The 63262-nt window shown below is 43.7% G+C and overlaps 1 protein-coding gene across 2 annotated transcripts; it reads left to right on the top strand.

Moving 5' to 3' along the window:
- Nucleotides 1–3105: 3105 nt before the first annotated feature.
- On the top strand, nucleotides 3106–43720 carry NDFIP1 (Nedd4 family interacting protein 1). 2 transcript variants are annotated; one of them, XM_084838811.1, is made up of 8 exons: nucleotides 3106–3386; nucleotides 17873–17954; nucleotides 26998–27128; nucleotides 27678–27765; nucleotides 28684–28808; nucleotides 34372–34438; nucleotides 36993–37098; nucleotides 42774–43720. In XM_084838811.1, exons 1-7 carry the CDS (start codon nucleotides 3339–3341, stop codon nucleotides 37094–37096), a joined length of 645 nt encoding a protein of 214 aa, XP_084694937.1. In that variant the 5' UTR covers nucleotides 3106–3338; the 3' UTR covers nucleotides 37097–37098; nucleotides 42774–43720. The 2 variants fall into 2 exon arrangements, with proteins under 2 accessions (XP_084694937.1, XP_084694936.1); XM_084838810.1 differs by having other exon boundaries at nucleotides 17867–17954.
- The last annotated feature ends 19542 nt before the right edge of the window (nucleotides 43721–63262 follow it).

The raw sequence follows: 63262 nt of genomic DNA, 5'->3' as shown, positions 1-63262 counted from the left end.
GGGAGTGATCTGGAAGTCGGGGGTATATCCACCACCCCCTTGTCATGGTCAGATCACTATCTGGTGACGCTGGACTTTCGCGTCTGCAGAGTGCTGTCCCAGGAGGCTGTTCCAAGTGGTCCGGAGCCTGGTTGGTCCTGTGGCTCCGGAACCACTGGAGCATTCTAAGGCCTCCTGTGAGGCCTTGGCAAGGCACTTTGCAGATAAAATTGATCAGATTAGGAGTGTTACTCTGCACGCTGTGGATACAGTTAGTGAGCAAGAGGCGACCTGTGGCAAACTGGTTTTGTGGGATCGGTTCCAGCTTCTTCCTCCTGATGAAGTGGACAAGGTGCTTTCATCTGTAAGACCGACTACCTGCTTACTGGATCCTTGCCCATCTTGGCTCATTATGGGCTGCAGAGAGACTGGGTGAGGGGATCAAGGCGGTGGTGAAGGCCTCCCTTGAGGAGGGCGTGATGCCATCAGCCCTCAAGGAGGCAGTGATAAGACCACTCTTAAAGAAGCCCTCCTTGGATCCTCAAGTTCTGAACAACTTTCGCCCAGTCTCAAATCTGCCATTTTTGGGCAAGGTGATTGAGCAGGTGGTGGCGATGCAGTTGAAGGCACACTTGGAAGAAACTGATTATCTAGACCCATTTCAATCGGGCTTCAGGCTTGGGCATGGGACAGAAACAGCCTTGGTCGCCTTGGTAGATGATATGAGGAGGGCTCTGGATAGGGGTGAATGCTCCTTCCTTGTTCTCCTTGACCTCTCAGTGGCTTTCGATACCGTTGACCACGGTATCCTCCTGGACCGCCTGGAGGGGTTGGGCATTGGAGACACCGTATTGTGGTGGTTCCGGTCCTTCCTGTCTGGCAGGTACCAGAGGGTAGCACTGGGAGAGGAGGTTTCGGACCCGTGGCTACTCACTTGTGGGGTGCCACAGGGTTCCATCCTCTCCCTGATGCTATTTAATATCTATGTGAAGTCGCTGGGGGCTATCATCAGGAGGTTTGGGGTGCGGTGTCATCAATATGCGGATGACACGCAGCTCTACCTCTCATTCAAATCTTCACCAAGGTTGGCCGTAGAATCCCTGTCCAAATGTCTGGAGACGGTGAGTGGCTGGATGGGGAGGAATAAGCTGAAGCTCAACCCTGACAAGACCAAGGTACTTTTGGTGAGAGACAAGAGGAGGCTGGGGGATGTTGACCTGGTGTTGAATGGGGTACGGCTATCCTTGAAAGACCAGGTCCGCAGCCTGCCGGTCATTTTGGACTCCCAGCTATCCATGGAGGCTCAGGTGTCAGCTGTGAGCCGGACAGCACTGTACCAACTCCATTTGATATGGCAGCTGCGCCCCTTCCTTCCCAACCATCTGCTCCCATCGGTAGTACATGCCCTGGTCTCCTCTCGTTTAGACTACTGTAATGCGCTCTACGTGGGGTTACCCTTGAAGACGGTTTGGAAGCTGCAGCTGATAGAGAACGCGGCGGCTCACCTGATTAAAGGCAGCTGCCGGCGAGATCACATCACTCCAGTGCTGAAGGAGTTGCACTGGTTACCAGTTGTTTTCCGGGCCAAATTCAAGGGGTTGGTTTTGACCTTTAAAACCCTATATGGTTTCGGCCCAGCCTATCTTAAGGAGCGCCTCCAGCAGCACCAGACAGGCTGCTTAACAAGATCAGCCTCGGATGGCCTTCTCTCTGTCCCATCAGCCAGGACAGCTAGACTGGTGGGGACGAGGGAGAGGGCCTTTTCTGTGGTGGCCCCCCACTCTGTGGAACTCCCTCCCTAGGGAACTCCGCCATGCCCCCTCTTTAATGAGCTTCCATCGTGCATTAAAAACGTGGCATTTGGGGTGGGTTAGGGTATTTTAGAAAATGTTTTTATTGTAGAATTTTATTGTTTTAAACTGTTTTATTGTATGCTGTACATCGCCCAGAGTGGCTGGGTGACCAGCCAGATGGGCGATTAATAAATTTAATAATAATAAAGAAAGAAAGAAAGAAAGAGAAACCAAATGCACCGTTACAAGATGGGGAATACGTGGCTCAACAACACTACAAGTGAGAAGGATCTTGGAATTGTTGTCGATCACAAGCTGAATATGAGCCAACAATGGGATGTGGCTGCAAAAAAGACCAATGCTCTTTTGGGCTGCATTAATAGAAGCATAGCTTCCAAATCCCGGGAAGTACTAGTTCCCCTCTACTCAGCACTGGTTAGGCCTCATCTGGAGTACTGTGTCCAGTTCTGGGCACCACACTTTAAGAAGGATGCAGACAAGCTGGAGAGGGTTCAGAGGAGGGCAACAAAGATGATCAGGGGACTGGAAACAAAGCCCTATGAAGAGAGACTGAAAGAACTGGGCATGTTTAGCCTTGAGAAGACTGAGGGGAGATATGATAGCACTCTTCAAGTACTTGAAAGGTTGTCACAGAGAGGAAGGCCAGGATCTCTTCTTGATCATCTCAGAGTGCAGGACACGGAATAATGGGCTCAAGTTACAGGAAGCCAGATTCCGGCTGAACATCAGGAAAAACTTCCTGACTGTTAGAGCAATACGACAATGGAACCAATGACCTAGGGAGGTGGTGGGCTCTCCCACACTGGAGGCCTTCAAGACGAGGCTGGACAGCCATCTGTCAGGGATGCTCTGACTTGGATTCCTGCATTGAGCAGGGGGTTGGACCTGATGGCCTTGTAGGCCCCTTCCAACCCTACTATTCTATGATTCTATGATCGATGAACGCTGGATTTGGCCTGGGGCTCTGTACCCCTGCTCTAGCTAAACACATCTGTGGCTAGTCATCATTATGTATCATGGAATAATCCGTTCGAGCTGCTTCATGATTTTGACTGATTGTTCTCGGGATAATCTTAGCCTCAGTGACTTGATCTGTGAAACGGACAAATGCTTTGCAGGCGCTGAGTTCGTCGCCCGTCTAATGGCTAGAGGCCTTGAGCCCGCGCCCCTGGGGTGAAGGCGGTGGGCGCTACCCCGCTTCAAAGGGTGCGCGCGAGGGCTGCTCCCCGCAGAGGCGGTGTCGACGACGGCGAGGAGCAGCCGACGAGCGGAGGCCCGAAGGAGAGGAGGAGGAGTGTGACGGGAGGGAGGAGAAAGGGAAGGGGTTGGCGCTTCAGTAGGCAGCAGTGGCGGCGGGAGCGAGTGACCCCGTTGGCTGGCTGTCGCCCTCCTCCTGCGCCCCCAAGCCCCGCACTGGCAGCGCCCACTGGGGGACGGGAGCCAGAGCGAGTCGTCCCCCGCGGGGCCTCCGCCCGGTTCTCCGCCCGCCCTCAGGGGAACCCCCTCCCTGTTTCCCCCTCACTCGCTCGGTTCCTGCCCAGCGCCATGGCGGCGGCGGCCGAGCCCAGCAGTAGCGTTGGCCGATACCAGCAGGTGAGGAGCGCGCCGGAGTCGGGCAGAATGGATCACGCTGGCGCCGCGGCTTTTTAGGCCGCCATCGGTCGGGGTGCGGGTGACAAGCAAGCCCCGCGGGGGCGGGGGGCGTCTGTTTGTGACCCACATTTAAGACGTGGAGGCTCGGCCCAGGAAGAAGCAGGGGAGGCCTGGGCTACAGTCCCTGCTCTTTCTAGGATCGAGATTCCGCCTCCGGCTCCCATTTTGGCCCTTTATTTATAAGCAATTTCAATGGTTTCCCTGTCCCCTGGTTCAGATCGCCCATCCGCTTCCCCTCACACTTATTCCCTAAAGGAGAAGGGAGATTCAGTTTATTTCTCCCCCTCCCCAATTCTTTGTGTAGCAGGCGTGGAACGGGGTGCGCAAAATAATTCTGCCCCCTTTTTTCGGCGTGTGATCTGATCGTAATCTAGGAAAAGGTTCAGATATTCTGGCCTGGATTACACTTTATCGTTCGTTTGGTTGCTGGGGTTCTTACTTGCGTTATTAATAGATTTTGCATAGATTTTTTAAGGATAGACTGTTATACCCACTGTACTCACCTTCCCATGGTCGATTAGAGTGGTAGACGGATTTTAATCTGCGATGTTTGTGAGTGTGGAGCTGGGTGGTAGTTATCCTGGATTAATTAACACTCAGGACAAGATTATGATTTAGAAGCAATTCAGTCCTAACGCTCTTCTCAGTCTTTTGATCACTGGGGGCTTCCCATGTCCAAAGTAAACTGTAAAAACCCAGCAGCTAATAAAGAAACTGTACACATTCCCTGACACTTAAAACTTTACAACGTTGAGACTTAAATGGAGTCTCCGAAATAGTCTCTTCAGGTTCTTGAAGTTCAGCATTTTGGAATTGTATTACGATTAAATTTGCTTAATTCAGAATTGAAATTCACCTTAATGAGTTGTTACTGGGAGGCTGCCTATGTATGTTTAGGATCAGCATGCTGATCCTAGAATAGGTCCTCCTTCAGTTGGACTTCAGTAGGATTCATTTGTACTAAAGTGACTTGAAGGTTGTGCTTTTGATATTTCATTTGGTGTTGCTGTTCATAAGGTCATGTTATTACATGACAGCCTCCTCTTTCAGGTAAAATCCAAAGAGAATACCACATCTGCCTATTGAGTTTTTTTGTGACTGCAGAGGATACTGTATATCAGGGTGGATAACTTGTGCCCCTCCAGCTGTTTTGGCCTACAGCTCCTATCAGACCTAGCCAGCATAGCCAGTGGTGAGGGATCATGTGTGGTGTAGGCCAACACATCCAGAGGGCCAGAAGTTGCCCCACCCTGTTCTATAATATATTTTCATTCATCTAGTCATCTTGAGATGGCTTCAAGCATGGTTGGTAATATGTAAAATGACAGCGATTCAGGAATTTAAAGTGAAATCTGCCGATGGGAAATGGTGAGGAGATTGTGATAAGTGAGATGAGACTATATGAAAATGTGACTGCAATGTGATTGAATTAACTTGAATCTCAAAACAAAGTAAAAAAGACCCAAAGGTTGTGGTTTTTGTTTTTAAGTCAGCCCTCAGGTTTTATAGTGCATCTGGGATAGTTTAAAAGTTTTCTGGGAGTTTTTATATCGCACAGTGCTGGATTGGATGGCCCTTAAATGTCCTTATGTGTCTTTGTCCAATTGAGAAATAGGAGAGGATATGCACTGGGACTGAACAGGCAGTCAAGAGTAAAACTGCAAGGCTGAATTGAAATACATTGGCTGCAGCCACGTTCACAGTTATGTGCACACTTCGTTTCCAGTCTATATAATTGTAGAGGCTGCTATAATGGATATTTTTTGGTAATTATAAGTTTGCAGGACGTCTCCTTATGGGAATTGAAAGGAACTTCCTCTATGATTCAGTAAATGCAATGCTGTAACAAGGGCCAAACTATCACCTTGAGGCCTTTGTTAATGCTGTGTTGGGAGTAATGGGAGTAAACCAAAGAGAAACTAAAAAGAGATTCCCACTCAACTGACACAGAGTCTGCTGTAGAACTCCAGAAGGCTCTCCTTGTGTGATATACAATGTAATCCTTTATGTATCTACTCAGGACTAAGTCCCATTGAGTTCTATAGGACTTACTCCCAGGTAAGTGTGTATAGGAATGCACCCATAGTCACTTTGTCTGTGCTGTTTTATATTAATTGGATTAGTTGTTAGTCCTGGGTTACAGGCTAAATACTTCACGTGCATGAAGAGAGACTTTTAAAGAGTGGGTGTTTTTTCAACTAAAATTCACATATATAGATAGCAACATTGCTTTTTTATTTTTATTTTACTCTTGCTTTAATCTTTCCCTTTTATGTTTTAGTTTGCCATTCCTTGTCCCCTGGACTAAAAAATTTGAGGCAGTGAACAGCCTTTTATGAGTGTCTTTTGAGGACATTGTTTCTGTTGAACAAAATTAATTGCTCTGTTTTTATTGTAATGTGATGTAAATGTGCCATACGATAAATAAATAATTGCACAGTTTGCTTACTAAGCAGTTCCAAATCCTTATTCCAATGAGCCTTTCAAACAAAGATAGATTACTCGTCTTTTGGGGAGGGAATTCATTTCGTTTGGAATCTATGTTTGGGAGACTCTGTGTACTCGTAGGCCAGACCTGATGGACGTGTAGTGTAAAAATGCCTGTATTTTACTCACAGTGACATAAAATGTGGGTGTCTGTGTTGAGTGATGAGTGATCACTGCTGGGAGGCAGCTACTTCTGTGATAGCACATAGCCTTTTAACTCTGTGTGGTATTTTGTTAGAGCACATGATTATTGGCAGTGGATAGCATTGCTTGGAAAGAGAGATAAGCCCGTCATTCCTAGTTTGACAGTGAGAGCTCTGATTATGTTAACCCCTTGTGTTCAAGATGATGAAGTTTTCAAGTTTGATGCATGTATGGTGGTTCTTATTTCCTTTCTGCTCATTCATTTAAACATATTCCTACCATATTTTCGAACTTACTTCAGTGGATGAGGCTTGGCGTTTCAACTTTCTCAAAATGATTTTGTAAAATTTTGAGAGCAGCCTCAAACTACATATTGCCCACAGCCGGCACAAACGGTGGCCTCAACCTTACACTATGTCAAGGAGATGAATTAAAATGTTCAGGACCAAATATTGGTTATTAAGGATAATAAACATCAATGAAAACGAAAGCTCTGGACCACTTTTATTTGTTTGTTACATTTATATCCTGGCCAAAGAAGTCATAGCAGTGTACATGTGATTTCCCCTATTTCTTGCTCACAACCACTCTGGGAGGTAAGTTAGGCTGAGAGAGAGTTACAGACCCAAGGTCAGCCAGTGAGCTTTGTGGCTGAATGGGAATTTGAACCAACTCCACCGTTCTATCTACTACATTACACTGGCTTTTTCACCTGATACCACATAGTTAGTATATATTTCAGATTTTAGTTTTTGTTGTTACTATTTCATCTTCAAATTTATTTATTTATTGTATTTTTATCCTGCTGCTCAGGCAAAAAAGGCTCCCGGAGCAGCTTACAATCAGTGAACAAGCAAGATAGTTCCTGCCCGCAGGCTTACAATCTAAAAAAAAGACGACAAGGAAAAGGCAATGGGGAGGGGAGAAAAAAGAATTAGGTAGAACTGTCAGCAGGGCTGGTGGGATGTCCTTGTTCCCCCCTCTTATCTCCCAAAGGAGGGGCAGTCCAACTGGAGCAGGCCCTGATGTTCCCTTTGCCTGCTCCATCGCTCCTTCTTCTTCCTCACAGGGCCGTGGATGTCTATGGCATTTTAGATTTGGACATTCCAAATGGAGATGGGAATTTGACAGTGGTTAGCTTATCTACAGTTTCCAGATATCATATTTTGTGGCTGTGTAAAAAAAAAAAAGTCTACAATTTGTACAATTAATAGTAGTAAAATTGTTTGGTTGGGTATTGTCATCCTGTAGTAGGTTCAGTTACCAAAGGCTGGGCAGGGAAACAGGAACTTTGTATTTAGAAATGAAAGCTGATGGAACGATGATGATTATGATTAGCAGTATTTTTATGCCACTCCTCAGGCAAAAAGGCACCCAGGGTGGTTTACATATAATAAATTAAACAAACCCGTCCCTGCTCACTGGCTTACAATCTAAAAAGACATGACACGCAAGGAAAAAGGAATGGGGAGGGAAGAGGGGAAACATCAGTCCTTTAGCAGGGCTGGTGGAATGGTCCTGTTCTCCCTCTCACCTCTCTCAGCTCAGCCTGCTGGAATGGCTTCTGGTGGTGACAGCTGAGGGAAGAGGAGCCTTCATGAGGGAGGCCTTTCAGCAGGGCTGGTGGAATGGGTTTGCTCCCTCTGTCATCTCCCCCAGCTCAGCCTGCTAGAATGGTTCACTTCTCAGATGCACTGTTCCTCCTTTGTCCCATTAATGGACTGGCTCTCCTGTGGGCTTTGTATGATGGAAAGCTGTATGATGGATAAGTAAATATAGATAGTGTTTTATAGGAAATGCCAGACCAGTAGTGTGGTACTGAATGATGCTAAAGATATGCTCTTTAAAGAAGATGTTGTGCAGGTCCTATTTCATAGCTGTTCTATGTATGTGCTCAATGAATTAAGGCCTAGATATGTAAACGTTCTGTTTACTTGTGTACCAAAGGCTTAATGAAAGCAGACTGAACATTTCGGTCCCCCAAGAACTGGACATTATAGTATCAGGTGAAGGACAACAGAATATAGTGTATTATCAAGCAGGATGGAGCTGATGAGACCCTATTCTATTTTACTGTAAGTGGAGTATACTTGAGTTTAGGTACAAACGTTGAGGGTGCTTGACAGGATTGGGTCTCCTGTGAGAAATGCAACTGTTTTGAGAGAACTTGTTTGTGTGAAACATCCACTGTGGATTAACTGTAGGGTCATCTTACTATTAAAGCAGTACTCTTGTATCAGCTTGCATGGAATTCAAGAGAAGTTTAGAAGGTAAAGGCTGGGTTTGGATGTCATGATAACCCATGATGGATTAAATGAGCCATGAAGGCTTATTTAACCCATCATTGGTTATTGTGTTGTCTGTCGAGAATTTTAAAATCTACAATGGCTTATTTGGCTGAATGAGGGTTATGTAACCCACTGTGGGTTATCGTGTTGTCTGGCGCTAACCATGGCTTATTCCGATCACTGTTGGCTGGCAAGAGCAGCCAAAACTGCTGTGGCCGCTCTGCTCTAACCTGCAGAGCCCTTTTTCTGAGATCTGACAAGCAGCCCAGGGACAACTGCAGCCAGACAAGCACAGCCCTCCCTGATACCATGCTACAGTTACAAAATGACAGCGTGAGGCTGTCATTGTACTTGGGGAAAGCTATCGCGCTACCCCACTACAGCAAAGTTACACAATGATAAGCTTCCCTGATCACTACTTTGAAACTGCACAACTTGGGAAATAGAGGAAAATAGGGGAATAGGGAGAGACCTGCTCACTTTTCTATTAAAAAGCATAGTTCCCCAATTATCCACTACAGCATCTGGAGGCTCCCCATGAAGGTACCCCACCTGTGTAATTTCACCCCATTCCAACAAACTGTCAGGGAGTTATAGCTCCCACCCCCTTTTCTTCTCTGGTCACTTTTCTCTGGAGAAGCAAAATTGCACAGTAATCCACTACAGCATCTGGAGGCTCCCCAAGGAAGGCACCCCACCTGTGCAATTTTGCCCCATTCCAGCAAACTGTCAGAGTTATAGCTCCCACCCCCCTTTTCCTTCTCTGGTCAGTTTTCCAAGAAGAAGCAAAATGACTTCTTGGAAATTGGGGGAATTCACAAGTTAGCTTTTGCGCAAATTCACTTTAGCACTAAAGCGTTACAGCGAAGCGGCTCTGCTAGCAATGTGGGGTGGGGGTGAAATGCACAACTCCACTACATCGCTATAGAGCTTTAGCAATTTCAAGACAATAAAGGCTTCATGCCAGCAACAGCTATGGGGGGCAATATGCAGTTGAGGGTTTATTTGTGCCTTTTTGGTGCACCCAGGGTTTTCCCTCCTCTGAGGTAATTGCACAGGGTTTTAATGGTGCACTGGGTGCTTCCAGACTAGGAGAGGCTGCATGTGAAGATTGGTCCTGATCCTGCAACCCCCCAAGGTTTTATAGCTGCCACCCCCTTTTTGGTGCACACAGGATTTTTGCTCCTTGGTGAGGGACCATACAAACTTTCAATGGTGCATTGGGTGCCTCCTGACTAGGGGAGGCTGTGTATGAAGCTTGGTCCCGATTCTCCAAACCTCCAAAGTTTTATAGCCACCACCGCCCCCTTTTTGGTGCACACAGGATTTTCACTCCATTGTGGGTAATTGCGCAGGGCTTTGATGGTACATCAAGCGCCTCCTGGCTAGGGGAGGCCCTTTTGGTGCATTTGGGATTTTCGCTCCTTTGTGAGTCACCTGGGATTTTCGCTCCTTTGTCAATGGGTAAAACAGCGCCACTGCTTGGGCAGGAGGACTGCAATGGGATAGGGGGAAGAGGGATGACTCAGATTACACACAGCAGCTTAATAAACTACTCACAGTAGTTTATTTGCCTGCTTGGGGGTGGGGCATTGTGAATTATTTCAAAAATTCCCCACTGTGAGTAGGTTAAGTCACCATAGCTTAAAGTGACATCCAAAAGCAGCCATAGTCTTTCAGGTGTTATTTCTGTTGCGTTGCATTATAGAACTTGCAGGCCCAATGGTGTATTTAGCTTTGGTTAACTTCAAATGACTTATAGCAGGCTAAGAAGAGAATACAGATTTTGGTCTGGTTGCCACCTAAGGTTGAAGGAAACAACTTGTAAGACTGTAAAGAGAGGGTAAAGTGTGAGGAAGTGGGCAACCATGATCTTAGGAGGGTTGTAACAGCAGTTCTAATATGTTGGATCTAGGGTTCTGTGAATGGAGTCCCAAGTCCCTGCACCCTGAAAATCTGCTCCAGAGGATTGCGGGATCTTCCAGAATGGCATGACAGGTATTATGGAGTGATGAAGAGGGAATCAGTGAAAATTGCCCCTTCCCTCAACTCTTGTTCACAGAAGCCTCTGCTAGTTCTATGCCATTTTCATGAACAGAAGGACTCCTGTTCACAGAAGGACACGTCGGATCCAACCTATTGTCTCGGAAATCTCAGTCTCCTGTACATTCTAGATGGACATAAATCCCACAGAAATATGGAGCCTACTTCCTTGTTATATTTTAACGATCAGAATGTCCTAATCAGCAGAGCTTAAACGTTTTTTTTCCTTCCAAATCTATTCTTTTGAAGAAGGAAAGGAACACCTGATGTAGTTGAATTAGAAAGGAGTCTATACCATAAAAATCAGGCATGCTCCTCTAATCAGACTGATGCAAAATTAATGTAATGTGTGTTTTCTACTATGCTTACTTTTGAATTTATTACATTTTAAGAATAGCTGTAGAATATATCCTAATATAATTTCTGAAAAAATTAATGTGGGTGTATTGTAATAAGAACTTTGAACAAGTGTATGAAATTCCCAAATATACACGATTTAGGTTGCAGTTTAAACACACTTACTAGAGAGTAAGCCACATTAAGCAGAGTGGTATTATTCTGAGTGAGCATGGCTAGGATTGCACTGTTACATTATAAAAGCTCTTGAGCATGGTCTGAAGGCCTATGAGGCAGTCATCTTGCTGAAGCTAAGCAGGTCTGGGTCTGATCAGTGCTTATTGGGGAGACCACGTGGGTGCCACATGTAGCTACCTAGAGTTCCATAATGGAAGGAAGGTGGGATATAAATGTAATAATAAATAGAAACTTCCAGGATAATGTAAATTTTTGTTTTAACTTTTTAGTATGTTAAAGTTGCACAATCATGTTTCCATGGTGTTTAAAAAAATTATCCAAACAAGATAACCTCAAGGGCTTTGATGAAAGCTTTCAGTGAAAAAAAGGAAAACTGAAGAAAGGGAAGATAAAACATCAATGTGAACCATTGGAATTTTATATCAATATTCCCCAGCTGGCTGGGCAATGCTGGGAGTTGTAGGACTTTTCTCTCTCTAAACAGGCATAGGATTGTGCCCTTAATAGATCTATTTTCAATAGGGAAGCATTAATATCCTAGTATGAAGTGATGGTGAGATATAAGTTGGAATATTCTCTTCAGTTTTGTTAGCCATGGTTGAATTCAAACTGGTGCAAGTGCAAAGAACTAGAATGATTAGTCAAAGTATCTATAGGCAGGCAAATTAGCAAACTAGTTTGTGAGCTAGTAACTTTTGTAGACTTATTTACAATCCTGGTTTGGGCATTAAAAAGGACTTCAAGAAGAAATATGATATTCTGCAGATATGCTAAGAAGGTAACATGATAGATGGTGGGAGTGGGAGTTGCTTTAAATTGAGGAAGGCTGAAGAACCATAGGTATGAACTGAAAATAAACACAATATAGAGATTTCTAAAGATCTAAAGAGTGACATTTTAAAAACTTCCCTAAAACAATAACGGCTGTGAAAAATTCATTTGCTTGAGGCATATAAATTTTTCTCTGCTGCAGGCACCTTTGAGGTGATGCAGTTAGTTTGCTTCTGTTTGCAGTTTGTGGTTTATTGTAATCTGGATTATGTGATATAAATGGCCGAAGGTTATTGTTCAGAGGACTCCACAAGATAGCATTGGTTGATGCTCTTTGGTACCCTCTCAGGCTCCTGATTCTATAAAGAAGGTAGAAATTGGCACACCATGTAACATCAGAGGGGCCTGTCTTAACTAGATTAAAACCCAGTTCAAATGTGACAGCGGTGGTATAAATCATCCTTGTAAAGTAGCCCACCCCCCTACCCCAAACTACTTGCCTGAACATTTTTTTGCTTGCCTGCTTTTTACTGATAAGAAGAGATGGTGAAGGATGGCCTAAACACACTTTCCCTCCTTTGCCAGCCCCTCTTATGAGTAAAAAGCAGGGAAATAAAACATTTTGCAGGCTAGAAAAGAAGCTGGCTGAAGGAGGAAGTACAGAGCACACTCCCTGACTCCTCCGTTAGCCTGCTTGGTTTCAGTGCTGGACATGTAGAACGGGGCCTTGCGTCCTGCCTTTCTAGCCAGCATAGAAGTGCAATAGGCCTTTTATTGAGTCAGAACATTGGTCCATATAGCCCAGTATTGTCAACACTGACTGACAGCAGCTCTCCAGGATTTCAGGCAGGAATTTTTCCAACCGTGCCTGGAGGTGCTGGGGATTGGACCTAGGACCTTCATCATACAAAGCATGTGCTCTAGCAGTGAGCCACAGTCCCTCCACTGTTCCCCCCTGTGCACCAGGCAATCTGGTAGTGGAGGCATAGATTGCTCTTTTCCTTTGTCATGTGTCCACCTAGACAGACAGAAGGTTTTCCTTCTGTGCGTCTAGCATAGAAACGCAGCAGGCTGGCAGCAGAAGAAAGGAGTACTCTTTTTGTCTGCCACCAGCCCTCTTGATTTTTATGCTAGACAGGTAGGAGGGAGCTTCACTGCCTGTGCATCCAGTATGGAAATGCAGGATGCTGCAGGAGGAGGCATTCCATGCCACCTCTGGCAGCCCTCTTGGTTTCTTCATTGGTCTGGTTGGAGAGGAGGTAAAGCATCTTTCTCCACACTCAGCATGGAAATACAGTGGGCTGCCAGCGAAGGGCCAAGCACTCCATGTTTTTTTTTAAAAGGCAATAATATGGAATGATTTAAAATCAGAAGCACAATGTGGAATGATTTAAAATCAGAAGCACGTCTAGGTCATGTGTCACAGTTTTTTCAATATGGTTGAAAAAATATATATTCAAAAATGAGTGGCTGGAAAATGACTAACACTTGAGTAGGGCTGGCTCAAGTGAGACAGTGAGGAATAGCTCTCCTTAGGACTTTCAGTGTTGAACAGAAATGCAGATCTAGGCAACTCATGCTTCTGCCTGATGTGTGCGTGTATGTGTCTGTTGTGTCATTTCATAATCCTTCATTGGGAGCATCTCATGTATCATCATCCCATCCAAAACCATGGCAGAAGTTGGCTTCCATATACAGGAGTGAATCATTTTGCTCTTCAGGAGATACGTCCTTCTAAATGTATCCATGTACAGCTATGCTATGGAAGGAGAGGGCTTATTGTTAGGTAAGCCAGAGCCAATAAAGAGGTGGCTGACTATAATAACCAGTGCAATGTATTACTGTTAGGCAGATTGAGAAGAATGAATTGTATTTTACCTTTCTTGTGAAATGCTAGGGCAGTCATCCTGAGTACCTTTTTCACATCCTTACTAGAGATCTTGGAGAACTCCCCTATGTTGCCATAGCAACAGGATGAGATTTGAGGAGTGGTATCGACAGCCTAGAGGTTCACGTGCATTCTCATTCTGGGACTCTTCAGCAGGTTTTGCACACATGTTAAGATATGCAATTTAGTAATAGAAATGCATGTTTAATATTCCAACTTTCTATGATGGTCTTGGTAAGAAGGCATGCAGTGTTGTTATAGACTGGTATATAAGCAGTTTTGAATGAATGTCTGCATCAATTCTCCTGTTGTCTCAAGGGCTGTAGCAGAATGGAGAAGCTTTTACTGAGAAAAGTGGGAGACACAACATAGGTTAGAAACTACTTTCTGCTCAATATTTTTAATACAAGTATTTCAGCTTGTTGCGTTAACATTTGGGAGTGTGGGGGAGGAAGATGGATTTCTCTTGGAGATGTCCTGGTCTCTTTCGTTATTCTTCTAATTTCACTGGATTTTAAAGCCAGTTGCTTGTGTTTTGGTTTTTCCTTTCTACAATGTTTTCTGAATGTGAAATTGAAAATTGTCACAGCATGACCTTTTTCTTTTTTAAAATAAAGAAGCATCCTAATGGCTGCTAAACAAAGCACACATTCATTAAAATAGCATGTATAGATCTCAGGATTTAAAAAAAAAACACAAACACTTACTAAGGCCAGCCAAGATGGCTGGTTGGGGAATGCTGGGAGTTGTAAGACTTTTTTCTGTCTAAATATGCATAGGACTGCACCCTAAGAATCCTGAGGGACACTGGAAAGAGTAGAAGATACTCAAATAACTGGAAAAAATAGAAGATATGAAATACCTAATGAAAAAACCAAATAGCAAATGCCGTAAATTGTACTAGAATTGTTTCCTTAGCAAAATTTTGATTCAGAAATGTACGTGTGATCATATTGACTTGGAAGAAAGATTAGAGCACAGTCCTAAGGAATTGCTGCTTGATAGATGGGTCTGAGATTAGTGTCCTCTGTCTATCTTGTGCACTGTTGGCAAGAGCCAGGCAGGATGGGAAGAGGATGGAAGTGAAAATATTTCCCATTCCTCCTGTTCTTTACATTTTCAGCTCATCTAGCTAACCTACCTTGTTGAGGGATGGACACACAACAGAATGTCTTTAAGATGCTGTGGATCCTGGCCTCTCCTCCTTCCTCACCCACCGTCCTGCCCCCTTTTCCCTCTCCATGAGTGACCTTGGAAGAGCAGCCTCCACAGGTGGGGGAATGGACCAATATTGGATTTCCCCTCCTAAAGTTGTAGCAGTGCCCACGGCTTCAGGAGGGGGTGGTTGGGATCCATCAGATCCTGTGGTCCCTGCATTCCCAGGGTCCATAGGATTGCTCTGTTAGTCATTTTGTCTAAACACAGCAAATATTTAAATCCAGCATTCATGCTTTAAAGGAAGTGTACTTTGCCAATCTCAAAATCACAAAACAATCATTGTCCTAGTTAACCCAATCATTCCAAACTTTGGTCAGGTGTTGTTTCACACCACTTAGTAGCTAATCCCCCCCCCCCCAATAAAACTGTCTCTTGCAATGCTGCAAGTGAAATTTGACCAGTCTTATGCTATCATGGACCTGTTTATCCATTTACAATTTAGGAATCGATCTTCCTACCACATGAATCCTTGCTGTGCTAATGAGTATTCAGTAGAATTTTAGGTGGCTGGCGTTATTGAAAAAGATGTGACGTTCTTTGTCCATTAAGATGAGAATCACTTTCATGTTACTGGAGAGGCATAATGTTGAGTCTTGAAATCTTTGGATATATAGCTTTCCTCTAATCGAACAATTGAGTAGGATGGAAAGAGCCTCTAAAGACATCCCATGCGATGTTCTGGACTGTAGAAAGATTCATTGCATCTAAATAATCCAGATTATAAAGTGTTATAAATATCACGACACATTAAAAAGAACCCAGCATATAAACAAAGAATATGATTGCACATACACATTGGCATCATTGGAGTTTTCCTTATTAAACAGCCATTTATCTTATTCTGCAGAATACAATTGTCAGCATATTTTCTTGGCCATTTATTTCCTTCTCTCCCCTGACCTTTATTCTACCATTCTATCTGGTATCATGTCACTTTATCAGTGGTTTCAATATTGTTGCCCTTCCCCATGGGTCCCATCATTCAAATCTCTCCCACCCTCAACCCCTGTGTATGCAAGAGCTGCAATTCTTCTTCATGAGAATGACTGTAATGATGTGTGTGGCACTTCTTCCTTGATTACATGCGTGTCTTCAAATTTGATCTAAATGTTCACTTCATTCACAAGTCCTCTGCATATACTTTGCATAATGCAGAAGTAATCACATATTTATTAGTCTTACGGCCCCTCAGTTTTTGCAGATTTATTAGCAGTTCTGGGTTAACTGACACCTGTGAGGGTTGGGGCGGGGGGAAACGGCTAGTATTATAGTGAGAAGTTAAAAGAGAATAGTGGAGAAAAAGCCTTCCCTAAGCTTGTAGTTTCAGAGGCTCGGGAACTACTTCAGCCTAGCTGTTCAGCAAATTTTGTTGCAAACAATTGCTTCAGCCAAGGGATACTCAATTTAGACTGCTCTGGGGATGATTGACTGGCTACATGGCTTACATAAAATAGCCATGATCGAACTACATGTACATATGGTTCGTAATGTGCAAGGTTTTCTTGATCTATATACTCTTCTGGGCAACAGAAGGAGGGAGCAATCTATGGCCCCTAGACGTTTTCTGAAGGATGAGAGCATACTAAGGATTCCCCCCTCTGGGGTTGGAGACAGAGGTTCAGTTTCAGAAGTGAGAGTTGGAGATCCAACCCCTCTCCCCCTCACAGCTAGTGTGGAAAGAACTGCGGCTGGCCTCCAAGGTCAGAAAAGTGATCTCGGAAAGGAGGAAAAGGGGTGTTTCAGTGGGCAGGGAGGGGAGGAGACCAGAGAGGCTAGGAAACCACTTATCCTGAACCACTTCCAGCCTCTTTCCCTCCCCCTCCAAAGCTCTGTTGCTAAATGGGCAAAAAAGCCTGTCTAGCCAAAAATTCAGGGGAGGAGGATGGAAAGGTGAAGATCATCTCTGCCACTCCTCCTGCCCTGCATTGGATGATTTGGAAGCCTCCAAGTTCGGGTGCTTCCGATCATTGAGGACGCAATCCTATCGATAGGATTGTGCTCTAAATTGCTTTTGAAACTGTGTGACTTTCAAAATTAGTTTCTGGCATGGCAGACACTTGCATGCACCTACAGTAGCTCTTTTTATTCTAGCTTGCTAGGGTAAGATTCATGTTTTGTTAGAAAAACATTTTTAAAAATACAGTTATATTATGTATCAATTTAAAAATAACCTGGTTAAAAGAAAGTCTGAGTGTAATTCAAGCTAACATGTTAAAGCCTGCATTTCCAAGCTCTTTAAGCTGAAGTTATTGTCAAATGCAAGTCATTATCAACACACATGTGATAATTACCAAGCATGATTGTAATGGGAAACCATGGTTTTCCAATATGGGAATGAGCCTGTATGATCTTTGGGCTCCTGTGCTTTCCCTGCTCTGTCCAACGCAAGGAGAGGAAAAAACATTAAAAACTTTCACTTTAGAATTAATCACAATTCCCCATTACCTTTGAAATTGGGGAATTGTGGTTTGCTCGAACTGTCGTTAGTTAACAAATGAAGCTATTAAGCTATAGTTTGATCCTAGACGTAAGGCAGAACTGTGGATTTTTTGAAAATGAAAACAAAAACTTTTGATCTCCTCCTAGCCTGTGCAAAGAAGGAAGAGACTGAGGGGAGAGTGTGTGAGATCAATGCTTGTGCAGGCTCTTCTTGTAACAGAAAATGAAAACCATTTATTTAAAAATGCCTTGATTTATAAAACATTTACCCACCTTTAAAAATATTTTTAATTTGTTGTTAGTAACTTCTAATTTCTGCAGTTACTGTTAAAATTTATTTATTTATTTATTACATTTCTATACCGCCCAATAGCCAAAGCTCTTTGGGTGGTTTACAAAGATTAAAAACACAGTATACAGATTTTAAAAGCCAGTTACATTAAAAAAACAGACAATATACACAAAAGAACATATATCTAAAACAACAAATAAATAGTCTCAAAACAAACAACCATAACCAAAATTAACCTGTTTTCTTTTGCTTTATGATCAGTTTTGCATTTTTCATTTTGTCCTTGCTGTTTTTAATTGAAAATGTTTCTGTTCAGTTGCAGAATGAGGAGGAGTCTGGTGAGAATCCGCAAGTTGTAAATGATTTTCCACCACCTTACAGCAGCATTTCTGGGGAGAACTCAGGTAAAATAAAATAAAAACTTGCTCACTGATGTCTAATATTAGAAAAGCTTGCTGATGATTGGAAAGATAGCAAAGTTATTTGCAGACAGCCTAAATTCATGGGAAAATGTGTGATTGCATAAAGTAGAGGTGAGGAACCTCTTTCAGCGTGATGGCCAAATTCAATTTTGGAGAAGTTCTCAGGGGCCAAATTCCAGTGATGGGTGGGGCTGAGGGCAAAGGGGGCAGGGACAAAAATACCAGCATATTGTCGCTTCAAGCTCTCATTGCATTAGGAGAGGCATTTCAATCTTTTAGAATGGGGAACAAACTGCAAAAAAGCTGGGAAACCACCAAACAATCAGTGGTTGAGGGAAAGCAGGTGGGGACAGAAGAACAGGCATGGCCATCTGGGGAGCCTTGGTGGGTTGGATTTGGCCTGAGCTTCCCACCTCTTGCATAAAGCCACCACTGTCAAACAGCGGTCATCTTTCATTCCACAATGCTCTTAGCATGGACAGGAAGGCTAACTTTCACAGCTATGAAGCACTGCTATCTGGCTGATTTTATATTGTATTACATTTGTGGCTGTGAAGCCTTTCCACTGTGTATGTGTCAGGAAATGGAAAAAGAGACAGCTTATTTTCTCCTTCTGGTCCTGCTACTTCTTCATTGTAGTCTCTGTGACTCACACATACGAAGCTCTGTTCCTGCGCAGAACCTTGTTTGAAGTATTTTAGAGCTGATCAGATTCCTGCCATTCACACTCAGTTCCCAGTCTGCTGTCGCAGTAATGTTAGGAGCATTCTCTCCTTGTGGAGATCTTTTACAGGTCTTTCACAGACACTTGCTGAGCTGATATTATTTATATATGTTTTACTCTTTCCCCGTTCTATCTCGTTATCTTCCATTTTTATCAGTTTTGCATTTTTTCTTTCAGTGGGTCTTGGACGTCCCTCATCCCTTGGGTTGCTTACAGCCTCCAAGGCTCTGTTCAAGAAATGTGTTTGTTATAGAGGGAAGATTCCTCCTATGTATGGTTGTTCTTGGTGTTTGCTCTCTCTAGGAGGGGGGCACCTTACTGACTCTTGTACCCACTGCCAAACCTTTAGGAAACAAACCTGGAGAAACAGACCTCACCTTCGAGCCGTCATTTGGGAGCAAGTCCTGAATGTTTCTGATTCCATGGATCAGAATCAGCCTCTTCATACAGCCTCTTCACCGATCTGTTCAAAACCAACCCCACCTATGTCCTCGCTAACACTGCACTCAAGAAAAGAAATAAGAAGAGGGACAGGAGACATGCACCTCCATCCCCTCTACTGGGGTCGAAACCTTTAGAATGGACTACTCAGCATTGTTGTATGAGGTTCTCTCAGAGCCACAAAAATGGATGGCAGTCTTAATCCCTTGGTTGCCCTCTCTCCTCTAGTTGCCTATTGTGATACTGGAAAAGATGTAAATGGCACTAGAACTAGAGATGTGAAGGTGTGGGGGGAAAAACAGAAAAAATTTGGAGAATTTTTTTTTCCCCAAGGACAATTTTTGTTTTTTCCCAAAGAATTGAACAGCTTTGGATTATGAAATATTTTGAATGATGAATAAAATATTTAAGACAAGGTGTTTATATATTGTTACCCAGCCTTTATCCCCACCACAAATAATTTCTAAAACTATGTAATAAGACCTTTATAGAAATATAAAGAGATGTAAAATTTCTAGAAATAATGATGCCATGGGAGGAAAATGTTTTTTTAATACTCACTGTAAGATTCCTTGTATAGTTATTTCTTCCACTCCTTTTTAAAATTATTGATCTAATGTATCTTTTACAATAGACATTTAGAGACATTGCAAGTCATGCTAGTAGTTCCAATCTAAAATCCAGATGTGAAAGAAATACTGTAGGAGATCATGCCATTGCCACCAGATGCAACAGAACAGCATGTGGGTTATCCCACCTATGTTTCTTTTTTAAAATTAACTTAAAAAAATTAACTTTGAGGCTTGGATCTATAGGACTTACCACCATAATTTTTTAATAAAGTTCTCCATTAGACTTCACCACTAGGGAATGCTGCCTCAGCTCTGAAACCTTTTAACTGCTGCTACTAGAATAAACCCTCTCTATCTAAAAGAAATAAAGGAATCTTGTTCCCTTGATGTAGGCATGGGATTGACACCACCAGTAGAGACAACCTTTCAAAATGAACAAAAAATAAGATGTTCATTAGCAAAAATTATTTCCAAAAGTGAATAAAATGTCACTCTTCAAATAGTAAGTTGAGATTGTTGAAAGGTTCTTAAATTATATATGGTTGGGAACCATTCCTAAGCTGAGTCCTTCCCAGCTAAATAAAATCTCAGTAGCTTTTCCTTCAGATTTTTCTGAGTTCTACCCTACAGACAGGAACAGGTTTAGGAATTTTCCTACACTTCCTTACTAGCAGGAACAGATGCTGTATACCAGTCTTCCTCTGCTTCCAGTTTTTCCTGCGTCTTCTGGCTTCTTGAATGATTTAGATGATTCAGAGACTAAGTTCCCTCTTGTCAGATAAAATAGGAATCTAAAATGTGTTATGTATAACTTCGTTTGCTCATAAAATTATCATGTTTGGTATATTAAAGTTAAAGTATAATTTATTCAAACAATAATTATAAATTTACTGAGTTTACTTTTTAAAGTTTTTAATTTTAATGATATTTTTTATGAGCAAACCGAGTTATATATAATATAATTTATGTTCCTAAACTAGCCTTCCCTAATCTGGTGCCCTCCAGATGTTTTGGACTATAGTACTCAGCACTCCTGACCATTAGCCATGCTGCCTGAGGCTGATTGGAACTGAAGTCCAAAACATATGGAGGGGACTAGGTTAGAGAACACTGTCCTAAAGCAACAAAGTGACTTTAGATCTGTAAAGAGTGCTAAAAGAATAAGTATTGCTTATTTTTCAATTTTCTTCAAAATTTCTGTTTTTTTCCCCGAGAACTCCTAGAAAAAAAGACAGGTCTCTGAGTCTGATGGTGCCTCAGCAGTTCCTTGTCTCTTTGCAGAATGTTATCACACTGTTAGTTACACCCCACCTCAGTCTCAGAGAGCTTTGCCAGATTCTTGTATCTTTTGGGAGTCTGACGACTACGCTTCTTATCATGTTTGGGAGCCAGCCAGGGGGATCCCTCTTGGAATCATTACACTCATTCTCCATCCTATCTGTGGGATGATAGATCTCCACGTGGGTGGGTTTGTCCACCGGCCCTCTACATTATCAGAGATGAACCATGATACATGAGCTGCGGCAGACGAGAAGGGGATCGCTAGTGCTTTCTTCAGCCTAGTCAGTCCCCTTCTCCATATTACAACAGTCATCATTGCTATCGAAGAGTTAATGATCCCCAAGCCAATTCCAGTGAGACCAACCTTGACTGAAATGTTGCCAGCTATGGCCTTTCCTTCGAGACCTACCCTTACAGTACTGTTTGCCTTCTCTCATTGCTCTGTCTTGGCTCCACCTGTGATGCCAGAAAAAACGCTTTCTGCCTCCTCAGCCATTGGTTCTTCCACGTCTACAGTCAACTAGTCCCCCCTCAGGATTGACGCGTTTTGACTTCGGACCCACCATCTTTGGCACCAGTGATATCAGTACTGATATCCTCTGTTTCAGTCTCAAAACGTGTTGCTGGTTTCATTCCTACTTCTGATGCACTGCTCTCCATTTTCTTTCAGGGTTGGGGGGAGGGTGCTTGCCATCAACCTGCTTCTCACCAAGGAGAATGCTCAGTGCTCCCTCTATTGTGGCAGGGCAGGGATACTCCCATCATCTCTGAGTGTGTGTATGTGAATTTCTGCATAATTGTCGGGGACTGCTGCTTTATGCATTTCTACTGTTCCCTCTTATCACAAAGGGTATGGCCATGCAGATTGCATTCTGGTCACACTGTGGTGGTCTTGCCAACCATTGTTTGTCATGCTTCTACTCATGGGTTCTCAGACATTTTTATGTTTTCTGACTTATGCCAACCTTCTCACCCAGGATCATGGCAGGGTGTGTCACCCTGACCTGACAACACTCTGTCTAATAGTATGTACAACTACCTGGTTGGCACCTTTTCCAGGAGGTTCTCCAAGTTCTAGATGCAGCCAGGAAGCCAGCCACACAATGGTCCTACAAGGCAAAGTAGGCTAGATTCAGCCATTACCTTGATCACAAGGGAATTCATTTTATGTTGTTGTTGTTGTTGTTCAGTCGTTAAGTCGTGTCCGACTCTTCGTGACCCCATGGACCATAGCTCGCCAGGCCTTCCTGTCCTCCGCTCTCTTCCGGAGCGTGCTCAAATTCATAATTCATTCTGTAGGCTATGACATTTCTCATGTTCTCAAGTTCCTCTTGGCTTTGAAGAATCAAGGCTTGGCACTGTCATCCCTCAAGGTATACTGGACCATGATATCATCCTCACACATTTCAGTGGATGTGTTATCTGTCTATTTGCACCAGATAGTGAAAGTCTTTTTGAAGGGCCTAGGTATCCTGTATCCACCTGTTCCCACTTCAGTGCCTGCTTGGAGTCTTTCAGTGCTCTTGACACAGCTCATGGTGAAACTGTTTGAACTTGTGGTTACCTGTGACATCCAACTCCTCTCCTCCTTTTTGACTGCTGTGACTTCTCCTCAACAGGCTAGTGAACAATCTAGTTTTGGCTTTGCGGCACAATCAGCTGTACCTTGTCTTCCATAGAGACAAGGTAGTATTTTGGCCAGATATTACCTTCCTTCCTAAAGTTGTTTCCCATTTTCACCTTGGGCAAGGTATAACTTTGCCCATGTTTATGCAGAATCCCACTTTGCCTCTGGAAGTTGTGTTGCATTCCTCATTCGTTTGCTGTTCCTTGACATTTTATGTCGACCAAACTGCATCATTTTGCAGTACAGCTAGGCTTTTTGTTTGGTAGGAAGGACTATGTCATGTACAACTTTTTTCTTTGCAAAGGTTTGTTAAATGGGTTACTTCTGCTAAATCCCTTTGTTATCAACTTCCATGCCTGCCTTTTGCTGTTGGTGTAGGTAGGTCTGTGGCTTTCTCTGCTGCTTCTTTTATGGGGCACTCCCCTGCCTGAACTTTGCAGAATGGCAACATGGTCCCAACTTTACACAGTCATTCAGCATTACTGGTTGGATAGATGGGCGAGAGCGGATGCAACCTTTGGCTGGGTGGTCCTTTCTTCGGCGAGGTATCTACCCACCTCTGGTAGATTTAAGCTTCCTAATCTCCCATATGTGTGAGTCACAGAGACCATGAAGGAAGAAGATAGGTTGCTGACCTGTAACTGTAGTTCTTTGAGTGGTCATGTGTGAACTCACACAATCCACCCTCCTCCCTGCTTTGATGTCTTACTTGGCATTGTTTCCACTGTCACTGGGAACTGAGCAGGAATGCCCTCTGTCCCCCCTTTAGCACTGGTAAAGGGAGGACAGGTGCCTGCCCAAACTCTGCTCAGCACTAAAATGTTTCAAACAAGACTCTGCACAAGCACAGAACTCCATATGTACGAGTACACAGATCACCACTTGAGGAACTACAGTTACAGATAAGCAACCTGTCCTTCTACAGTGGATGTTACACAGCACCACAGCAAGGACCAGATCTTCACTTCTTTGCACATCTGACCACTCAGCTGCTCATTTAAGTTCCTATGCATTGTTAACATTTGGTCTGAACAACTGAGCTCTTGCTTATGCAACATATCTAAAAGTACTGGCTAATTATTGCTTTCTGCTTGCAGAATGTATCTTCCTCTAAGCCTTCATTGTATCTCTGAGGATTCAGCAGTTATGCCTTGGTTGTGCTCAGCTGTAGTGACAGGCTGTGATCATCTTCTAAAGTCCCAAACCATCTGAGCTTCAAATTGGCACCTAGGAATATACTTGCACACAACACAGAATTAATAGGATGAATCAAAACATTTTAATTTGCTTCTAGGTGACATTCATGATATGATTACATTCCTAATTGATACCAGCATAGCTGTGACAACTTTGCAATTTGCAAAGGGTATTAACAGAGATTGTCTTAATAGGTTGTACACAAGGATCCCGTCTTCCACACTATCACACCTGAATAAAAGGCCATTATGCTCCTGCCATTTGCACAATAGTTTTACTGTCATCATTCCACCTATTCTTTAGTAACTAACCAGATGGTTAGTTCTGAGTGAGTCAGTCATATCAGATGCTCATATACTATACAAGGAAAAATTAAAGAAGGAAATAGGAATACATACTGAAATAGATTAAAGCACCTGTTAATTCCATTCTTGAAATCAGGATTTAAAAGAGCTTAAATTTGACTGAATCATGCTCATAGCATATCGTTCATGCAATATATCCCCATCAGTGTGTCTTGGGCTGCAATCCTATGCACATTTACTTAGGAGTAAGTTTGGATGAATACAATGGGACTTACTTCAGAGTAGACATACATAGGATTGTTCTCTTAGTTATATAAACTATGGCTTGTTTTATACCAGTTAGTGAATGTGCCATTTAGTCATTTTCATTATTAACGTGTTAGTACAATGCACCAAAATACTTGGAGCAAGAAGAGAAAGAAAAGCGAGATTTGGAGGAGAGTTTAAAAGGCTGGGGTGAAAATGACATGCATACAGGGACAGGTATTTCATAGGTCAAAAAAGATTAGGACAATTGACTGGTCAAATAATGGGGAACTATTTTTAAAGCATTAATGTTAAGAGGAAAAAGAAGATAACTGTCGACAGTTTGATACTTAGGCTAATTATAAAACCCAAATTAGATAGCTAAAAATGCAGTGAATGCTTTAGTTTATTCATTTTATTCCATTTCTATTCCACTCTTCTCCCAAGGAGCTTAGGATGGCATACATAGGACTTCCCATTTTTCCTCACAAACTCATTTGAGGTAGGTTAGACTGAGAATGTGTGACTGGCCCAACACCACCCCATGAGCTTTGTGGCTCAGTGAGAATTTGAACCTGGGTGTCCTTGATCCTAGACTGAGACTGAGATCCTAGACCCAATAGACCAGGGATGGGAAACCTCCAGCCCCTAGGCCAAATTTGGCCCACCAGACTGCTCAGTCTGGCCTGTGGAGGCCTCAACCAAGGGCCCTCACTAAAGCCCTGCCCCCTCTGAGAAAGAAGGCAGGGCAGGAGAGGAACTGTGCTGCAGCCTTGAAGCTGTGGCTCTATTCATTTCATTTCTCCCTCACCTCAGCTGACACCTTGAAGAGGTGCCCCTCCAGGGGTTGGCTATCTCCCTTCCTCCATGCAGAGAGAGAGAGAGAGAGGCACGGAGCAATCATTCCATGTCTCTGTGCACAGAAAAAGGGAAAGGGGACTGGATGATGTTGGGGTAGTGCTATGGGAGAGGGGCTTCAGCCCCTGAACATCATCTGGTCCCCAGAAGTGTCTTGGGAGGCAATCCAGCCATTGGGGCCAATCCAGTTCCCCATTGCTGCCCTAGTCAGTGGCCTTGCTGCCGCTGACTATTTGTATTCATATTTGCTGATGCTTGGAGTTATAGCAGGTAACCAGTGGCAGAAGCTTTGCTATGTTGCTATGTTTGCCCCTGGACTGCTGCAGGGCTGGGAGGCGGGAGAAGCTTCTTTCCCACTAGCCCTTGCTTACATTTGCTGCTGCCACCCTACCCAGTGGCATCGTTGGAATATTTAGCAATATTTCACCACAGTCAAATAATAGGTAGTTTATTGACTGGTGTGTCAACCCTACATGCATATTAGGTAAGTCAGTTGGATACGTTTAGAAAGTGTATCCTTAAAAGTTATCTTGGAAATCGTTGTTACAATAAATCTTTTCACAGTTCATATGCTACATTCATTAATTTGTACACATGTCTCAGACATCTCTTCTGAAATGCAGGTTTGTGGGCAAGGGGGAAGCAGGGACTGCCCAGAGTGCTGTGGCAGCTCAGAGATTTTTGCAACAACTTTCTTTCAAGTTAATATCCATCAAAGCCGCCTGGTAATGTAGTATTCTGTTTTCTGTCTGACAAGTAACAATTGCTTCCAGGAGGTAATGTGTCTCCATTCTCCAAATGGTCTCTATGGCAGTAGCAGGTATATCACTATGCGTGCAACCTCCATGTAGTGTTGCCTTGTGTAAAAACAGAACAGCGCTATGAGTGCTGTAGACTCTATAGAAGAATAACTAGAATCCAACACCTGTTGTCATGCTTCACTGCATGCTGCCCAGAACTTACTTAATTCACATTTCCATGCATTCTTCTGACACATGAGAACATTCTGATAAAATTGTAGTGCACACGTATTTACACTGCAGTACTACTCATATTTGCCCAGAAGTAAGTCCCTTTGTATTCAATGAGGGTTACTTGCAGTTAAGTGTGTATAGGATTACTGCTGGAGGGAACAATCCTATGGTCGCTAGACAGCGGCTAGACAGCCATAGGATATCATGTTATCTGGGAACTGACCTCGGAGAACTGACCTCCCCTCACCTCCGCGCTGCCTCCGAGGCAGTGCGGAACAACCCTGTCCTCCACGCTCTCAAGAGGAGCACGGAGCTTCCGAAGAAGGGCGTGGCTAGGGGTGTTCCGGGATGGGGAGGGTGGAAGTGACTACAAAGAAGAGGCCTCCTTCCTCACTCTGTCCTCCTGCAGCTAGACAGCCATCCTCCCGCGGCTAGACAGCAGAAAATGCAGGGGAGGAGAAGCGCGGAGGGAATGATCCCCTCTGTACTTCTCCTGCCCTGCTTTGAATAGGCGGTCACCTCCAAATTCGGAGGCAGCTGCCTATCTGGATAGAATCATGGAATAGTAGGGTTGGAAGGGGCCTACAAGGCCATCGAGTCCAATAGGATTGCACCCTTAATTAGTTTTCTACTGTCTTTACTTTTCTGACTGTAAAATGCAGACTTTTGGAATGAAAAATGTTGATCCTTTAACTCAGATCAGTTCACAAACATATTAAACTTTCCCCAAATAATAGGTTATAGTTTTTAGTACATAAATGTTAATTATTCGGTTAACTCATCTCTCCCCCCCCCCCCAGTGTATTTTGACTACAAAGATGAGGCTGGGTTTCCTAAACCTCCTTCTTACAATGTAGCCACAACACTGCCTACTTATGATGAAGCAGAGAGAACTAAGACAGAAGCTACCATTCCCTTAGTTCCTGGAAGGGTAAGTGTGCTTTGATGCTGTGTGCCTTTGTGTCACCTAAATGAAGCAAAACACTTTGATTAAAATGTAATTTTGTTAGTGTATGATTTTTGTTGTGCATTTTCAGACTTGTGAACACATCTTTTTTTCATAAGGGTGCCATTTACGCTGATGGCAGTGTATATACATAAAATATTTATTGATAACATTTGATCAGTTCGGCTTATAATGTTTTGGCAAATGTAGTGCCTTTAAGTGCTAGCAGATTCCCCCCACCTGCAGCCCATCTTAAGTGAAGATCACTTATGGCCTTCCATCATTCAGTTAATCATAGAACAGTAGGGTTGGAAGGGGCCTACAAGGCCATAAAGTTGTCTTTAGTTATGATCCTTCTCTCATGTATAAAAAATGTGTATACAGAAGTTTTGCTGAAAAGGAAGGGGGCGTTGCACTGGTTGCTACACTGTTGTTGTCTTTTGGGAAAAGTAATGTAAACCACATTCTGATAATGTGGTCCAGATTGCTTTCAGCCAGACATTTGTTAGCCATCTTGACCCATTTCTGTCTTAGGAGGAGGACTTTGTCGCACGGGATGACTTTGATGATACTGACCAGCTAAGGATAGGAAATGATGGCATTTTTATGCTGACTTTTTTCAGTAAGTACATTTTAAAAGATGAACCTTAGGCATCAAGAGTTGTTAGCAAGATAGAACAAACATTTTATTTTCATATTTTAAGATAGTCCAACCCTATATTAAGCTGCTTCTCATCTGATTATTGATTATCTAGAATGATTGTGTGAAACATGACTGTCATGCCTATTTAGAGTGTGTTTGTGCCTTTGCTACTTTATGAACAGCCAACTTGCACACTGGACAAACCATTTCTGAGCAAAGCAGGCTTTTGTAGTTATTTGGGATGCACTGCAGCAAACTCCCAATCATTTATTTTAATACCAGTCTAGAAAGAAAGGAGGCAAAGGGTGTCAGGGCATATTTAGCCACTAGTTATCAGGGATGGGATCATGTTTGTGCTAAGTCTGCATTTATATTGGTGGGCTAGGAATGGAACTTTCAGAAAAACTGAAAGGTGGAGTGAACATGTCTGCTTAAGAACATGAGATGAGACCAGAAGCTCCATCTGGTCCAGCATCCTGTTTCTACAGTAGCCTACCAGATGTTTCTGGGAAGCTCATAAGCAGAACATGACAGCAATAGACCTCTCCTATTGTTGCTCCCCAGAAACTGGTACAGATTTTTAAGCCTAGAGGTTGCTTCTAGCCATTATGACTAGTAGCTTACACTTGATGCTGCATAGGTGATGCCAGTAGCTGGGTCTATAGTTATATTTCCAAAAACCTAACCTCATTTTTCATAGAAGTAACTATCCTGTTAATATCAGCAGTCTCATCTGGCAGTGAGCAATATGTTTTTAATGTCCATTGCCCTTTTAAAGGTAACTTTTCAAGTTACAGAATAATAATAAGTAATAGTTGGCTCAAATTAGAATCAGTTATTTGATTGCTTGTGGGACAATAGGAACCAGTAGACATCTTCTCTTCTTTTCTTTGTCAGTGGCATTCCTTTTCAACTGGATTGGATTCTTCCTCTCTTTCTGCCTGACTACCTCAGCAGCAGGAAGATATGGGGCCATTTCTGGATTTGGTCTCTCTCTCATTAAATGGATTCTGATTGTAAGGGTAAGTTGCAAGGGGACAAGACGGTTATGTAAATAGAGGCCACTGTGTTTCATAGACAGTGCAATAAATAATGGGACTCATCTCTCTGTGAAAATCCTGAAGACAGAATTTGGCCAGACCATATTAATAGGTCTTTATGTATTATATTAAGGAAATGCAACCTGATTGAGTAGGTAAGTGTTGTGTAATTCTACTCTAAACCCCATGGTCTTTGCAACCACCAAACCTGATTCCTGAAATGGAAATTATGCAGAATAACTTAAAGTGCTCTTCAACATTTGGGCTTGAAGAGCACTTTAACTGGGCCCAGTGCTCTTCAACATTTTTATTAATGACTTGGAGGAGGTGGTGCAGGGAATGCTGATCAGATTTGCAGATGACACAAAATTGGATGGGATAGCTAATACTTCGGAAGACAGAAACAAAATTCAAAGTGATCTGGATAGACTGGAGTGCTGGGCAGAAAACAACAGAATGACATTTAATAGGGATAAATGCCACGTTCTGCACCTAGGAAAAAGAAACCAAATGCACCGTTACAAGATGGGGGATACGTGGCTCAACAACACTACAAGTGAGAAGGATCTTGGAATTGTTGTCGATCACAAGCTGAATATGAGCCAACAATGGGATGTGGCTGCAAAAAAGGCCAATGCTCTTTTGGGCTGCATTAATAGAAGCATAGCTTCCAAATCCCGTGAAGTACTAGTTCCCCTCTACTCAGCACTGGTTAGGCTTCATCTGGAGTACTGTGTCCAGTTCTGGGCACCACACTTTAAGAAGGATGCAGACAAACTGGAGAGGGTTTAGAGGAGGGCAACAAAGATGATCAGGGGACTGGAAACAAAGCCCTATGAAGAGAGACTGAAAGAACTGGGCATGTTTATCCTTGAGAAGAGAAGACTGAGGGGAGATACGATAGCCCTCTTCATGTACTTGAAAGGTTGTCACAGAGAAGAAGGCCAGGATCTCTTCTTGATCATCCCAGAGTGCAGGACATAGAATAATGGGCTCAAGTTACAGGAAGCCAGATTCCGGCTGAACATCAGGAAAAACTTCCTGACTGTTAGAGCAATACGACAATGGAACCAACTACCTAGGGAGGTGGTGGGCTCTCCCACACTGGAGGCATTCAAGATGAGGCTGGACAGCCATCTGTCAGGGATGCTCTGACTTGGATTCCTTCATCGAGCAAGGGGTTGGACTCGATGGCCTTGTAGGCCCCTTCCAACCCTACTATTCTATGATTATATGCTTCTTTAGACTAATTTACATATTTGCAGAAATTATTTTTAAGAGGCAGGTCCTTTGGACTCTCAGAAACTGAGAGCTAGTTTGGTGTAGTTGCCAGAGTGTTGGAATGGGAGCTGGGAGATCCGGGTTCTAGTCCCCACTCAGCCATGGAAGCTCACTGGGTGACTTTGGGCCAGTCACAGACTCTCAGCCCGACCTATCTCACAGGGTTGCTGTTGTGAAGATGAAATGGAGAGGAGGAGGATAATGTAAGCTGCCTTGGGTTCCTTGCAAGAGGAAAAAAAGGCGTGATACAAATGCAATAAATAAATAAACTGAGAAAGAAGGATAATAGGGAGACATGGGCTAGGGGCTTTGAATGTGGTTGATGTATTAAGTGCAACCTTCCCCCCTCTGGAAATCCCCTTATTCTATAGGGTGGGGGTGGGGCGTTTGCAAAAGCTGCCCATTTTTTTATGTTTCTTCCACACTCACACGGATGAGGGAGAATGTTAAGTGATATGACATCAAATTTTGATGATGCTGCTGAGCTGGATGTCAGATTTATTCTCTGCAGTGTGATGGCTGTTGTGCAGATTTTCAGAATCCCTGTTTATATTGTACGTTGTACTTATACGTATATTGTATGTATTGTACTCTATGTTTCATCAGCCAAGGGTGCCAGTGCATGGTGTCTAAAGAGGGTGTCAGAGCACTTTGACTTCTCTCAAAACTCCTTTGCTTTCCTAACTTCTTGACAGTTACCTTTGCATTTACACACCACTTAGGTACACATTAAAAGAGTTAATTCACAACTCATAGTTGAGGTTTATCAACTTTCCTCTGTAGCAACACATTTTTCAGAGAAATATGATGCACTTCCCAATTGCACTGATGTGGTCCATGCACTGTTATTCTTGTCTGATTGATCACGTAATAGCTTAACCTTGTCCTGAGGCAGGCTAATCAGAAGTTATTATAGAATAACTGCATGCAACATGTCACTAGTTCATTAACCTTTAGGAAAAGCAAAGTCAGAAAGTAAGGCTAATTAGCTGGGTAATGAGCCTCCTAGGATGACCACCATAAGGGCCGTCCACTGAATTGGAGCAGATCTGTGTAAAGATAGGGGGTGGAGCATGGCTAAAAGGTTGGAGGCTGAAAAGAGCATTGTATTCCCACAGATTCTTGGGATAGATTGCTTAGATATTCTGATATAGCTGAATGAGCAAATGTTGTGATTGAAATTTTCTACTACTGTGACATACATAAAGCTGCAAGGGGTGACTAGGTGTAATGGACCTAGCCCTTCAAGAGTACCGGCTTGCCACAGTCCATTAAGTAACTGTGTTACTGTGAAAAAAGGAGTCATGTTCAAATACAGCCTGAGTCATAAAGGTGATTAGATTAAAGACTTCAGCCTGTAGCTGCTGAGTAGGTTTTGAGAATCAGATTTTTTAAAGACTTTTCATCTTCGTGAAGTATAGAATATCTTTATAAAGCCAAACTTTCCTGTTATTAGGTAATTCTGCATATGTAAAATATAGCTGCTTGTTAAATGATGTTTGTTCAGAATTATGGCAGTTTAAATGATGTCAGCTCATTTTGTAAGCAATTGGGGAGATGACAACAGATTGGTTGCTGGGTGGGGGGGATTTGAGGATGTGCAAGGATCTTTTTTTAAATGACTGGCTTAAATCCCTACATAGCCAGAGAATTTAGAGTTGAGACCAGTTCTCAGTCATAAAATATTTTGTGTTTCAGTAGTTGCTTTTTGCAAGGGGCATGATCTAAGGCAGCCTTCTCCAACCTGGAACCCTCCAGATGTTTTAGACCAACTCCCATCAGCCCCAGCCAGCATGGCCAATGGCCAGGAATGCTGGGAGTTGTCACCCAAAACATCTGGAGAGTACTAGGTTGATCTAAAGTCTTGCACCTGCATGGTTTTTTTTGTTTTTTGTCTAGGACAGAAATGATCAATACATCTTAGCCCAGTAGTGTTGGCTCTGATTGGCAGCAGCTCTCCAGAACCTTGAGCAGAGAAGGCTCTTTCCTGTGACCTGCTACCTGAGATCGCTTTTAATGGAGATGGCAGGGGCTGAATCTGGGATTATCTGCATGAGAGGCGTGTGCTTTACCACTGTGCTATGGTCCCTCTTATATTCATTTATGTGCTGCTTTACTGCCCCATACGGGCCCCCCAAACCAGCTCACAAACATAATAAAAATCTGTAAAATCAGTTTTAAAAACAAACAACTCAATTACTAAAAAATAGCAACATCATAAAACAAAACTTTGGGGATCAGACAGCCCAAAGAGCACATTGAAACAGAACAATTTTAACAATATTTCTGAAGGCTGGGAGGGAAGGGGGTAAGATCCTAGACATCACCACCACTGAGAAAGCTTTATCCCCTGTATTCACCAAGTGCACCCCAGATGGTGGCAGGATATAGAACAGAGCCTTCCCAGAAAATCGTAACAGGCAGGCAAAATCCTACAGTAGCAGGTGATACCTTCACATATCCTGGTCCCAAACTGTACAGGGCTTTAAAGGTAACAGCCAGCACTTCGAGTTAATGTTAGAAACACACCAAGAGCCAGTGTAGATTAAATAGCATTTGAACTGTGTGCTATGAATATTGGATCCCCATTAACAGCCTGGTAGCAGCTTTGTGTACCAACTGTAGTTTCCACACAGTCTTCAAAGGCAGCCCCATGTAGAGTGCATTCAGATAGTCAAGCCTGGATCTTACCAAAGCATGTGTGATAGTGGTCAAATCAACCTTCGCCAGAAAGGACTGTAATTGGTGAACTAGTCAAAGCTGTGTGAATACACTCCTGGCTATGGCCACAACCTGTCTCTCCAAAGGCAGTGCTGGGTTGAAGGTGCTCCCAGACTGCGAATCTGATCTCTCAGGTGGCATGCTTCTCCATCCAGAACAGGCAGAATATCCATTCCAGATTAGCTTTCCTGCTGGCCTGTGTACATCTGGTGCCTGCTTATTTGTGATGCAGTTTATAATTACAATAAACTTGCATTTAAATCACAAAAAAATATTGAAAGAGAACAAGAGAAAAATAAATGTCTCCCTTACGCAACACATTTCATAGTTGACTGGAAACATGCTTTTTATTTTATTTATTTATTTATTGATGAATTGTTGAGTCGCTCTTTGGCCTGAAATATATATAATCAGGAATGGCCTTTAACTTTGATACTTTATCTTTGGTTGACAATATTTCACAATGTTGCCTTTTAGAGCAGTCCTTTTTCCTAGCGCCGGTTTTCAAGTCTGAGCTTTCCAGGGACATAGAGGCCCACTTCACATGTAACAACAACCCATGGGCTGTTGGGCCATGCAGGAGCAAGTGAACTGCCTCCCACTACTCACCGCTTCTGCCTTGCAAGCAGTTTCTCAAACAACCCAGGAATACCTTGGCTTGTTTGGCATCTGATCAAACTACCCAGGAATGGGGCTTTCCTGGGTTGTTTGAAAAAGCAGATGCAAAGTGGAAGCAGTGAATGTGTGGGAGGCAGCAGCACACTCGCTTACTCTGGCACAGCCCCACCAGTTCATGGGTGAAATAAACAATTAATTGGTATTATGTATCACCACACCAAAGTGTATTATTGAAAACCCATGTACAACCGGATGGAGTAACTGTTAGAAGGAGAACGTGTCTTCACAGTCTGATCTTAGCGGCGTTATTGAGAGCTCTAGGATGATGCAGGTCAGCATGACAATATTTATTCACCAGACTTTGTTACAGATAGAGTAGTTTGGATTTGAGGAAGAAATACTGCACGTATGCTGACTTCCTCTGGGAACCAGAGTATGTATTCAGTCACCTTTTCAAAGAGCAGTAACGTGCTCCCGTGTTAACTTAATATGTTAACAGTAAGCATGTTACTCCTATCTTAACAATAAAGGATTTCATTTCTATAAATTTTGTGCTGTCCCTCAGCAGAGAATAAACTGTTGCTGCCACTGTTTCCTTTGTACTCATGCTGAGAAGGAAAACAACAGCTATTTCATATTCTTTTGTTTTGAAAGAATATATGTGATGCTGTTTTTGACGCTCTACCCAACTATTTCTGACCAGGAGTATGGAAGTAGCTTACACCATCTCATTTCAGCCAATTAGAGGAAGTGGCAATAAATTACCAGTAGTAATTTTAACCCTGCACTACCACTGATACTTGCAATAGGAGGAGCATATCCAGAAGTAATTTTACAGTTAGCCAGTAATAAAAAGTCACTGTGAAAAATTCTGCGGCTACATACCTATTAACTTTGTACTGTTTTTCTTCCTTTTTATTTTTAGTTCTCCACCTATTTCCCTGGTTACTTTGATGGTCAGTATTGGTTGTGGTGGGTGTTCCTTGTATTAGGTAGGTGTGTCAAAAATGAATTTCAGAATTTTACCTTAGTGTCACGTATAAAGTTGATGATGTCTAGTTTTTCTTCCTAAGGGGATAAATCAGTATTAAAACATACTACATTCATTATTAAATGTTATTTCAGAAGCAGAGTTTTCTGCCAGTCTCTTAGGTTAGTTCCTAGACTGATCACTTGAGAGGGGTTTAAGAACTTGTACAGGTTTTTTAAACATTTTGTATAGTACAAAGGAATCCTGCCATCTAGTGGAGGTTTCATTGTTTGCATGTGAAAAACCCCCCCCCCAATCTTATTTGACCGTTGTATTGTCCAGCTACAAGTCTAAAGGCTCAACTAGATATGATTCCACCTGGTTTGTTTGTTTCAGGAGTAGGCAACACGGTGCCCCTGGGCACCAGTTCACCCTCAGATACCTTTATTGGCACCCACCAAGGTGCCCCACCTGTCCTACTTTTTATTTTTGTGGGTTTTTTTAAATAACACAATGTCTTACCATAAGCTGGGACCTTTGCACAAAAAGGTCTGAAGGGAAAAGTGAAGGAGGACAAGAACAAATTAAATTATTGCATGGTTCTTTACCAAGGAAGATTGTTGAGAGATACCGTTGTTTTCAGGGATGTCTTCTGAGGAGTTATGGCACATCAAAGTGACAAAAAAAGGAAATTCTAGAGCTAATTGACAAAGTACAGATTAACTGGCCCAGGTCAGATGTAAAAACAAAGTATGTTTGTCAGTTCAAGCCTGAGCCTTAGGCTCCCCATTTGCATGCAAGGGAAGGAGATTTAAAGTTTCCATTCCTGGTTTAAAAGAAACTGCGGTTTGTTGTTGCATCCAAACTTGGGTAATTTGTGGCTTGTTAATGGAGTGTGGTTTAAACAAACCACCTTATGCCAGGTTTGGATGCAATTCCTTCTAAACCAGGAATGGAAATGTTAAATATCCTCTTCTTGCACATAAAGGGAAGTGGGGAAGTGTACAAGCTCTTATCTCAAAAGTGAAATGAGCCGCCTTCCCAGAGAATGGCAAGGTAGCCAGTGTAACACCCTTTTTAAAAAAAGGGCTTCAGAGGGGAGGGCTTATCCCAGAAATTGCACGCCTGCCAGCTTAATTTCTGTTCAAGGTAAATTGGTAGAATTAAAATTGGAATTATTAAGAATATAGATAGATGGCTAGAGGGTTGGTGGAGGAAGACTGTGGATTAATTTGACTGAACACGGGTCACCATTGCATCAGCACAATGTTGCCTAGCAGAGTTGATTCAAGTAGTAAAGGGGCTGTTACATTCTAGGCCCCAGAGTAGTGAGGGGAAGCTTCAGTAACCTCTCCCAGTGGGTTCGCATAGATGTTAAAAAGTATTGGGGACAAAATAGAGCACTGAGGAAACCCATAGGCCAATGGCCAAAGGGCTGAGCAGTACTGAGCTAGCACCACCTTCTTGGTGCATTCAGCCAGATAGAGTAACAGTGACTGTAAAACAATTGCTCCAAGTCCCATACTGGCCAAACATCCCAGAAAGATACCATGGCTGATGGTATCGAATGCTACTTGAAGGTTCAGCAGAACCAACAGGGACACACTCCCCCTGTCTAGTTCCCAGTGTGGCTGATGGTATCGAATGCTACTTGAAGGTTCAGCAGAACCAACAGGGACACACTCCCTCTGTCTAGTTCCCAGTGTGGGTCATCCACCAAGGCTGTTTCTATCACAAAACCAGGCCTGAACCAAGGTTGGAAAGGATCCAAAGAATCAACTTCATCCAAAAATGCCTGGAGTTGAGTTGTACCCCTCATTCTAGGACCTGGCTAAAAACGGAATTTTAGAGACTGGTAGATAGTTATCTGGGGTGGAGGGGTCCAATGATGCTTTTCTGAACAATGGTTTCACAACAGCTTCTTCTAAAGGAACAGGGATATAGAATTCACAGCCTCCAGCACTCAACTGGCCAGTTGCCCTCTGGCAGCTTTTACTAACCAGAATGGGCAAGGGTCCAACAAATAAGTGGTTGGGCTCACTCCTCCAAACAATTTTTCCACATCCTCAGGCTGAACAAGGTGACTGAATAAGAGGATGAGTGTTGTTATGAATCAGTAAGTGGCTAAAGAGGAGGCAGCAGAGGGTAGGAATAAATTGACAGTTTTACCAAAGGCGAGAATGTAGCAGTGTGGTCTGCTAAGCATCTTTAGTAGTAGTAGTAGTAGTTGTCGTCATTGTATTTACTGCATGAATGGGCAGTAAAATAGCAAATGAGATTCAGTGTGGGGAAGTATGAGACTACAGCATGACTGTTGTATTAATGAGCAGTCAGAAGCCTCAGGCTCTTGCACCCCTCCTGTGTGACAATTCCCTGCCACTGATCCTGGTATGAGGCAAACCATAGTTTGCTGTATTGTCTGAGCCAGCAAACAATGGTTTACCTTGCCCATAATTTGACTTTATGGCTGAACCACCACAATGAGGAAACACAGGAAAGAAAGCTAAGTAAAATGGGCCTTGTCTGTCACAGGAAAAGAATATGTGTGTGACAAATAATTGTGTTCTTTTTCCTAGGCTTTCTCCTGTTTCTCAGAGGATTTATCAATTATGCAAAGGTTCGGAAGATGCCAGATACATTTTCTACTCTTCCCAGGACTAGAGTTCTCTTTATTTACTAAAGGTAATACTTTGGTGAATCTGCTTTAATTCCTATTGTGTGCACCTTTGCTTGTTAAGAACTAGGGAATTTCACATTCCAAGCCTTCTTCCATGTTGTTCAGTTTATTTTATTTGTGGTGTTCCTATATAGTGTTGCAATGATTTCCATTGATTTCAGTGGAAATTGCTTCCCTAAAAATGTTGTTTGGGTGTAAACTGTGTTTGTTGTTGTTTATTCGATCAGTTGCTTCCGACTCTTCATGACTTCATGGACCAGCCCACGCCAGAGCTTCCTGTCAGCCGTCGCCAGCCCCAGCTCCCCCAAGGTCGAGTGCATCACCTCCAGAATATCATCCATCCATCTTGCCCTTGGTCGGCCCCTCTTCCTTTGCCTTCCACTTTCCCTAGCATCAGCATCTTCTCCAGGGTGTCCTGTCTTCTCATTATGTGTCCAAAGTACTTCAGTTTTGCCTTTAATATCATTCCTTCAAGTGAGCAGTCTGGCTTTATTTCCTGGAGTATGGACTGGTTTGATCTCCTTGCAGTCCAAGGCACTCTCAGAATTTTCCTCCAGCACCACAGTTCAAAAGCATCTATCTTCCTTTGCTCAGCCTTCCTTATGGTCCAGCTCTCACAGCCATAGGTTACTACTGGGAATACCATTGCTTGAACTATGTGGACCTTTGTTGTCAGTGTGATTTCTCTGCTCTTAACTGTTTTATCAAGATTTGTCATTGCTCTCCTCCCAAGAAGTAAACGTCTTCTGATTTCCTGGCTGCAGTCAGCGTCTGCACTAATCTTTGTGCCTAGAAAGACAAAGTCTGTCACTGCCTCCACGTTTTCTCCCTCTATTTGCCAGTTATCAATCAAGCTGGTTGCCATAATCTTGGTTTTTTTGAGGTTTAACTGCAACCCAGCTTTTGCACTTTCTTCTTTCACCTTCATCATAAGGTTCCTCAGCTCCTCTTCGCTTTCAGCCATCAAAGTGGTATCATCTGCATATCTGAGATTGTTAATATTTCTTCCAGCGATTTTAACTCCAGCCTTGGCTTCATCAAGCCCAGCACGTTTTATGATGTGTTCTGCGTACAGATTGAATAGGTAGGGTGAGAGAATACAACCCTACCGTACTCCTTTCCCAATCTTAAACCAGTCCGTTGTTCTGTGGTCTGTTCTTACCGTTGCTACTTGGTCGTTATACAGATTCCTCAGGAGGCAGACAAGATGACTTGGTATCCCCATACCACCAAGAACTTGCCACAGTTTGTTATGATCCACACAGTCAAAGGCTTTAGAGTAGTTAATAAAACAGAAATAGATGTTTTTTCTGAAACTCCCTGGCTTTCTCCATTATCCAGCAGATACTGGCAATTTGGTCTCTAGTTCCTAGAAAAGGAAAAGCCTTTTCTAAACCCAGCTTGTACATCTGGCAATTCTCGTTCCATGAATTGCTGGAGTCTACCTTGCAAGATCGTGAGCGTTACCTTATGTGAAATAAGTGCCACTGTTCGATAGTTTGAACATTCTTTGGTGCTTACCTTTTTTGGTATGGGGATATAAGTTGATTTTTTCCAATCTGTTGGCCATTCTTGTGTTTTTCAAATTTGCTGGCATATGGCATGCATCACCTTGACAGCATCATCTTGCAAGATTTTAAACAGTTCAGCTGGGATACAGTTTACCTAATTCTTTTCTCTCCCCTCCCCATTGCCTTTTCCTTGTGTGTCGTGTATTTTTTAGATTGTAATGACTGTGGGCAGGGACTGTCTTCTTTGTTCATTGATTGTAAGCCGCTCCGGGAACCTTTTTTGGCTGAGAAGCAGGATAAAAATGCAATAAATAAATAAATAATATTTCTTTGCCCAAAGCTTTTATATACTTAGAATTAATGTTAGAAGGGAGACAAAGCAATGTAGAGGGCAGCTTTCATCCCAAGAAACACTGTGAACACTGAAAAAGCAATCGCTTCTCCCAGGGGGCCTCAAGGATGAATATTTGAAATAACTTCAGAGATCATTTTAATTTCTTCCAAAGAACTAAGGCTTAGAAGAACCTAGGAACACTGAAAGCTGCCTTTGACTGAGTCAGACCATTGGCCTATCTAGCCTGGTATTGGTGACACTGACTGGCAGCGTCTCTCCAGGGTTTCAGGCAGGAGTTTTTCCAGCCCTATCTGGAGATGCAGCAAGAGGGTACATCCGCCCAAATATCATGTGTGAACCTTTGTGTGTTCACCTCCCAAGCATATGTTTACTGCTGGATTAGAAAGGCCCAGAAGCGAGTTCATTGCTCAAAACATTTGAGAGACGCTGTCTTAGAGGCACTCCATAGAAACTGTTATCCAAGAGAAACTTGGAGATATTCTGTCCAGGACAGTAGTGGAAAAATGAAAGTTTAAGTTGGATCTTATTAAACATACATCCTTTTAAAACTGAGCCTTAGTTTTCCTTTTCCACTTTTCTTTTTAACAGGCCAGCAACCACACAAGCTGTAAAAGGTTTGCCTTTCCTTCCAGTAGTTAATGAGATACATAGCTAGACCACACACAGAATGAAGATTTCTTTAGCAATGGTGGAACGCTTAAAAAAAAACAGCAGCATCATGACATTGGCCATGTAAAAATTGCAGTTGGCACCCACCACATTAGAACTGGAAAAAGCTAGAAAAAAAAGAAATGCTCTGTGGTTAGGGTTTCTTTGCTTCCTTAGCAGGGTTTGTGGTGTCCTCTGTAGTCCTCCTGGATCTTACATTCACACTGAATTACAAACTTCTCTGCTACTAGCTTCCTTTCAGTGCTAGTGATAAAAGTCCAGATGATGAGCAGGCCACTCCTGGTTTTTTGCTCTTGCTGGGACCAGTGATTTTATTCTTTTCCTGAGTTTAGCTTTTTCAAGTAGGGGCTGCTTGGTTCCATGTGACAAAGGTTACAGAACTAAGAAGATTACTGAAGATCATAACAAATCCCATGGTTTGTCATTAAGGATAATTGAGAGTAATGGGGGATTTTCAAGTGGAAAGAAAAGGAGGACACTGCTCCCATAGCCTGCTGCTGATGCCTTAACCATGGTAAATGGTTACACTGCATCAGCCCCTTGAGAAAAGCCTAACATTTGTTTTGTTTCAGGTTTTTGGTTTTTCTTACAGAGTAGTATAAACTCATCAGGTCTTGGAAATGATAGTATGAATTTCCAACACAGGCTCAGTAAAATAGCCCATCTTTTTGTTCTTCCTCTATACTTTGAACTAAATTATATCATGATTGTTCTTTGTGGAGCATTTGATACAAACATTAGAGGCTTTCATTTGGAGGAAATGTTCAACTTGAGGCCTGCATGAGTCTGAGGAAAATTTAGAAAATGGGACTGCCTGTGAGAATAGTGAAATGTGCATGGTCTTTTTTTTGTTAACGTGGTGCGTGCATGTGCGTGGCTGATATTTGCCTATTTAGAGTTCAGCACTGGGTTTTCAATCATCCCTGTTGGCAGGGATGAACAGTCATGGCTAAAAGGACTGAAGTCTGCCAAGTCCTTGTTCTGCCCAGACGGTTATAACATTGAGACAAATATACCATATGCCCATGATCAAAGTGCTCATTGGCACATAGACAGCAGCTTTTGTTTTTCCATTTTGTCAACTTATGTTACTCCAATTTAGTCTCATAAAATTAATTATATCTAATTAATTATGGAATTCTGAATCTGCCAGAACTTTGAGAAGTGTTGCTTATGCCTCTCAAAGTGGTCCATGGCTCTTGAAAGCAGGTTCAACAAGACCTACTATTCTCCCAGTGAAGTTCACCATTCAGTTGTTGGTCATACCTTGATTAAGCCAGGAGACTAAGACAAAATGCCAGTGCCTTTTTCTTCCCCACCCTCATACTTTTAGTTCAATGCAGGTGTGTGTGTGTGTGGGGTGGGGGGGTCTTGGCTGCTTAAACGGACCACTCGTGCCATCTGCGAGACAGCCGTCTAACCACATTTTGAGTATAGAAAAGCCAAAAACATTTTAAAAAATCCAATCAGTTCTATGTAGTTTTAAAAATCAACTTTATGTCTGTTGGCAGTCTGTGGGTTGTATCCAAACCTGACCGTCCAGTAGCAGAACAAAAACTGATGGTGGAACAGTTTCTCCCTCCTTGCAGCCCCTCCCCCCCCATGAAACCACAACTCCGTTCTGGAGGGTTGGGGAACATTCCAGAGCCGGTTTGGGAGGCAGCAGGGAGATGTAAAGGGGAGAAGAGCAAGGGGAAGTCCCATCATCCAAGTGGAAGTCTGGTTGCGCAATTTAAGCCTCGATTTAATGTTAGTTTTCTGGCCTGTTCTAGGAAATGACTATATTTGGGTAATCCTAATAAAATACCTGTTTCCTTATTTTCTGTCCTCATATCCATAAGGCCAGTGGGGTTTTCAGATTCCAGGCTATTGTACATAGATGCATTTTTACTAATGTAACTTGTGGCCAAGTCTCCAGAACAGCATTTGCCCTTGGGCAGTATCCTACTTGACACTACTGCTAACACTAATTATGTAGTACTAGTGTAAGTGACCTCTAGCACAATTCCAGTAGCATTTGCTAGTGTTTCCAGGGAAACCTGCCACACCAGCAAATGCTAGCGGGCTTATGCTAGCATGCCAGCACAGGTAGGCAACCTTTTTGAGTCCCTGGGCACATTTGACATTTTAAAAAGTGTTCCAGTCATCACCACATATTGCTGGGGCAGGGGGGAATGGTTTGGCTTTTCTTGCCCTGCCCTCCAGCTGTTTTTTGCAGAGGAATTTGTCCACACCTCTATTAAAGTCAATGGAGCGCTATCCCCTGTCACAAAACCGCTGGGGGGGGGAAGCCCACCCACTGCCAAGGACCCTGTTGCTGCAAGAGTCCTCGGGGGAGCCCCCCCCCATCAGCCATTTTTTGGCAGGGCAGCCATTTCCCCACCTCTCTTTAAATCAGTGGAGCGATATTGCTCCATTGACTTCAATAGAGGTAGGGAAAAGCGTGCTGACTAGGAGATGAAGGGGCAGCAGCGGTGAGGGGAGGGTAATGCAAAGGGCCTTGCGGGCACACTCAGGGGTCTTGGCAGCACCAGTGCGTTTAGGTGCAATGTAATTTATATTAATGGGTGTCAAATAGGATGCTGCCTCTTGTTTGTTAATTTCTGTATGGCAATTTATGTATGGCATGCTCTTAGATGTACAAATCCTCTGTCAGGAAAACAATGGCAGTCCTGTTTATGACAGTTGCATATAAGAATACCAAGAAAAGCAAAGGAAATATTGTATCCTTTTTTGCTTCTAGTGTGGTCCAGGTGCTGGGTGATTCTCGTGGTTTAAATTGTAGTTAGTCTAACTTTACCCTTGTGTAATCAAGAAGATTCTGTCTTTTTTCCTGTTTAGTTTTGGAGAAAAGGGAGAAATAGGGTTGCCATTCGTTGTGGCCCTACTTCTGTGCCATACAGAAAGAAAGAAAGCTTGACATTATAAATGTCTTTGTCAGAAACAGTTTGAGGCAGAGGAGCTAGTAGAATAAAAGGTGGCAATAGGAGTGAGGTGGGTAGGAAGAACAACTGATACAAAAGGGAGTGAATAATTGTGCCATCTCTGATTATTTGTGTATGCAAAATGTTTTCTGGTATCCTGAACTTTTTTGTCAGTGTCCTTCTCTTAGCTTAAATAGTAACTATACTTTTGCTTCTTTCAGACTGATGTTTTCTGGCAACATTTTCCTGCATTAATGAATCCTCCCTCAAGTAGTAAGTGGACACCTGCAGGAAGTGAATCACGACTCAGAACATAGAAGAAGACAAATAATAATTAATCACCCGCTTTAAAATAAATAAAGTACTGTTGAAAAAAGAAGCATTTCTTTCTATTTGTTTCTAGATGTAAAATTTTAATAGTTTAATGCAGAACTCCTGTAATCATTGAATCATTAGTGGCTAATGTTTGAAACGGCTCTTGCAATCAAGTCTGTGATGTTACTAATAATGCCTTGTATAGTATTTGTAGTTCTTTAAATAGCATGAGCTATTGCCCTGTAGCCAGAAGGGGTCAGTCTTGCTTTTTGTTTCCCTTCTAAAGACGAACTTGGAATATGTTTTCTTAGTGTAAGATACGTAATAATGCTGGCCATTGTAAAGGGGTGTTCTTCGAATTTTAGAATCTTGTTTTGACTGTATTTCTGCACATAGTCTGTAACTGTTGTTAAAATAAAATGAAAACAACCTGGAAGTAAAACCTACATGACAATGTGGATGTTTTTAAGGTACAGTAATGAAAGAATATTACTAAGTAGGTGGTACAAGTATTAATTTTTGGTAAATTAAATTGAATTCAATATTTCTTACTGTCGTGATGCACACTTTTGGGGAAGGGACTCTCACAGTATATATTGATGACAAATTCAAATAATTTGTTGATGGAGTGTATGAAATCAGAAAGCAGATCACCATTTTTGTTGACTTTAGGACTCCTGAGATGGTTCTTAATATAGCTGTACTTCTTGCTTTTCTAATTTCTGGTGCATCTAAATATAGAATAATGTGCACTTTTGTGATTTCTGCAAAGCAGTAATTCAGAGTTTTATTATGTTAGAACTGTAAATATAGCATAAATATAGCAAAAAGTTAATAAATGTCACTTATATTAGTAGGCTTTTCTTTTTGCTGTACATCAGTGTTTACAAAGGGACCTATTTAACCTCCATAATTAATGGCTACTGAACTACACAGACATAATAGTAAGAGCCAAATAATAACTTTTGAGTTATCTCAGTGATTTTACTATGACTTTTATTAAGTGGGGCCAGTAATGGAGCATACGGTTTTTTTGTTTGGCGTTTCATCCCCTGTCGTAGAACTCACCCCACTTTAGACTTCTGTGCTGCATTGTCCTAAACATTTTGGCCACATGGCCTGTTGACTCACTTTGTGGATCCTGCCATTTGAGATCCACTTTGTGGATCCTGCCATTTCCTTACTCAGGAAATGTTGGCAAAGAAGGCATATGCTGCTTCCCGACCAATCCCAGGTATGTTTTGTGTGTTGTTTAATCATATCCAGACAAAATCAAATCCCAACCCTTGTTGATGCAATATTGGTGGCTGTGTGCCATTCTTGTTCTCACCATGAAAGCGGAGGAAGATAATGGAGCAACTTGCTATTTCCCACAAACCGATTGTTTCTATTCCTACTTACTGTGGGACGTTCAAGCATATTACATGCTCATAATTCCCTGTATTTCTGATGTTCTGTCTGGGAGTGCCATTGCTTAGATAGCCAAAAGTGACACCATTCCCACACAAGAAGGAGGTATCAGCAGGCTTGGGGGAACCTCAAGATTTAGCAATTATTAAAAAAAAATATTTTGAAAAATGAACCTCTAAGGACAGGAACCCCCAAAATAGCACAATGGGGGCACAGCATGCTCAGTATCCACAGAATGCTACTTGTTGCCTGGGGGAGGGAGGATGACTTGAAGGAAGGTGTGCTGGCTGGCTGTTTGGAAACCTGAATAGGTTGCAGGTCCCAGTTGCCTTTGCTATGCTTCGTTCAGTCCCACATCTGGAAGCTGCCACCCCATGTGTGTGTACACACACATACACATGCCCTGCTTCCCACAAGCATTCCCCCATTAGTTAACATCTGCTTAGGAATGGAGTCTTAGTTACTCTAATGATGGCTTAAACAGTTTGGACTCAATCCAATCCACTGTGGGTGCAGTATTCGTGCCGTAAGAGCCTTGTTCCTCATGCCTTGTCTATGATATGCACATACACAAACTATGCCAGGCCGTTCTGAGGAATGGGAGGCGTGTGCAGACCTTTCATAGCCTCCTTCCTAGCTGGCACCCTGAGTGCCCTGCACACACACAGAAGGAAAAGGGGAAAATGGGGCTTTGTTATGCACAGGATCCAGTCAGCATTTTGTCCACTCTTTATTTTTGTTCAAGTATTTTGAATTTCTTAACTGCTCTTAGTGGAAGGTTGTTTTTTTTTTAAATCAGCCTATCACAAGACAATGTCTTTCCTCAGATGTGTTAACAGCAAGCTATGGCCCATTATATTTGCTGTTGTGGCAGAGCTCTTCTCCATTATGCTCTGGGATGGTGTGTTAATTTGTAGCACACTGATAGATTTAAGCACCTCTTTCCAGATGACAAACATACAAGCGATTTGGTGATTAAAGCTTTATTGTATGTGGTGTGGCATGACTTCATGGTTCATTCAATAATGTTATCCCTTGTTTTACTGCAGTGCGTTTTATTTTTTATTTGTATCAGTTGCTGGAGCAAGAACATTAATTGGATTTAACCTTTAAAGGGAATTGTATGATGGTGTCTCACAGTGGCATATTTAGGTCAGGATGGTTTCCCGCCCACCAAAACAGCAGGAAAAAATGCTGATGTTGTAAAAATATTTGGCCAAATTCTTCTCAGTTCCCTTGTAAGAATGTTCAGCGTGCGTGTGTTTAATATGTACAGCGAATTACAAATGTAACTCCCCAAGGAACCCCTTGTTTCTTATAAAGAGGCACTGATGAGGATTAACAGAAAGAGATGCTGTCCCCCCCCCCCCCAAAGTGGTGTCAGATCCCTTCTTCCTCTGGTCATTTCCTGAGATGATTAAAAGAAGCACACCTGGTAATGGTGACATTTGCTTGTCTTGTCTTGGTGGGGAAAGCAGTCTTTTCATTTGCAAAGAGATGTGAATCATCAACAGCTTTGGGGGGTGGGGGAGCACCCGTGTTCTGAAAGTTACCAATTTTTCCTGAGCAGTGAAGCCATAAGCGCCCTGATAATTTTTACAGAAAGCAAAAGCAGCCATGCTGACTACTTAAAAATGGCCAGAGTCTATATTAATATAATTTTATTAGGGCCAACCAAAAGCTCCCCCCAAAATGTGGAAGTTTTTGAGATCTCTTCATCAGGCATAATTTTTGGGCCATCTCATCCCAACTGAGCTATCATGCAGGTTGTGTTTTTAACACACATTCAGACTCACTTGGCTCCAAGCACATAGACTACAATTCTATACTAAGCATCCTGGGGGTAAGCCCCACTGAATTTACTGGGACTTTGGGGGAGCTAGGTATAGGATTTAGTCACTGTCTAAGAAAACATTTGCTGATATTCTAACATTTCTGTTTTGAGAATAACCAGAGTGCTAAAAATTTAAAGACCTTAAAAATGGCAGTTATTGTTTATCTAAACATAACTACTTGGAAGTAAATCCCATTGAAATCAAAAGAACTTTCTGAATGTTTACAATTGGGGTGTTACCCTTCCCAGGCTACATATAATGCAACCCTTAGTAAATGGCTATTCTGAACCTGTTCACCTGAACCTTTTCTCTGAACATGTTTATGCCTCCCTCCACCCCCATGACAGGTGGATATATGGCAGAGATTGTTTTTTTAATCCATTTTTAATACTTTGTCAAAAACTCCCATATTACATCTCATCTCCCCACCTGGAGAACAAGCAATTGCTCAAAGAAAGAGAAGAATGTGTTTCAGAATGGTCAGCAACTGGCCTTTAAAATGCCTATATCTACTTTTTTATAGGTATATAAAACCTATATTCATATCATGGTTAATGCCATGAAACTATAACTGGAAACCTTAAAAAAATAAACCCAGGATATGCAATTGAATAGAGGTCTAAGCCACTGAAGAGCTGGGCTTCTGTGGGTGTTGGTTGGGTCCCTTATTCCTCTTCAGCCTTTCACAGGAGTGCCTGCCTTCTGAGCCCAAAGCTTGATTTGTTCCATTCAAGACCCAAGACCAAATTGGTTGTGAGATGGGAGGAGGGTGGGGTGGGGTGGGGAGGGGAGGATGATCAGGCTATGCCCTGATGCTACCTGCTCACAGTACTTTGCATTCCCCCCGCCCCTTCTTTCCAGGTTCCCGGAGTTCTTTGCAAAGAGAGAAGCAAGATCTTGCCTGCTGTTTTATAGACTGGGAAGCAGAGGTTAATACTTCAAAATATCTTTAACAATCTATGCAGTTTTTACAGACTTACAACCCAGGAATTCTTGGCTTCTGCTTCCTTACTGTCATAAAAGGGCTATTTTGCTCCAAGCCTTTAATAAATCCAATAAATCATGTGTATCATTATTTAAGCAAATAATGGAGATGTTCTGGACAGACATTGCTCTCAAATAGAATTGGTGTTTGGTTTTATTGTTTTGACTGGCTTTCATTTAAAATGGGTGGGGGAGTGTTTTCTGCCAAGGGCCACATTCCCTCCAGGATAATCTGTCAAGAGCAACATGCCAGCTGTGGGAAGGGCTTGGAGGCCCTGGTGGGTGGGGCTAGAGCCCAAAATAGGTGGGATCACTGCTTGTCTCCCTCTTTCTGATACCCACTCTCTCACCCTGTCCTCCCTTTCTCCCTGCCCAGGAGGCTGCCAGGGGAGGGACAGGTCACTCTTGGACAAGGTCTGAACTGATTGCTTGCACAATGTTTTTGAAATTAGGCCACATAGGGCCCTAGGGTGACAGGTTGCCCACCCATGGAAAAAACCTTCTCCCCGGAACTTATTGTAAGTCAACACTTCAGTTGTTTTGAAAGGAGAATCATAGAATAGTAGGGTTGGAAGGGGCCCAAAAGGCCATCAAGTCCAACCCCCCGCTCAATGCAGGAATCCAAGTCAGAGCATCCCTGACAGATGGCTGTCCAGCCTTGTCTTGAATGCCTCCAGTGTGGAAGAGACCACCACTTCCCTAGGTCATTGGTTCCATTGTTGTATTGCTCTAACAGTCAGGAAGTTTTCCCTGATGTTCAGCCGGAATCTGGCTTCCTGTAACTTGAGCCCATTGTTCCCTGTCCTGCACTCTGGGATGATGGAGAAGAGATCCTGGCATTCCTCTCTGTGGCAACCTTTAAAGTACTTGAAGAGTGCTATCATATCTCCCCTCAGTCTTCTCTTCTCAAGGCTAAACATGCCCAGTTCTTTCAGTCTCTCTTCATAGGGCTTTGTTTCCAGTCCCCTGATCATCTTTGTTGCCCTCCTCTGAACCCTCTCCAGTTTAACTGCATCCTTCTTAAAAGTGTGGTGCACAGGACTGGACACAGTACTCCAGATGAGGCCTAACCAGTGCTGAGTAGAGGGGAACTAGTACTTCACGGGATTTGGAAGCGATGCTTCTATTAATACAGCCCAAAAGAGCATTGGCCTTTTTTGCAGCCACATCCCATTGTTGGCTCATATTCAGCTTGTGATCGACAACAATTCCAAGATCCTTCTCGCTTGTAGTGTTGTTGAGCCACATATCCCCCATCTTGTAACTGTGCATTTGGTTTTTTTTCCTAGGTGCAGAACTTGGCATTTATCCCTATTAAATGTCATTCTGTTGTTTTCTGCCCAGCGCTCCAGTCTATCCAGATCACTTTGAATTTTGTTTCTGTCTTCCAAAGTATTAGCTATCCCGCCCAATTTTGTGTCATCTGCAAATTTGATCAGCATTCCCTGCATCTCCTCCTCCAAGTCATTAATAAAAATGTTGAAGAGCACTGGGCCCAGGACTGAGCCCTGTGGTACCCTGCTCATTACCTCTCCCCGGTTTGAGAAGGTCCCATTGATAAGCACTCTTTGAGTCCGATTCTGTAGCCAACTGTGGATCCACCAGATCATTGTTTCATCTAGCCCACTTTGAGCTAGTTTGCTCATCAGGATATCATGGGGCACTTTGTCAAAAGCTTTGCTGAAGTCGAGGTATATGATGTCTACAGCATTCCCATGGTCCACAAGGGAGGTTACTTGATCAAAAAATGAGATCAGATTCGTCTGGCAGGATTTGTTCTTGACAAATCCATGTTGGCTTCAAGTAATCACGGCATTGTTTTCAAGGTGCTTCCAGATGGATTGCTTTATCATCTGCTCCAGAATTTTCCCAGGGATTGATGTCAGACTGACTGGTCTGTAGTTCCCAGGTCCCTCCTTTTTACCCTTTTTGAAGATAGGGACAACATTAGCTCTCCTCCAGTCATCTGGCACTTCACCCGTCCTCCATGATTTCTCAAAGAGAATAGACAGCGGTTCTGAGAGTTCTTCTGCCACTTCCTTTATTACTCTAGGGTGCAGTTCATCTGGCCCTGGAGATTTGAACTCATTCAAAGTCATTAGGTGTTCCTTGACCATATGCCTATTAATCTCAAGCTACAATCCTGCCCCTTCAGCCTGTACTTCACCTTTGCCAGGGGGGTCATAGACCCTCTTTTGGGAGAAGACTGAGCCAAAGTAGGAATTGAGCACCTGTCATCTGTTATAGTTTTGCCATCATTATTAAATCGCTGAACAACCATTTCTTTCCTCTGTCTTTTACTGTGCACGTAACTGCAGAAAGCCTTTTTGTTGCTTTTAGCATCCCTCACTAACCACAGCTTGTTCTCAGCTTTAGCCTTCCTGACGCCATCCCTGCAATTCTGTGCTACCTGCCTGAACTCTTCCTTTGTTGCTTGGCCTTCCTTCCACTTCCTATATGTGTCCTTTTTTTGTTTTCAGGTAATCTCTTAGCTTTTTGTGAAGCCACATTGGCTTCTTCTGTTGTCTTCCACCTTTTTTTCTTGTTGGAATGGTTTGTAATTGTGCCTTGAGAATTTCCTTTTTTAAAAGCTCCCACCCATCTTGGACTCCTTTTCTCATTAGAGTTGCTTGCCATGGGACCTTACTGATCATTGTTCTGAGTTTATTAAAATCAGCTTTCCTAAAATCCAGGGTATGCGTTTGACTACACTCGGCTTTTGCTTCCCTTAGAACCAAGAACTCAAATACAACATGGTCGCTTTCCCCCAGAGTTCCTGTAACTGCTACTTTATCCACTAAGTCATCTCTGTTGATTAGGATCAAGTCAAGGGTAGCCAATCCTCTAGGTCCTTCCTCTACTTTCTGTAGGAGGAAGTTATCTGACACACAAGTCAGGAATTTCCTGGAGGGGCCATATTTTGCAGAATTTGTCTCCCAACAAATATTGGGGAAATTAAAGTCCCCCATTACTACTACATCATGTTTCCTTAAAACATTGGCTATTTGCTTTTCAAAAGTTTCATCCTCGTCTTCTCCTTGTTTGGGTGGCCGGTAGTTGACTCCGACCACCATGTTCCTTTTATTCTTTGCTCCATTTATTTTGATCCAGATGCTCTCGATGGGGCTACCAAGCTCATCCTCCTGTATTTCTGTGCAGAGATATGTATTTTTCACATACAGTGCAATCCCACCTCTCTTTCTGTTCCTCCTGTTCTTTTTGAACGAGTTATATCCTTCAATTGCTGTATTCCAGTCATGAGAGTCATCCCACCAAGTCTCAGTTATACCTATCAAGTCATAATTTCTCTCCTGTATTAAGAGTTCAAGTTCGTTCTGTTTGTTTCCCATACTCTGTGCATTAGTATATAGACATCGAAGCCCATGCGCTTCATAGTCTGGCTTTCTTCCTACATGTGTCTATTATTGGGCACTGTTAGACTACTATTGGGCACTGTTAGAGCCCAATAATAAGACTATTATTGGGCACTGTTAGAGCTGTTCTCTCCGTTGTGGTGCATGAGCCTTCATCCATTGTTACCCCCAACTTTACGTCTCTCCCCCCTGTAGGATTCAGTTTAAAGCCCTCCTGATGAAATTCTTCATGCTGCGGCCAAACACATTCGTCCCATCCTTTGTAGGTGCAATCCATCCCTTGCCAACAGCCCATCTTCCAGAAAGTATAGCCCGTGGTCCCAGAATCCAAATCTCTCTCATTGGCACCACCTTCGTAGCCAGTCATTCACCCAGAGTATTTTTCTTTCCCTTTCTGTCCCTCTTCTAACTACTGGAAGGATGGATGAGAAAACTATCTGGGCCCCAAAGTTCTTGAGTTTCCTTCCCAAAGCTTCAAAGTCTGATGTGATTTCTTTGTAGCTCCGCTTGGCGGTATCATTTGTTCCCACATGGATGGGAGGAAAGGGATACCTGTCAGTGGGCTTTATGAGAAGCTAAGAGGCAGATACAGTTAAAGATTTGAGGGGCAACTATGAAATCAGTGGCACATCTAAGGGCATAAAGACTATAACAGGATAGAGAAGAAATATATCAAATGTATCTCCTCCAAAAGAAATCCAATGAGAGTTCAGAATCTTATGCAAAAGTTACTGTTACTCCTAGATTGTCTTTATGTTTGTGGTAAAACATTGCACTACAGCAGCTGGTGCCATCCAGATCTGCGCCCTGCTGGCTGGTAATGATGGGGGTTGTAGTCTGAAGGGCACTAGATTGGAGAAAGCTGCACTACAGTGTGAAATGGGGGCCAATGAATCCTGAGAAATTAAACAAGCTTCTCTGTTGTGACTGGCCAAAAGCTCTGTAGAACAGCCTTCCTCAACCTGGTGCCCTGCAGATGTGTCGGACTACAACTCCTAGCATCCAATGGCCATGGTGGGAGTTGTAGTCCAGCACATCTGGAGGGCACCAGGTTGGGGAAGGCTGTTAATATGTTCTTAGATCACTTTTCCTCTTTACCAAAGATGGGTTATACTAAACAATATACTTAATTTAATGCATTATACTTGTTTGCTTTTCAAGATGTTGATAGATTTATAGGTGGAGTTGTGTGTGTGCGTGCTTTAATAATAACAACTCAAGGTTTGAGCTAGGCCTTGTGTCAGCACCCTGCACCCTTGGGCAGCTGCCAGGCTCTCAGCTGCCACTGAAACCTGCCCTGGTGACTGGGTCTGTCAGCCACCATTTTAATTTCCCACAATCCCTGGTGTAGTGTCACCTTAGGGCATTCTGGGAAACCCCAAATAGCCTCCCACTGCCCTTACCATAACTGCCAGGCAAACCCACTGATATAAGAAGGGCCCCACCAGAGGGCACTTGTTGAGGGCTTCTTTAAACCCGGACCAGGCTCTGGGTTGTTTTACTCAACTTTTGTATCATGAGGTAGCTAAATCTTGGAGGGAGCAATCCTATGGCCGCTAGACAGCAGCTACTAGACAGTGATCTCCCTCCACTTCCGCACTGCCTCAGAGGCAGCGCAGAACAGCCCCATCCTCTGCACTTGCAAGAGGAGTGTGGAGCGGCCGAAAAGGGGCATTCTGGGGGGCATTCTGGGGCAGGGAGGGTGGAAATGCCTATACAACACATCTAGCCAAAAACACAGGGCAGGAGAAGCACAGAGGGAATGATCCCCTCTGTGCTTCTCCTGCCCCGCTTTGGATAGGCAGTTGCCTCCGAGTTTGGAGGCGGCCACCTATCTGAATAGGATTGCGCCCTTAGTTACTTCTCCTAGGCTGGGTGTGTTAAAGAGCTGAGTAAGGGCAATGGAAGGTTGCCCTTTAAGAAGCTATATCCTTCAAGTAGCAGAATATCCATTTGTCTGTACAGATGAATCTTAAAGGGAGTTGGAATATCAGTGGCTTTTTTGTCGTTGTTGCAGTCATGTGAGCCCATGTGGCTATTTTCAGGTTTAGATTTCCACACAAAACTGTGTAGTGTGAGCGAAAAGCTCACAAATTTGGCTGTGGTAACACCTACACTTTGAAGTGCATGTGCTTGTCAGTGGGGTTGCAGAGGTATGCAGACAGGAAATGGCGTGTTGTGTTCTGCTTTTGCCTTACACTACTAATTCTTTTGGTATGGAATACAGGCTTTCGTTGGTGACAGGATTCTAAGCTAGTGAGCATATTTTGTAAGATCCAGTTGTATTCTTGTCCTTAAAATTCAGCCGGGCATGACAAATGCACATGCTCCTCACATAAGATGCTAGGACAAATGAAGGTGAACGTGTCCTGTAATCACATCTGTTACTTCGAGCTTTTCTACACAAGGCTGTTAATCCACTATAGGTTTCCTCGCAGATTGAGATCCGGAGCTTTTCTACAGGAGACATTTATTGTGCACTCGCCATTCCTTAGTCACAGTTGTTTATGGGCTCTTTAGTTGTTTTGGGCTGCAACTCACATCATTCCCAGCCAGCATGGCCATTGCTGGCTGGGGATAATGGGAACTGCAGTCCAACTCAGTTGGGGAAGGCTGATCTAGTGGTTTGCTTTTTGGATGGTGGTGATGATCTACGACCACTGCTCCACACCTGAGAAAACACGGGTTGCCAACGTACTCCTTGCGGCGTTCCCATGCTTTTAACAGCTATGGGACTGTAGCAAGTGAGGCTTTTCCTGGACTGGAGATACAGCTACAGGGAAAATGCAGTGTTCTTAATTTCTGCTAATCTCATTAGCTGTTAACAGCCGCATCTCCACAAGTCTTTGGGAATTAAGACTACAGCTGTTTACTGCAATGAACACTGGGGGAACATGGCTACTGCATTAAGTAGCTCCAAGTCCTAGCAACGTGGTGAACCACACTTGTGTAAGCATGTACTGTCATAATGACTGATGTCAGCCTTCCCCAACCTGGTACCCTCCAGATGTTTTGGACTTCAACTTTCATCAGCTCCAGCCAGCCTGGCCAATGGTCAGGAATGCTGGGAGTTGTAGTCCAAAGGATCTGGAGGGCACCAGGTTGGGGAAGGCTGACCTATGTGCTTAGGGAGTATTTATAGCAAAATGGGAATGGGGTGGAATAGTAGTCACAGATACACAGGACACAAAGGCACTTTTGTATGGTAGCCAAATAGTGTTCAAATAGACCTGCTGGAAGCACCAGGAACATAGTATCAGTACCTTATCTCTCACTGGGTTTATTTGCACCGACCGATCAGCCACATGTTTACCTTTGCATTGATGGTGCAAAGTTTAGCATTTCAGCTGGGTCACAATGGTGCAACATGGGTTGTCCTCTGCAGCAAACAGCTTCCGCGTGGGTTTGGGTTGGGGGAGGATGTTTTGTGTAACAAGACAGGTGTGGTTTTCTCAAGAAATGCTGTTTACATTTTCCTAGATCTATCAGCCTCGAATGGTTTATTTAGGGAAGTGCACAAAGACACCTGCATTGACTTAGCTGTACACGACACCTACAACAAGTACGATCTGCTTTTGCTGGGCAAGGTCCTCTGCCATGTTAGCATCTGTGTGATTTACCAGTCCAGATCCTAGAGAATGAGACAATACGGATGGTGCCCAAAGAGCTATTTTAAACATGCTCACAGGTTTGCTCAGCAAGGTTTCAGATTCCTTTCCCCGATCTGACCTTCCCTTCCTCCCTGCCTCCCTTGTCCTCCACCCCACCCCATCCTCTGCAGGCGAAATCTCTCTTGAAACTCCCCTCTCTTTCAAAATCCAAACATGGCAGCTGCTCAGCCAATTTGCTGTTTGCACACGTGGCACATACAGTGCTGACCCAGGGCTGGCTGGGGAGACTTCAGGCTTGTGGGATCTAATTTGTCTTTTACGAGAAGCCCCCCCCCCCCCAGATCTACCAACTGGAAATGACATGGGGCAGTATTCAACCGGACACTAGCGCTAAAGTAAATCACATTGCGCTAGTGTAAGTGATCTCTAGCACAACGGCAATAGTGTTAGCTGGCCCAGAGGGTTCTCCAGGGAATCCCCATCACAACAGCTAATACTATTTGTGTTGCGTTACAGGACCGTAACGTTAGCTCAACATAATTTCTGTGAGCATTAGTGTTTGACTGGACGTTTCCTGCCATAGTCTCTGAGCTACTGGAAGACATCCCACCTTACGCTGCAATCCAAACCTGGCAGTAAATACCACCGAATTCAATGGGGCTTTCTTCTGAGTAGACATGTATAGGAAGGCATTGCACATTAATAACTGGATTGTTCCCAGAGTCCTGGATTTCTTGTTTTACTGTTGCCTTAGCCCAGTGCTGGCGTAAAAGGTAGTGTTGTTGGGCACCTGCTGAGGGCCACACCCCAGCAGGAGCCCACTGGCAAGAGCCCCCTGGAGCTGCTGCTTCTCCTCACCATGGCAACCTGCTTGTTCCCCTGCCTCTCACTCCGGCCCAGGCAGTGGATGGGGTGAGGAGGAGGAGCAGGAGATGCCCCTGCCGACTTGCTCCTTGGTTCTTTGCCCGTCAAGCAAGCAAGTGGTGGCTAAGATGAGAAAAGGAGGAGGAGCAATAGCAGCTGGTGACAATGGCAGTGAGAAGAAGGCGGACTCACTGGGGAAGGGGGCCCACTGGGGGTGTCAAAATGATCGGAAACTTGGACCCAGCACTGCCTTAGTCCTTCCTCGTATAACATATGATCTAGCTTTCTCCTCTGTCACTCACCTTGGCTTGACATCATGACTTTGACCCAGTGCACAGATATTGATCGACTCTTGATTATCTCTTGCTGTGGACATGACTTCCTGCTCTGACGCTACTGAGCTGTCAACATGTCTTTCTGTGTTGTTTCTAGTTGTGTTTGATAACCTTCAGATCTCTAGCTTTGATTCTTTCCCCAGCACTGGGTATCAGCTTGTGCTTTATTGTTGTTTCTTACGGTAATATCTCTCCCTCCTGGTCTTGCCAATTGCCCTTTGCAGGCAACTCCCTTGCTTATCTTAACTTTTGCTTAGGCACAAGTTTTTATGTGGTCATGATTGTTTCATTTAAAAAGTGTCCCAGTGATCCAAGCCTGCTAATTGGCCCTGAACCGCACACATATACAGCTTTCCCATCACCATTGCAATGGTCATCCAAGCCCCATTATACCAGGTGGAGGTATCTTTTGATACAAATGGAGGAGCTGCATTGTGGGTATTGGTTGTTATGCATGGCTGGTTTACCCACAACTACAGTTGAATCCAGGCCTTGGTATATTGCAGGGGTGGGGAACCTCTTTCAGCTTGAGGGCCACATTCAATTTCAGAGAAGCTCTCAGGGGTGGGTGGAGCCCAAAGTAAAAAGGGTGGGGCCAAAACACCAAAACTACCAGCATCCTTTAGCTTATTCGTATGGCCAGTAAGTCTTAGGAGAGGCATTTCAACCTTTTAGAATGGGGAAAAAACTGAACAAATGTTTGGTGATCGGGGAAATGGGGGTGGGGGCAGGGGAAGGGGAAGGGGCATGGCATCTGGGGGTCCCGGAGGGGCAGATTTGGCCCCTGGGCATGAGATTCCACACCCTTGGTATATTGGCTTTATATACTTTGCACCTTATTTCACTGTGAAAATATGTCAAAAGACTACTCCAATGTCAGTCCTTGGCTGGATGAGGCATATATCGCTGTATGTATTGTCACGTTATTTATACCTATATGTGGCTATTGCTCAAGCTGGGGCAGGAGAGGTAGAAGCGTCTCTGCTTTTGCTGTGGAGGTCAGGCAGGAGGGGTCTGAGAAGAGGGAAGGGGCCTCTGCTCTCCAGATGTGTGTGTCCTCTGCAGGCATGTTTTCCCTCTGTTAGGAAAGGAGCTAATGAGGATGTGTGCTGGAAACAGTGGTTCTGCTCAGGAGAACAGAGCAGCATTCCTTGTATAATCCTTCTTACTGCAGTGCTAGCATGAACCCAGTTCTATGCTTCTCAAAGTGTGAGGTGGCCCTTCCTAAAGAGGTGCAGTGTGTGCACGTGTGAACAGAAGCAGGAGATAAATACAGGGAGAGGGGAATTCCCTGGTACAAGGAAATACAGAAATGAAAAAAGAGGGGGCAAGTATCTGATGAGGTTCTGGAAGTTTAGGGGAAGGGCTGGCCCCCTGGGTAGTGGTGGTGATGGATGGGATCGGGAAGGGGAAGAACACTGACTGGGGCAGGATGAGGCCAGGGGGAAGGAAAAAATAGAAGGAGGGGGATGGAGTCAGGAGAAGGGGCTGAAGAGATGGGGAGGCACTGCTAATCAGCTGCTCTGAGCTGTTAGCATAGCAACGGGCTTCCATGTCCTTGGTGTGAAATAAGAAAAAGGAGCTGCCCAATGTCCTGACTCTAACAGAGTGTCCATGCGCTCTTTTTTGCAGAAGACCATCCTCTGATAGAAGGCCTCTTCTGTCTGAAGGGCTGTCCAGTCTAAGTCTAGTTTAAAGATTTGAAGGGCTGTCCAGTCCAAGTCTGGTTTAAAGAAGGCGGAGCTCAGGGGCCCTGAAGCTGCCCAGCACCAGTTACCACCTGGACAGCGGACTGAACAGGCAGGCACACTGGTCACAGTCTTCCCCACCATGAAATTGTATTTCTGTTTAAATCACAGTAATGATTTCTAAATTTGCATTCATACCTTTAAATTACCACGTGCACATGTTATGCAAATTGGTGTCCCCCTTTGTCCTCTTTTTTGGTGATACATTATGTGGCTACCCTAGCCCCAAATGATGGGAAGGTTATCAGGAGGGGTGGGGTGGTAGTTGTGTCAGGCAAGGAAGACGTGCAGGCACCTGGGTCACAGCACCGCTTGAGCCCTCTTAAGTAAAGGGTCTCCCCCAGCTCTGTGCCCTGCTGTGCTATAGTTTGAAAGGGCCCTAGCCCTTTCCAGGCTTGCAAAATGCTCCTGATGGGAGGGGGCCTGAAAGCCACCAAGCAGGCATGGAAGGCATATGATGGGGGAGGGGCAGAGGGGTGGAACAGTAAACAACAAAAGACAGGCTTTGGAGGATGATGCCTGTAGCACAGCGAAGTGCCCCTGAGGGTCAGGATGTGGCTGGAAATGCCTGCATCAGCTAGCCTCGATGTAGCTTGGTTTTTGGGGGAAACGCATTCCTCCGAGCCTTGCAACTCCAAACCCAAGCCATGTCTCCTGTTTTAGCAAGCCGTAGAATCCCTTGACTCCACTGTGAAAGGGAGCACAAGTGCAGCACTCCAGCTCTTGCTGAAGATTTGTACCCTGAAAGCAACGAAAGGAGATCTCTCTCCCTCTCCCTCTCCCTCTCCCTGACCACTTAAAAAACCAACAGCCACAACAGAAAACCAGAAGCAGCACACCATCTATAATTAAAGATGCAGTGGCTGTAATGGGAATGGATTTTTGAACTCAAGGCAAATCCCTTCTGGCACTTCCTGTGCCTAATAACCATCCAGAGAAGACACACACACACAAAATCAAACAAATCCAATTGGCTCCAGCTGCTAAATCTATAACAAGCAAAAAGAGTGCAGGAGAGGCAAGAAAGGAAAGTGAACCCAAGTAACAGCATTCAAACCTCCACATGGCTGCATGTGCTTGAAAGCTGAAATGGCTCCATCCGGAAGGGCTGGGAAGAAAGGTCAAGAAGGAACCCTGCCTCCGCCACCTCTCTGCCCCTGGACAGTGGCGGGCAAGGGGTGAGCATGGTGCTGGAACTGACCTTAAAGCCCATCCAATGGGCTCCTATGGCAGCGTCACACTTAATTGTTTTGAGCTGCAATCTGGGTTTGATATGAGCCACAGCTTAGCAGAGCTCAGATCCAGAAGTTATGTTTGAATGCTCGGCTCAACTTTGGAACATGCAAAGTGCTAAAGGGGACAAGGGTTCCTCTGACCATTTGCAGAGAGCTTCAGTCCCACAATGGTCAAATATGCAAATGTCATGCAAATAGGCTTCCTCTTTTTTGGTGATGCAGTTCTTTTTCTGGCAACATGTAAGTGGCCACTCTATTGCTGGCTCTGGGTCAAGTGAGCAAGAGCAGCAGCAGCAGAGGAGGAGGAGGGGCCATACTAGGGCAGGAGGGCACTGGGGATGTCTTGCCCAAGGGCCTCAAAAAACCTGGAGCTGGCAGTGATTGTGGTAGCGATCAGAGTGTGTGTGTCTGTATGTTAGTGGTGGGGTGGGGAGTGTTGCACTAGTGTTGTTCCTGGGGTCAGTGCCGTTGGTGAAACTAGGCTGCAATGGTGTGTCTGGGCAAGGGGGCAGCACTGCGTGTCTTGTAGCATGCATCCTTAGAGGGTGACTGGGGGACTGACACATAGCTAGGCATTATGATCACACTAGGGGCCATGCCTTTTGGTGAGGGTGTGAGAAACCCTTGCCACCTTACCACATGCCTGTATGAGTTCTGGTCCCTGGCAGACCTTCCTGGCCAGTATTGAATGTACAAACGTTCCTATGGCCTTCCAGTTTGTACATAGAGCTTCTTTACACAAGGCATTTATTATGCGCTCATCATTCCCTACTCACAGTTGTTTACAGGTTCTTTAGATGATGTTGTGACCCTCCAGTTTCACTTCTGTGCCTAAAGCGTACTTTCTGTGAGTTTTTTTAGAGCAGAGAAAATGCGGTAAAATTTAATTGTAAATGTGAAATAAAACGCTTTTTCCACTTGTGTAATTGCACTATTCCATTATACCACAGCACCACTTAGAGGTTATGTAGTGGAAAAGCAGGCAAGGAAAGGCTGTTTGTGTAGTGCTTGGATCTCAGTTCTGCGATGAAACCCAAAATAGATACATCAAATTAACAGCCTCATGTAGAAAAGCCCACAGTGCTATTTTTTTCTTTCCATTTTTCCTTCTCTGTCACCCATGACTCCTACCTGCAACCTGTGGCGGCGGAGGGGGGGGGGAGCGAGCAACAAATGCTGCTGCGGTTATAGCATGGTTGCTCCTTCCTTGTGGAATGACCTTGGCCTCTTGCACTGTGTGGGCCTGATGGAAGGAGTCAGCATGATGTTGTTTTCTTCCCGGTGGTTGGAGCTTCTGCACACAACTCACCTTGCATTGCAGTGTGTCTGTTCCTCCTGCAATGTGCTTGCTGTGTACATAATATCTATTGTAGTGCTTAGGGGTGTGAGCTCCTGGATGCCTTTCATGGCTCTTTCAGGACTGCTGGTTGTGGCGTGCTTATCTTTTGCGATATCTTTTCTGAATGTTTGTTCTTCATGATGCAATGGGCAGTGTTTCCACAGACGCTGGCATCGACACAAGGGAGGAAACAGCTGTTGTCATCCACACAGGACGGTCCTCCGGCATTGTGACTGTGGGTTCAATGGAAGGGGATATCAAAACTGTCCTAATGGATCAGGCCAAAGACCTCTAGGGTCCAGCACTCTGCTTCCACAGGGGCTAGTTAGAAGCTTACACAGCATGATGGCCTCCTCTTTAGTTTGACCCCAGTTTCTGCTATTGAGAAGTATTCAGAGGAAAATCTGATTGGTGCCCCAGTGGCTAAAAACAAAAAAAGAAAGAACTGCAACTGTTTGCTACTTTTTAATACCATCCAGAACCTACTGCCTGAAATTCCAGCCACATTTTGTCCCATAGCAGCGGCTGTCACTGGTTCAGTGCTGGCTCCAGGTTTTTGGGGCCCTTGGGCAAGACACCCTCAATGCCCCCCTCCCTTCGTGAGTCTGCCGTCTCACCACTGTTGTCACCAGCGGCTATTGCTCCTCGTCCTCCTCACTGCTAACCACTTGCTTGCTGGACAGGCAGCAAGTAGGCAGTGGTGTCTGCTGCTCCTTCTTCTCACTACCGCTGTTGTCTGGCCCAGAGCAGGAGACAGGAGTACGAGCAGTTTGCAATGCTGAAGAGGAGGAGCAAGTTCAGGGAGCTCCTGTCAGTGGGCCCCTACTGGGGTGTGGGCCCTCAGCAGGTGCCTGACCATGCCTACCTTTGGTGCCGGCCCTGCGCTGGTGACTGATGCTTTCCCCCGTATTGTGGCAATTGACATTTTTCTGTGTTGAGATGAGGATTGGTGCATGCAGTGCACACTTACTCAGGATGCAATAGCTGTTGGTCTCACAGTCCGAACATCTTGTGTGACTAGTCTTTTTTGTGTGTGCTGGTTTGCTACTATTTGCTAACCAGAGGATACCAACTAGCATGTCCTGGTGCAAACAGAGGTGTAGCGGCAGCCACGTTGACCTGACCACTAGATTAGGAGACCTGGAACATTGCTACCAGGCAATGAGACTGGCAGAGTACTGGCTTTAGTCAGTAAGACTGAAACTCAGGGGCAAAGTACACATGATAGTAAATGTGTTTTTGCATCTATAGTACACTTCTTAAAAATGCAAATAGGATCAGCTGGTGGTGAGGGGGAAGCTGATAATTAGCAAGATCAGAGCAGACCTGGAGAGGGAATTTAACCCTTTCCTCCCTTGCTGTGTCCTATAGAAAATGCCCCTTCTGAAGCTAGTTAGTATTTACATTGGGAATAAAAGCTATATAGCCAGATGAACCAAGCTTTAAAACAATAGTTCTGAAACCTGTTGTTTACACACTGAGCTAGTTACTGTAATTTAAACAGACATAGACAGGTATTATATAATTGTGTCATTCTCATTTGGAACTATAGACCCAGAAGGGACATGAAAGTAATCTATTCTGACCTTCCACACTGGAGACAGAGATCCAAACATTCTGCAGGACATGGAATATGCTGAATAAGGAAACTCAGCTGCCTCAAACTGAACAGTGGTAACAGCAATAGAGAGTGCAGATATTTGACCACAGTCCTTTTCCCATTCTGGAAAGATGTCTGTGGAAAAACATATGGAGCTGAAGAGTACTTCCGTTGAAAGCCTTAGGGCTACTTGCCGAGCATATCTCTGAAGAGATATGTATCTTTGTTTCAACTTGGAGGCCATGGTTGTTTGCAGATACCAATAAAACTTCCTGTATACAAAGAGCTTGTTTTCAATGCAAGCTGAAACATCTGTGGTTGTCAACAGTTTGTCTGAACTAGCTTTCCTTCTATCAGTATCACCTATGAATAGGGCACCTCAGATATAGGCAAAAACAGGTATCTTATGCTTTGCTACCAACTGCACAGGCATTGGGGAGGGATGTGTGTGTGTGTGTGAGTGTGAGAGTGAGAGTGAGAGTGAGAGTGAGAGAGAGAGTCAGAGTCTCAGGGAAGAGAGAAAAGGGAAAAGGAGAGGGAGTGGCAGTAAATCTTAGGGAACCATGGAGAGGGGGAGGTGGGAGAGAGAGACTAGTTTAAAGCCCAATTCCCTAAGTGCAGCAAAACATCTCAGGCTTCGATTCTCCTTTGTTTGGTTTATTGCCTTAGGAAGTAACTACTTTGACCTTTTGTTATAGAGATCCTGCTGGTTAAAATGGGGGCTGGTTTCCCATCCTTGTGTTCTCCCCACCCCCTTTCTCAGCACAAGCATATGTGTGTCTACTCAAAAGTAACTCCCATTGTGCTCAATGAGGCTTGCACCTGAAATGCAGGTGCATCTGGACTTTCAGGGGAAAGGAGGAGAGGATGAAGGGGGGAGAAGCCTCTCTTATGGGTTGAGTAGCCTGTGCCAGTCAGATGACATTCACTCCGACCCCCACCAGGAAGTATGTTCTGTGAAGCGATTTTTACTGGTGCAGAGAACCTGTTCGTGGAGCCCTGCATGGACCAAAGCGGGTACTCCTCCATTCACTTCTCCTTCCGTTGTTGTGGAAACCTGGCCTAGGAAGAAGAGGGAAAAAGTGGAGCTGTGATTCTGTGTGTGTGTGTGTGTGTGTGTGTGTGTGTGTGTGACAGCATGGAGGAAAATGTTCTCCTATGGTCTATTGACTGAGTTGTAGGTGGGTGGGTGGTATTGTGTGTGTAGGCTGCAAGCCTCTTGTCATGCTTTTATCAGGAAATGGCAGAATTTCCCTTTTGCATTATTTATTTATTTCATTTCATTTCATTTCTATACCACCTAATAGCCAAAGCTCTCTGGACAGTTCACAAAAATTAAAACCAAAAAGTGCAGAATAAAACAATATAAAATATAAAAGCATTAAAACCACAATATAACGATACAACCAGAATAAAACCTAGCAGCAATGTAGAGATTTAAAATACAGATTTAAAACACTGAAGCTAAAAGACTAGGAAGCTAAAATGCTAAAATGTCTGGGAGAATAAAAAAAGTCTTCACCTGGCGCTGGAAGGAATACAATGTAGGTGCCAGATGAACCTCTCTAGGGAGCTCATTCCACAGACAGGGTGCCACAGCAGAAAAGGCCTTCTTCCTGGTAGCCACCCACCTCACTTCTTTTGGCAGCGGCTCACAGAGAAGGACCGCTGAAGATGATCTTAGGGTCCAGGTAGGCACATATGGGAGGAGGCGATCCTTCAGATAACCTGGCCCCATAAGTTTGTTTATATCAGCAACAGGAAGGAGGGTAGAGTGGGTTCCGTTTTTGATAATCTGAGGAGATCTCCATTCATATACTCAGGGCTGCCTGAGGCAAAGAATACTATGAGCTTTTCTAAAGAAGGCTTTTATTGTGTGCTAGGCATTTCTCACTCTCTGTTGTTTACAGGTGCTTTAGGTGTCTTTGTAACCCTCCAGTTTTGCTTCTGTTTTTTAAGAGCCCTTTCCCATGGGGTTTTGGAGTGGGTAAAATCCAGTATTTTTTGGCATCACAGAACAAAGTGCATGTCCCCACTAGTGTAGTTGCATTTTTCTGCTG

The sequence above is a fragment of the Heloderma suspectum genome, chromosome 2, assembly GCF_057233095.1.
Source record: "Heloderma suspectum isolate Gila_16-S chromosome 2, 16-S_ref, whole genome shotgun sequence".
In the NCBI taxonomy this organism is placed as follows: Eukaryota; Metazoa; Chordata; class Lepidosauria; order Squamata; family Helodermatidae; genus Heloderma; species Heloderma suspectum.
Note: the sequence above shows the minus strand (reverse complement) of the source record. Positions and strands in the feature narration are given on the sequence as shown.

What these genes read in the sequence shown, in the direction of transcription:
- NDFIP1 (XM_084838810.1), top strand. Translation starts at nt 3,339, where the DNA reads ATGGCGGCGGCGGCCGAGCCCAGCAGTAGCGTTGGCCGATACCAGCAG. An exon ending in CATTTCTGGGGAGAACTCAG is followed by an intron (nt 17,955 to 26,997) that starts GTAAAATAAAAT and finishes CCCCCCCCCCAG; the next exon opens with TGTATTTTGACTACAAAGAT. An exon ending in TTCCCTTAGTTCCTGGAAGG is followed by an intron (nt 27,129 to 27,677) that starts GTAAGTGTGCTT and finishes TTTCTGTCTTAG; the next exon opens with GAGGAGGACTTTGTCGCACG.